The 72,089-nt window shown below is 47.0% G+C and overlaps 1 protein-coding gene and 1 pseudogene across 1 annotated transcript; both read left to right on the top strand.

The window, feature by feature from the left end:
- Window positions 1–28,149: 28,149 nt before the first annotated feature.
- LOC142575583 (uncharacterized) lies at window positions 28,150–51,908 on the top strand. Its single transcript, XM_075685066.1, has 6 exons — window positions 28,150–28,239; window positions 36,880–36,915; window positions 43,903–44,359; window positions 46,020–46,079; window positions 50,178–50,252; window positions 50,822–51,908. The coding sequence occupies exons 3-6, from the start codon at window positions 44,284–44,286 to the stop codon at window positions 51,298–51,300; spliced, it is 690 nt and encodes a 229-aa protein (XP_075541181.1). The 5' UTR covers window positions 28,150–28,239; window positions 36,880–36,915; window positions 43,903–44,283; the 3' UTR covers window positions 51,301–51,908.
- Window positions 51,909–68,147: 16,239 nt separating this feature from the next.
- Window positions 68,148–68,289, top strand: LOC142576841 (U2 spliceosomal RNA; annotated as a pseudogene).
- Window positions 68,290–72,089: the final 3,800 nt, after the last annotated feature.

Here is a 72,089-nt window from a genome sequence, read left to right as displayed (position 1 = left end):
TTAAGTCTTCCCAGCCTAGTAAAAAAGTGCAAGAAAAGGAATATTAACGTTCGCGCTTCGAAAGTGATGTAATTTCATTGACGACGTTCTTTACGGGCGACGCAGTGACACTCACGCGACGCCATTACGGGTCCTACATGGTGTGCTGGCGGTTTTGAGCACGTGCCAGACATTCTGGCGCTCCCCGCGTACTTTGCCATCGCTGTCAGTGCTTCGGCCTGCTGGTGAATAGGCCAATATATTTGCTCCGTTACTTTAATGTAATTTATTTTTAGACTGCACGCAATGGCGTAGCTAGGTCGTCTGGCACCTGTCCCCCCCCCCCCCCGGGTGTAGTCGAGAAACGCGAGGATATCAACAATTTCCGTGTGTCTTCAAACGTATATGACACCCCCTTCCCCCCTACTGGCCCCCTGCACCCGGGGCCCACGGCCCCCCGTGGCTTTCTAGACATTATATGGCCTTCTGTGCTCGGGCCAATACCATGTCAGCACGATAACGGCGACGGCGCAAACGCGCCTCGAGCGACCGTATATGATTTCTATCGCAATAAAGTATGCGCGTGGCCCCTGTCACCACGTTGTGGAAGATGCCGTGAGCTTGTATACGATCCAAGGACAGACAGACCGGACGGACGGATACTCATAGACACTCTTAGAGAGACACTCTTAGATAAATGTACGCACACCTTTTGCGGTGTATATTTGCCACACACTCTACACTCTTAAAACGGTTGCACCCTTTGTGGTGTATATTTGGGTGTAAATTTTTCTAAGAGTGTACACTCTTAGAAATATTTACACCCCTTGGGGCGTATCTTGTCCCACAACAATAATCGTCATCTGTCTTGACCGTATTTCCTTTCTTTGACGCTGCGAGCCCGGTACTTCCCAGTAACGAACGGCATGCGCGTTCTCAGCGTTACAGGGCATTCTCGATAGGAAAGTAGCGGCCGCGGCGTTTTCAAGAAAGGAAACGCAAGCAAGGCAGCTGACGATTATCGTTGTGTGGCAGATATAGACCTCAAAGTGTGTAAACTTTTTTTTAGAGTGCACAAAGATAATCGTCATCTGCCTTGCTTGCGTTTCCTTTCTTGAAAACGCCGCGGCCGCTACTTTCCTATCGAGAATGCCCTGTAACGCTGAGAACGCGCATGCCGTTCGTGATTTGGAGCCGGGCACGTAGCGCTAAAGAAAGGAAATGCGGGAAAGACAGACGACGATTATCTTTGTGTGGCAAGATACGACCCAAAGGGTTCAATTTTGTTTAAGAGTGTACACTCTAAGAACAGTTTACACCCTTTGGAGTGCCGCTTCTGCCACACAACAATAATCGTCATCTGCCTTGATGCGTTTCCTTTCTTTAATGCTGCGAGCCCGGTACTTTCCAATGACGAACGGCACGCGCGTTATCAGCATGATAGCATTGCCGATAGGAAATGCTATCATGCTGATAACGCGCATGCCATTCGTTACTGGAAAGTACCGGGCTCGCAGCGTGAAAGAAAGGAAACACATCAAGGCAGGTGACGATTATTGTTGTGTGGCAGAAGCGGCACTCCAAAGGGTGTAAACTGTTCTTAGAGTGTAGCTCACTTAATCCTGTTTGGCAGTCAAGTTCTTCATTCATCCATAGTGCTGAGGCGAAGTGTCGAGCGGAGAGACGTTTTGTGAGATACGGTGCCTAAAGGGACGCTAAGGGAAACGATTGGGTCGAGCTAGATGGAAAGATTAGACTTCCGTATAGTGGGAAATTCGTCATTTGCATACCGTGAACAGTGTTTTTGTAAGCGAGAAAAATGACGAAAATTAAAACTCGCAGTGGCGCCACCTGTTGTGGGCTATGTCACCCCTGATGTGACGTCAGCACCGGCTGAGTCGCAAAGAGCGGCATAAGTCACGTGGCGATTCCCCCAGCTCGTCCGTTCGGGCACGGGTATTTCAAATTGAGGAGCATTAGCGGAACCTTCGGCGGCAGTTTCGTACGCTAATAAGTGGTATACTGGCACACCTAAAAATGATAATAGACGTCTAGACGAATGATCTATCGACTAATAGCTTGACTTAATGTTTTTCTTAGCGTACGTTTGAATACAAATAAGATCGCGTCCTGCTAAAATGAGATGACAATTTTGTGTGTGTGTGTTTGGAAGGCTTGAAACCTCATTTCCGATCACCGGTTTAAAAAAAGGAGTGCTTCATCTTGACTGCTCAGGGACAACCTGGTGGTATTCGGAGGCAGTTTTCTGATGATGACCAGCGCGATGCCTTGGTCGGCGAGTGATTACTGGAACCCGCAGCACCGCATTGTCTGTTGGAGTGGAGTGGCACGTGACTTACCCTGGCCCGTGGTCATCGTCCAGAGCGCCGTCCAGCTCATCGCGGGCATCGTCGAGGTGTGCTCCTCGTGATAGAAATAAACCGTCTAACGTAGCCTGTGATTGTTGTGAGACAGTTTCACTCCCTAAATGTTTTCGGGAAAACTACGAGAAATCTTAATTTTTTTTTTGTTTCCTAGAGGTTTCACACGCAACATTCTCATGCAAAAAAATAACAAATATGTGCTCTATTCTTCGTTATTGTTGTTTATCAACTTCACAACGAATGGAATGTCGGCAACGTTAAAGCCGGTTACAGATAGACAGTCGAGAAATACGCGCGCACTTGTAAACACACAAACTAAGTCTACAAAAAAAAAATAATTATAAAGACGAGAAAACATACTGAACCAGAAAAAGTGACCCATAGGCAACCTCGTTAATAAGAGTTCATATACAGTGTACAACGAAAACATTATTATGCGCATAGCTCACGAATTATGGTACTCAACGAAAACACTGAATAGCGTATCGTGGTTAAATAACGGCAGCTTATCTCGCAATATGTAAGCGTCTTCAGCAGTGTGCTCTCAACACATAACACCATAAACAAATGTAAATTGCAAAATAATGTGCACGGGTGCCCAAACTCGCCAGCATATAGGCTATTCGTATGATATGATGCGCTTGACGCATTCACGGAGACTAACGCAACGAAAAGAGTGGCCTGCATGCGTGGTACATGGCGTCCTTGGCAATATTGACCTCAATTGGCAGCACGATCGAGTATGGCTCGTGTTCTGGGGAAGGGGGGGGGGGGGATTTAAAGCGTTAACGAAATTCGTCAGAATTTACGCCCTCGATCCTGTTCTCCTTTAGCTGTACTTCTGACATGCAGCGTTTTAGCTGTTATACACCGTGGCAGCCCGATAATTCATTGCAAGCTCCGCCTCTAAAACCGCCCCGTACCTGTTCTCTGTGTCTGGGCACTACGAAGCAGTTCCCGATGGGAGCCGACGTGGAAAGAAATTCGCCTTGGCCGTCACGAAAACTAGCAGACGTAATGTGCTGGCGAACCTGTATACAAGCTACCTCTTACCTGGACAGCTAGTCTTTTCCAGACTGCATTCTTAGCAGGCACGTACCCAGGATTTTTTTTTTCAAGGGGGGGGGGGGGTGTCAAGCTAATGTAACTTTTCTATCCAAATGAGGGGGGGGGGGGGTACCTTTGCTCGTACAAATGTGAATAACGCCCACCATTCGCCATAAATACACGTAAACCCGCAAAAGAGAAATGTAATAAGGTGTATGCTACAGGTACGCCTGTGCGATACACCTCTCCTTTACTTGGCAAACAAAGAACCACGTCAAATGGACTCGCGCAGGAAAGAAGCCCAGAAAGAACACTGCCAAGAACCAGTAAAGAAGCGAAGGTGAACAGCAGTTGGCAACAAAGGCACACGGACCGCGCGGGGTTAGGCTACTGCGCCAGCCAATCACAGAAGCAAACGAAATCGTCGTCATGCGGCCTTTTTCACAATGGCGTCGTACTTGATACCTCCGGAGCATCTGCTGTTCTTGAAGAGTCTTTTCATTGGCGGAAGCAATGGGGTGTGCAACAGACACCGACAATATGTGTGGAGTCCTTAAAAGTCAGCGGTGCAGTTCATTTCACTGCTGCACATGTTTTGCTCATGAAACTTCCCTGCCAACTGAAGTGAAACTTCACAACAAATAGTTGTAGCGAAGCAAGCATGTTATTTAAGTTCAATAAAGAATTAGGCACTCGCCATTCCACTATGATGGGCGAGGAAAAAGGTATAAATTTACGCGTTAATAATTTTATTTTTGTAGTTACCGCCTTATTTGGGTAACAGAAAAAGTTTGTAGTACGAATTATTTGCAGCCTCGCGGAGCAACAGTGGCTGGCGGTTATGAGGGCGTGGGCGGGGCTTCATTGCAGACTTAAGTTGTATCCGAATATAGTAGTAGCGTTTTTTAAGTTAGCTCTGGAAGGATTATACAGAAATATATATTTACGGAACTATCGCAGTTCTTTTGGATCCCTCGTTTCTGCTCTAACAAGCGCCACGACCGACTCGTATTGTTATTTGGGAAGTTGCGTAACGATGCGTGGCCGCCAGTCGCCTACAACCACGTATGGCGCAAGAAGCTGTGATTCTAGACGTACTGCGACCGCCACGGAAGGTGAGAAACACACCTGCATGAGCACCGCAGAGAAGTGGCTACGTCAGGCGGCTCGACTGATAACTGTAGAAGCGTCATTCAGAACACATGGAATTGTCCTCCACTTCCGGTGACGTTTTCTCTTTCTTTTTAAATAAAAGATGCTGATCCATAAATATTTTCGTAAAAAACGGTTAACTTTGTTAATTTTCGCTTCTCCTTCCTGTTTGGATGTTACCTTGGCTCTATCCCTTAGTAGATCGCTCAATTTCTCAGATCCTTGCAACTCTAGTTTCCACTTGGCAATTTTGCACGAGAAGAGATGTACAATTAGGGAAAAACGAGACGAGTTAACAGGTTACAGTCATATTGTCTATGAGTTTTAAGGGTTATTGCAGGGTTTGACGATGGAGGCTGTCTCATATCATTTTTTTTCCCACCTTATCTAACCCCTATCACGTGTGTGTGGTTCTGAGGATCTGTCAGCGTCGCGGCGAGCCGTCACTCGAGGAAATAATGAAACAAAAAGAAAGGTTAAACGCAACTGCCATTTTCTCTGGTCATAACTCGTTCCGCATACATACAGGCCAGCTGACCACGAACTGAATCCCTTTCTTGTTCCCTGGATCAGTTTAAACGAAGAAGTTTGAACAAACGAAGCAACAACGATGCGCGTGGCCGTTGAATAGACGTTGACAACTGAATGCATCTCGAGTTAATCGCGCGGGCACCGAATTGATGAGGAAAGCGGCCTTCACATCCCGGGAGACGCCGATAACTACCTCCATCCAAAAGGAGGGGAAAAGGCAGCAAAATGTTGGCCGGCGAATAGCTGTCTAGTCTCAACATTGATATGACGGCGCTTTAGGAATGTGTGTGTGAAGTGGTGGCGTGGGCGGGGTGGCCGCCCCCCCCCCCCCGGGCCCACCGTTTACGCGTGCGGGCTTTCCGTTTCCAGGACCTTGCCTTTTAACTGCTGTTGCCCGCTCGCACCTCTATGCCATATCGTCGAGTCTAGGCATCAGCAGCAGGTGGAAGATTTCGTCGTTTCCGCTGAGAACCCTATGCCGGAGTTTGCGCAAGAGTCTCCTATAGCTTGTGGTCCAGGATATCACTCCCGGGCCTCCCCTTGTAGCCGGCGAACCGTTGGTGCGGAAATCAAACGGGCAGACCAAGTTTTTAGGAGGTGTTGGCAGAACGCCGATGGCGGGACGCCAGCCCCGCCGGCGGTGTAAAGAAATTTTCGGCACGACAAACCCTGCGCTGGCGAAAAGGCTACGACGTCTGGCGTCGCCCTGCCGATCAGTCTTATAGAATGCCGTCGCGGCTGAACGGGGAGCGCCCTGTGGAGACTGCGGTGTCTCCAACACACTGCATACACTGCGCTTAATTTCTTATACACGCTGATACTCGGCTAAGACGCCAGTCGACGCCCTCTCATTGTCCTTCTAACTCCCATACCACCTCATCGCCCCCCTGTAGACGGCCATATTATCTTCTTTTTCCTGCATTTATTGTGTCATTTATAAACTTATTTATTTAAATAAACAACCAATTCCTACATACTATAGAGTATGTTCTGTGACCGCCATAGTCCTAAGAAGTTTCATGTTCTGCGTGCTTAAGTGCACCTTGAAGTTTGTAAAATGTCGAACATTGCATATCGAAAAAACAAATACGCGTATGATTTAAGAGAGACTAACAGATGCTATACTTTCGACTGGTGACTTCTAGTGCACTTGGAAAGTACACATCATGTAGGAAAGAGGGAGAGAGAGAGCATGTAGGGAGGCCAGCCGGAGATGAGGCAACTGACATGACGTCAAAACAAGGGCAGAGGCTTAACTGGGCCACGTTTGATCGGGATCCCTACTTCGAAAAAACGCAAAACAAAGGGGCTGCTGAGGCTGGCACCACATGGCTCGTCCAAAATAAAGCGCTAGATGGAAGCCTCTGTGTCCTAGCGCCATCATTTCGCTCGTCCATTTTTCACTCAGCCAGAGGATACACGACAAGCGGCTGGCCATAATCACACGATGGTAGTAGAAGTTAAGCCCTGTACAGTCGACCAGCTGTAGCTGCGCTAACTTGACGCGATGCTACCTTTTGTGACTGCATCTTAATCGTTCTATCCGGTACAGGCAGAACACTATAGCAGGAGTACCGTGTTGCTCAGTGGACTGGCTAGAGCGGGTCTTGTGGGCGCAGCGCAACAACCTGTTGGAGACCGGCTTCGCGACGGTCGGCACGGAGTTCTGGGCCTCCAACTCCCGGCTGACCAACCAGGTGCTGTTCGGCGCCGTGGGCAGCGTATTGGCCGAGATGGACGACAACCAGTCTCTCGGCCCCGTCCTCATGCCCATCGTCCTGGACATCGTACGCGGTGGCCGACTTCCTTCGGTTACTCTGCGTCGTCGTTTTATCGAAGGATCACGTAAAGGACGACATGTGCCATACGCCAGACGATTAGTAACGCCGCGAGGCTCTTTCGCAACTAGGCCAACGCGGCACCGATTTCGGTGTGCCGACTGTCGGTGACAGCGTTTCTTTTTTTTTTTTTTTTCGTGTCGGCACCTCTGCCACACTGTACCGGCGCCGAGCTCTCCACCGACCGTGGGCAGATTGTCGCCGTCGGTACACCGTGACAGAGGCGCCGACACGTAGGAAAAAACGCTGTCGCCGACAGTCGGCAGACCGAAATCGGTGTCGCGTTGACCTAGTTGTGAAAGAGCCTACAGAGAGACAACAAGGAAAGACGAATACGTCATCCAGTCGAACGCTCGGTTGGTTATACTGAAGGGATAATTGGGATGAGGGATTGAAACGAAGAAGGAAAAGGCGAAAGGAAAGAAAGTTCAGATGCGCAGTAGCAGGCGCTCAGCGCCTGCTACTGCGCATCTGAACTTTCTTGATTGATTGATTGATTGATTGATTGATTGATTGATTGATTGATTGATTGATTGATTGATTGATTGATTGATTTTTCTTGGAGAAAGGTATAGTAATGTTTAGCTTGCGCAATTCAAAATACCGTCTATATGGTTAAGCTTAAATTGTAGGGGCAATGACCACTCTAAGGTTCTGTACACCATGCATTTCCAGTTCGAAATTTTGATCGTATAAATTTGCGCTCGAAATACATTCTCTGACTTGTCTGGATGTACGAACAATGTGAACTCCCATGTTATGCTTAATAAATATTGTTATAGCGCTAAATAGCGTCATATTGTTTAAGAAGGCATTTGTGTGGAACCGGCCTATAACAGCCTCACATATATTCGAATAATGTCAGTCCACTACGTAGTCCTATGTCATGGCGTGGGCCTAACAAACATCATTGCGCTGCAGTGTATAGAGTGATGGTCAGGCTCTAAGAGCAGCGAAATGCTCTTTGCAACTTTTAACGCCTAAGGAACTATTGTACGCAGTCTGGTCTCTTGTAGCAGCTACACGAACTCTTTTTTTTTTAACTTAACTGTCCGTCGTGAAGGTTGCGTTCGTTTTTAAACGCAGGCCAGAGAAACCAGGGTCTCTCCAGTGCTGTACGCGGTCCCCGTCGCCATGCATGAGCGCGTCGTCCAACATGATCCTACCCATTCGGCTTTCGCTCATTGTGGCGCACCAAGTCATCGACGTGCCCATGGCCCAACTGGTGCGGTTTTACCACGTCATCTCGTAGTTTAGAATGACAAAATGTTGAACCAGTTGGTAGGAATTCAGGGTAGAAAAAAAAATTTTTTTCTGCCGGTTAGCGTTGCCTCTCCCGAGTATTTGCAGATAAGTAAGTTTCACCAGAGTACTTCAATGCTTCAAAGCATATAAGGACTCTGGTTTCACGGCTGGCGATGACATTCCTGAGCACGCGAAGATACGTTCTGTGTCTACCTTCGTTTCCGCCAGGGTGCGACCCTTCAGCTGATAGTCGGCGTATCTGTTTTCCGCTTTGTTCTTCTTGTGTCCGGGTCTGCACGCCTAACCTTTTGCTTGATATGAATCTCGTAGATGTCGCTCATGTCGGCCGGACATTCCAAACACGCGAAAACTCACTGGTGAATGAAAACAAGCGTGATCGACATGCGTATAGACTGTTTCTATACGGCATGTGGGCTACACTCGTGTGTCAAACTAGCAAACGTGGTTTAGAAGTTGTGATGCGAAACCCATTTAGAATTGTCGCCTGACTGCAAACGATTTGCAGTAAATCATTTAGCAGATTAAGCTAATGTTCATGATTCTGGCAAGAGAAGCAAAAAGTGGTTGTTCATTCGATTGAAGTTTAAAGTGGAAAGAAGAGAACTGCTGCAGGCCAAACTGCCAATAGCTTGTTCTGCTGACACCTGAATGGCGGCCAGCAAAGGGTAAGGTAGGAAAGAACAGTGAAAGAGGATAGTAGAGAAATTAGAGTAGGAGAAAAATGTTTGCACTGATAGAAGAGAGCCGAGTATGCCATTGAAATTCATAGGTCGCCTGTCATCTCACTACGAGATGTGTTTGTCTCCCGGCTCCGCATAGCGTCACTGTTTACTGGAAAGAGAGAGAGAGAGTCCGTACTCTGAAAAATAAAACAGCGCCAGCAAAAGGACCCAAGAAATGCAAAACACACGTGATGATCAGAAGCGTTATGCAGAGTTGCAGTTGGCAGAGATCACGAGAAATCATTGCTGTTACTCAACCGACTAGCCCAACTTCGCCATCATTGCGCAATATTTTTCTTTTAGACTGAGTCGTTTCACACGACTTGTTTCTCATGCTCGTGGCTAACCGTCGCTTTGCGCTATGCTTCCTTCTAGTCAGCGCCTGTGTTGTCTTGTTGGTCCTGTTGCTGCGCTGTCTTCCTCGGAATGTCGTTCAACCGACTAGCTCAGCTTCGCACCCTTAAAGTTCGTGACCGTTAGTCCGGCTCATTAATCTGTGAAAGGGTACATGTTTTAACTAATCAGTCACAGAAGACTATGATCGTGAGAAATTTTAATAAGATGAAAGTGTAGCGGATATGGTAGTCACTGCCAAGTGGTGACCAGTAACTTACACTTACGCTTGAAATGAAAATAATCATTTCATTCTACCATTGCGAACACAAGGGGCAGAAACTTGGAGATAAGAAGCTTGTGGAGCTATGGATCGCGCAACGAGCCCTGAAGCAAAAAATGAGAGGCGTAACGTTAGTGGACAAGAAGGCAACGGTTAAAGTTAGATAAGCATGCTGGTGCACCTGATGTTCCAGTCGAGTTTAAAAGGCAGGAACTAAGCGGGACAGGTTATGTAATGGGTAGAACGGGTAACCGGGGCTATATTACAGCAACAGAATAGGAGCCAGTGAAAGAGAAATGCCGTCGAGGACGGCCGAGGATTAAAGCGTTAGAAGACATAAGAAAATTTGCGTGCATAGGATAAGATAGTGGAAGCAGGGTGGGGCAGTTGGAGATAACTGTGTCGCCAGATCACTGGATTCCTGGAGATCACACTGTACATGTATATCAGTAACCTTCCAAAGCTGAATGACTTTGCCGCCACGAGAATATGCGTGGTATATACGCCAGAAGCAGTTATAGAGAAAGTAGGTACCATTTTTCATAGAAGATATAAATTTCAATCAAACAGGTCTAATTCACGTCCAGAAGCAATTGCGCTCTCTAAGTTGATGGTTGTATATCATAGGTCGTTTGGTGTGGTCGTAGAGGCTACGTATACGTATACGAGCCTACGTCGTAGGCAACGACGTAGACGTCGTTGGCTACGTCGTAGAGTCTAAATTGTTTGTAAACCATAACTATACAGCCAGCCTGACTGCGCCATGTAGACTTGCAGTCGTGCTAATAGGACACGGAGAGCCGGCGTCATGGAATAGCAAAACTGCACGGCACTAAGGGCATCAGTGCTCACTGACTCGCCCGTACCCTAGCCCTTGCTGAATCTCTGCTTGCTTTGTCTCGTTGTGTGAGGTGTCGTTTCTTTCTTGCTTTTCTTTTTTTTTTCGCCTCAAGGGCATCTACTCTGCTCTTTCTCCACCCTGCCTTTTCACACTTTCACTCTGACCGATTTCAGCATAGTCATCATCAAGCAAACAACATTTTTCGACCTTCGTTTAAAGGCTACTGTTTGTAGCCTTTTCGAGTCATTGTTGAAACTTCTACAAAAAACCCTTATCCAAGGGCAGTGCCGTAACCTGAGAAGAAACCGCCTTTAGACAAGTGAAAAGTGCCTCCGAAACACGGGAAGCGAGTTTCTATATCTCTGAGTAGTGCATATATATTGACGCGAGGTACTTGAGCTGTCTACTATCACCTTGAAATGGCGTATCTCTGTCTGTTGTCCTTTTTGCAGGCGCTCATTGGCGTCGTGGTCAAGACTGTCATTGTGGTCACGTCCATACTTTCTGTTAATACGTTCGGTGGCTACCTGATTTCCTTGGAGCCGTTGGACAGCAACGCAACCATCTACAGCAACGACACCTATCTCGCCTTTGGTGCATGATTACCAACTCCTCTCGCCAGAGGCCAGATTAGTTCATCCCGCCATTTCGTTTTTATTGTGCAGCAGGCTTCAGAGAACAACTTCACTGCTGAAATCTTGAAACTGATGGGTCAAGAGGGATCGGCTACATATGGCATCAAATGAGTGATATATATGCTTGTATTTTTTTATGTTTTTTGGGGTTAAAAGGACCGTGCTAGGAAAACCGAACACGGGTGGACAATTACACTACGACATTACTACAGTTGACGCGGTGATGTAGGGATATGTTAAATTTGTCTTTATTTACTCTCAAGCGTTCAAGTTATAATGGAGGGGACGTTGCGAGCTGGAATGTCACGTCAAGTAGACGTGATGTCCTGCAGTGAGTGGATGACGTCGTGGGACTGAGTGCTTTATTTTGCAACATAGCATGTTCCCGCATACTCCTGTTCGCTGCACACGGCAAGTTCGAATGCGCGGTTTTATGCTCTTCGGTAACTGGTGATGATCATGTGCTATGTCTTTAAGTACTGAAGGAAATTCTTTCACTAAATAAAATGACTATGGCTCTCTTGCGTCGCTGATTTCAAGCACTGGATTACAGAGACCAAAGCAGATAAAAGCATTTGTGTCGTTGAGGACGTATAGAAAGGCACGTAGTTCAGGATACAACTTACTGCAAGCTAATCAGGTTTCTGCCATCTGCTTTTGTTGATTTCGGCGTTTCTGAAGGCTGATTTTTGTACACTTTACTACGTTCTATACTATAACCTTTTATCTATAAAGTACGGAACTCAATCAGCCACTTCCAAACGCATGTTTCGTTAGAAGAGAGAGCACTCATTCGTGATTGCCTTCGGAGTGAGCTGCTGTACATGCATTCTCCACCATGTTTGCGCAGAACCCCACCTATAAGCATTAAACACTTTGGTAGACGAAGCAGCAATAAAGTAAAACTTTGCACGGACACTGCCGAAAATGCTTTTAAACATATGCAGAACCACAACGTCTCGTACGACGGAGCCGAACAGAATATAGGATACTTTTAGAATAACGAACTGCCGTTCTCACAACCAACACGAAACGATCAATGTTGAAATTCCACAGTATTTTGACTCACATCCCATTCAGTCTCCAAAATAACTCGCATAAACCATACAGATTGGCTTTATATGCCACGTATGGAAGACACCGTATCCGTATGCCACGTGAGCAGAAGACACGGCTAAGTGTTCCCGTGGTTGCTCTTGTATTGCCAGTTCTGGCACGCCATGCCACGCCCCGCGCACTCTAAACTTCCAACGATCACCGCAGAGGGCGAAGAATCAACTGTGGCGCATTCCAGCATGATACGCGTAAAGGGAGCTACTGTAATTTGGTCGTATGTTTTAATTTTTTTTATATAGGAGCGCTCAACGCGGCTAAATAACCTCGCGCTCTCGGGAAGACCACAAATGAAGCTGCGCAGGGTGATATGGGCTGGAGAAGTTTTGAAGTGAGGGAAGACAAAGTCACAGTAAAATTGATTAAGAAGAACGACTGAGGAATATAACGGGAAAAATGGGCTGGGAGAGTGTTGAGCTATATTTACATGAAAAAAAGAACTAGAAAGCTTACCAGCCAGTATGCGGCCTGTAGGATGAGCAACACAGCAACAAAGAACGTCAAGCGGAAAATCAGAGAGGCTGAAATAATCGCATGGGCGGCGGCAATGGAAAAGAAACATGCCATGAGTAACTACTTACGAGTAAAAAACTAAACCAGCAAAGAAACAATTTATGATAACTCAAAGGGACGCTCACTACTTTTCGAAGCGAGATCAGGATGCCTTAGAACGCGCACCTATAAAGCGAGATGTAAGAAGGAAGAAGAAGCATGTGAAGCTTCACTAGTTAAATCTAGTTTGGAATTACTTCTAAGCATACGAAAAAACGCCTGCTTCTTGGCCAATCACCCAGAGTGGGTATGCGCCACTGTCTGGGACACAAGAGAAGACAAGTCGCGCAGCCTAGTCATACCAATCTGTTCTCCTAAAGCGTAAATTTCCCGCCACCCTGTCTCCGCAGACGAGGGTCTTCGCCTAAATCGTCACACATCCAGCGCACTGGCGTTTTGGAAAGGCGACAACGATACAAACTCTACGTCGGTCATGTAGAGCAACGGTTCCAGACAGTCACGTGAACACTTTCTGCCGCTGGATGCGATGACACAGGCTGCTGCTGCCGCCGCCATGTTCCCGAGTTCAAATCGGGACGGAGGGGTTCGCGATGTACGAGTTTGGCACGATATATATATATATATATATATATACACACACGGTGCCAGATACAGTTATAAAATCCATGGTGTGTTCGTTCGGCGTCGCAGATCGCACGACTGAACACAGTGTGTCGTCGCGCGCGCACACACACACACACACACACACACGCACACACACACACACACACACATATATATATATATAAATATATATATATATATATGTGTGTGTGTGTGTGTGTGTGTGTGTGTGTGTGTGTGTGTGTGTGTGTGTGTGTGTGTGTGTGTGTGTGTGTGTGTGTGTGTGTGTGTGTGTGTGTGCGCGCGACGACACACTGTGTTCAGTCGTGCGATCTGCGACGCCGAACGAACACAACATGGATTTTATAACTGTATCTGGCACCGTTTTTTTTTGTGTCTCTTGTTTTATATTAACAGCTATTGCATTAGCTGGTATACACAGTATATATGTATATATGCCATGCGCAGCATTATTGCTCGTGAATTTAAGCTTGTGTAATTCTTTCTTAAGAGAGTTATTGTAGGGCTCACACGACCGAATAGTTTAAGGGCATATCGCTATAATCAGTATACATCGACCGCATCGCAAGATGTAGATCTTGATGGAACAGAATAGGAGGTCATTGGGGAGGACTCGTTGTAGGGCTAGTTGGTGTTTGCTTAACGACATAATCTAGCGCGAAGGCACAATCATAACGAGGACACATAGGCACACGTCAAAGGCGCAGTAGCGCCTGTGAGGTGTGTCTGTGGGTATTTCTTATGATTGTGCCATCGTGCTAGAATATGTCGTTAGTCATTAGGGAACCGTAGTCGCGGCTGGCGAAGGCCTCCTTTTTATTTCTGGATACATAGGTCACTCTGTATATTGGTACTTGTCATTTACATACGAGCGCGCAATAATTGACACGCTCTTCCCCATTAGCACACTAAAGAGAAAGTAGCTCCGCACCAGGCGCCATGGCGGCCAATTGAACTGATTACATTGAAATTAATTTACGACAAAAAACCCACCACAGTAAATCCATAGCGCCGCCAAATATGGCCGCACCGCTTGTCTCATTGTAGGAGCAGGCATCGCTGATGAAGCCTCGGCTGATGGCTCTTGAGCTGCTCTTGACTCTTGTAGGGCTGTTGAATTCGTTTCCTCTGTGGGCCACGGGGGTAAAAGGGCGGGGTGGGATCCAAGAGGACACATTGCCTTCCCTGTGCCGCCGCTTGGTGATGAGTGAAAGATGCCCGTCACCAGAACTTTTTGCAGAGATGAAAGTGCCGCACGGGCGTCTGTCAAGTCGTTCGACCCATTCAGTTGCCGAATGGTAGAAAAAAGTGCCTCGACAGGGTCACAGGATAATTTTGAAGTCAACACATAGAGGAAACCGGAACGGAGGCGGAATTGTGTGCACCAGACTGTGGACATCGTGGTGACCTGCAAAGCTTCGTGTGTTTAGAGAGATATGAATGCCCTCTTATGGGGTGCTGCGGCCTTCCACAATGCGAAGAAGGGCAAAAATTATTTTTCCAGCTAGAGCAGCCTGAAATGACATGGTATTGTAAAAAAAGCAATAGCATTTAGTTAGAAAGTCTGTGGAGGTATATAATGATACCTATCATCACCTGGAGAGTATCATCACCTGTGTATAGCGAACCATCTGAATACCGTCTCCACGTACTGGATTGTTGGCAGACTGTCTTCGAATCCTGGAATCGCAAATCTTCTGCCATATTGCTGAAGGTACCGCAGCGCAGCTGTAACCTAGAAAGAATAAAGGGAGTGGAAAAGTTATGACGTAATAGTTCTGCGGAAACCCGCAAGGTGGAGAGAATGAAGGAAAACTCAGACATCCACCCATTCGTAGCAACTGCTACAAAGGAAACCCATACGGGTTCTACGAAAGAAAAATTAAAATAGATTCCGAAAGAAAAACAGATTCCGAGGTATGCAGACACGCCGCATACCTTGGGATCTATTTGAAGCGGTCAATCAAGTGTTATCAGTTTTTCCGTTTCGTTCCTCCTTGCTTGCACAAAGGAAACTGGCACGAGTGCATGCGCTCTCGCGGACACGTGCTGCACAACGCGCCGCATACAGCCGGTCATACCGAAGAGTAGTGCACGTACGCGTACGGAAGTGTACGTGCGATTGTAGCCTAATGGTTCGTGCATTGCGGGCTGCTGTGCTGCGAGACGCAATTCATTTTCTTTAAGCACAATCTATTGGGCAAGAAAGCAGCACCACCCACTAGCCACATACGGGAAAGTCCGGGAGAACCCCCATATAAAGCTTGGCTTTAAGATCATGTTCTTGCTCAAAATCAAAGAGTATGTATATGGAGGGTTCCATCTTCGTTCAAGAATTTGGAGGCAGTGAGAGGAAGAGTAAACATCAAAGTTCGGAAACCCATGGATATCGCGCGGCCGACTATTGGCCAGGATATCTTGCCTAGTCCCCTCAACCATGCGCTTTCCCCACTTTTGCACTTAGTTCTTCTGGAAGCTTCGCTGTCGAGGAGCATCGTGCTAATTATGGATGGTACTCTTCGCTCTCCCGATATTCTGATCGAAGTCGCAAAACGCCTACATAAACGCTACAATAAGTTGACAGCCCCTCAATGCAATGGAATATAGATGTACAGGGCGGCAAACTAACAGGCACAAATATTATTATTCTTTTTTTTTTCATCTCCTCTGCGATCGTTAATCCCCTTCCCCTTCCTTATACAGGGTAGCATGCCAGCGGAATCGTACACACACCGGCGAAAATACCTGTCGTTATAATAAGTGCCCTCCCGCCCATCTCTCTCTCTCTCTCTCTCTCTCTGTTGCAAGCACTGGGCTCAGGACATCCAACACTTGCACTGCGCTTCGAGCTGTTGGCGTATTCGAGTTGCCCACAAGCGTGCGAATCGCATTTATCAAAGACTTGAGCATTGTTGCAATTCGGCGGTCATGCTCTGTCAGCTCATCTGGGTGAGAGGTGGAGCATTGTGGTGCCCCTCCTTGTTGGAGTTTTTCCACAGGGCTTATCCTTGGCAGTGGTGGCCATTCTTCATCCACGGCATTCTTTTCAGCTGCTCCGTTATGTATACGCGGCTTGGACACATTCTGCTTTGGGGTTGGAGCAGATTCAACAGCAGGAGGCTTTGCGGCACGCGTATTCTTTGTGCGGAGAGCAGAATTCCTTGATGAGTGTCTGCGACGAGAACGACGTCGCCTGACGTCAGCGGCTGCTTCACGATGAGTCGGCCGGTCCCTCACCATTTTCTTCAGGATGGAGAGTTCTCGCTTAACTCTAGGACATCCCTTTGATGAGGCATCGTGGGGCCCTTGACAGTTCGGACACTTATGAGTTTTTGCCTGGCAGTTGCCTGCAGAGTGTTGTGCTGTACAGCGGGAACATATAGCAGACTTTCCACAGACGGCGCTCACGTGACCGAATTTCTGGAAGTTTCTGCACACTGAAGCGGCTTGGGAACAAAGGGCCGGACAGCATGTCGGAAACGACCTACCTTCACATGCGATGGAAGGCAGTCACCTTTAAAGACAATTTTCACGCATCTGGAATTTCCGAAACGGGCCACCTGCAGTATGTGGGTCCCATGATTGGCAGGCTTTATCAAAAGTGGTAAATCCTCGCCTGAGGTGGCCGCATCAATGTCATATATGATACCTGTAGTAGCCTCTTTTCCCATCGGGATGATGGTACGGACGTTCATGCCACCGAGGACAGCGACAGCTCGCAGAGAATCTAACGCCGACGCTTGGGCGACGTCTACCGCGACAACATTCTTCCGAGGGTTGACTCGGACGTCCTCAATGCCATCTGGCAACAGTCTCTCGAGTTCAACCGATGCAAATTACCTGTTGAGAAACCTCATGTTGTCTGGGGGTAGCACAGGTAAGAAAAGGATGGTGTACTTCGGCGAACTCTGCGGAGTCCTAATAGTAATGTGTCCACAGAGGCCCTAAGCCTCCGCCGCTTTGCTTTCTGACTCAGGACAGTCACGTAGTCGTCGTCGATGCTGTCGTCGCCCTCGGTCGCGTCTATCAGGGTAGCCTCGCTGTCGCTCCAGAGGCTGTTCAGCTTCCTTGATGCTGCCGACGCGGGCGCCGCTACATCACGTGGGAGTGCGGGTGGCTCCACTTCCATTGCCGTCGAGCAGGGAACAGTGTTCCCCGGAAGAAACCGAGAATTACCAGAAAATACTGGTGACGGAGAACAAACACTCAGCAATAGGATAAATAAAATAAAATAAAATAATATAAATAAATAAATAAATAAATGAATAACATCGCAACCGTCTATGACGTTAAAACCAACGTACGTTTTTATGAACAACCTGAAGGAGCTTCAATCATGTGTTACGCCCTCCTGATCAACTAAACTGACATCAATTATGAAATAATTTTAACGACGGAATTCACGGCAAGATTGGTGTTTAGAATACATGAGTAGAATGAGTTATGTTATCTGGGGCAAGGTATCGTCAATCAAATATATTGTTTGTGCTCAGAAAAGACGGCCAAGGAAAAAAGAAAGCCGCTGATGTGGCCTCACAATTGCTCTCCACAGTAAATCCGCTCAGAAATACTGACACGGAACTAAACGTCATCCGGTGGTTATCAATTTGACGAGGCGTTTTGTCACGGTATGGCCACTTGAAATGAGCCAGCGCGAGCAGCCAGCGCTCAACTAGGACAGTTTTATGATGGAAGCAATACGAGGAAGTCAAGTTACTCCAAGTTAAGAATGGCGCATCGCATGCAATTGACAGTTATCTTCGAAAACGCGCTCAGGTGTACTGTTATACCGACATATTTGTCGTAGATGTGATCTGTGTAAAGTTTGTTTGGTGATCAACACAAATTACTAAAGCGCGCAAATGTACTCGATGCTTATTTGAGATCGCGATCAACCTGTTCATAGGGTATGTACATAAGTTTCATATTTCTTCTCTTTAAATATGCTTAATTGCTACATTATAGCTACCGTACCTGCGGATATACCGAGCGTGAATATTTAGCCTGCTCAACGAGTACTATAAATGTTCCGTCGAAATAATCTGCCCTAGAATTTCAGCAGCTTTATGTAAATCAATATCGAAAGAAATACAAGCCGGCACCTGCCGCACCTTCTCTCTTCGGAAACTAGCGCTGTCAATTTTGACAGCAAATGACAGGCTTGTCTCAGGTGGGGTCGAAATCTGCATTGCGCTAAAGGTACACCGCAATAATGACAACTAATTACCAAGCTAGCGTGAACGCATTTCTTCTTGCATTTAAAAATATATGCAGATGTCCACATAGACGCCCTATACGTAAGGTAAATCAAGGACTTGCGGGCATTCGTGGATTCGAAATAATCCTGCAAGATTTTTTTTTGCCTGAAGAAAATAAAATGAAAGAAAAGACATGTTTCCGCGCCAGGTTCCGGACAAGCTTGAATGAAGGTTGTCTTTATATTATGTCCAGTAGCATTCTCAAATATTTCGCGCTGTAGTACTGTCCGCCGTTGCACAGCACTCTACTAGTGGATATCAACTGGTTGCGGGGGTTTTTGAGGATATGACAGTGGTCGAAAGCGAGGAACATATATATATATACATATATATATATATATATCATTTTGTTTGTAATGTTGCTTCTAAGAAACGAAACTGAAAGCCTTGCCGATTATGCGTGTACTTTAGTTAGCAGTATTGACAAGAGCATTAATTCCTTGATTATATACTTGCGCTCGTACTACATATCACACATGTGGGCTCTATATAAATGAACTACGGCTAGTCTAAGTTTTCTATAATACAAACTGAGCATCAGTGCGCGTTGACTTATATTTACAAATCTCCCAGACATACGTTGTACTGAGACGTGAACTCCAAGCAAGTACACCGGACAACTTACCGCACGACTGGACTTATTTGACCACTTCCGAATATGGCAAACATCTTGCAGTTAGATGCGTGGTTGTCGGCGACAAGTCGGAGAACTTGAAAACCTGCTTCTTCAATGGACCTCATGGCTTGGAGTGCTAGTCGGTGCAACTGATCCCCTTTTGTAGACTGCGTGAAGTAATATATCCGACCGGGAGGCTGAAAAATATAAAGGCGCAGGATATTTCGTTAAATCACTGCTGCAAGCCAAATGTTCAGGTAGTTCTTTCCGAAACTTATATTGTTGGAAGAAGTTGAAATGTTATGTCGTATATCATGGCGACCTTTCCATCGCAATAGAAGCCTTTGGAACTGTGCTAGTAAAAGTAACGACCATCATACGTGTAGTGCGTCGACAGCCCGACAAACACAAAAGCGAGAAGGTGCGCGGCCAGTTCATTTTCAATTCCGAGTTCCTTCTCCAGACCTCCCATTTCAATTAGTCCGCGAATCCTGTCTACCGGTTTTTCGTATGTTGCCGCCTGCTGTAGCGACATTTCATCCACGACTAAGGATCCCATATTTTCCTAAAAAAGGAAATCGCATTTCACTGCATCAGATCATTCGTCCAATAGGAACGTGATTGCGCGCAGCGCAAATACAGAAAGAAAGAAAGAAAGAAAGAAAGAAAGAAGTCCGGCTGGGCAAAGCAATATATCAGATGGACAGCCGTTACGCCCGCACTATCTTTAGTCCGATGAGTGGAAATAAGCGCGTTGTCGCAAACTGAAGTTATGCAACGTACAGTCATGCGGAATTGAAACGTGACCATCAGAAAGTACCTCATTAGCCGTTATCCATGTATGACACCGAGGCGGTTCACACAGTTTCAGTGTACGGGTGCCAGAATTAGCGCCCTCATCGCCCAGCCACGTCTCGATTACGCGTACGTTTCACTTTGAGATAATCTGGCTTAGCTATAGCTCGGACTTTCTTTCCCTTCCTGTTCGCGTTTCGTTCTGGGGTGATAACGACGGCTTATGGTCAGCCAAGCACTCACGTTAGGCACTTTTCTTCGTTAATCATTTTCTTGCATGACGTGATAAATTATATTCCCATCTCAAAGCGACGTACTCGTTCGGACAGGCGTGCTCTTTCCTGGCGCAATCTTTGTTTCATTAGTCAAGAAACAACTTCGCCGTTGCAGCGCCCTGCGCAGAGCTTGAGTGTCGTACGGCTTGGAAGGGGGAGGCATCCCGACCGCCGCAACCTTTCACAGCCGCATGGTGACTTTGCATGCCACAGTACTGCCTGTCGGATCGTGGGTTCCGTCCAGTGGTGTTTTTTTTTTTCATTCAGGTATTGCAGCTGTTCCTGTAAAAATATAGCTTTCTGATCGTTCTCGTCCAGCTTTTCCCGAAAATAAATGAAGCACTAGTCAAAAGCATGTAAAGCGTACAAGGACAAATAAAGTCATTTACTGTAAAACCTCATTTCGTGCCCCCATCTGTTCCCGAGTTGGAGACCTGGGACATGTTCACGGCTACTAAACCTTCGCACTTATAAAGCAAGCGAAACTTCAGGTTTGTGACATACGGCACAGAGGACCGCGAGAATTCCTTGTCGTTTCTTTTTAACCTATTCTGCCTCTCCGAAGCAGTCCACTCTGTTCAGACTTGTACGTGTGACTTAAATTCGGTAACACACGCTCCTCATGCGTAAGTTCTCATTGGACTAATACTTCGGGGTGCCTGCAGCTAGCAGATCTAGTCGGCAATATAATTTTTAGTTTCCAACATAGCGTCCTTATTTCTTGCCCAAATTTTCGCCTGCCCTTAAATTTCGCGGCATTTATCAATAGCGAAATTTGCGTAAATAAATAGCGCGTGATTTTAAGGATCTTACAGTATACACGACCCCAGAGGTAGACGTATACCTGTAGCGTGATCGCGCCAGTAGCTTCGGCGAGTGCGCTGACATTGGAAAATTCTTTTTTTCAGCTGCGCAAGCTGTGACGTCAAATTATCATTCTTTTCTTTCCAATTCCTGACATTTCCTGCGCAACGTCTTAGTAGCACTTGCTAGTGAACGCATCTTCTTGCGCGTTATCTTCGTTTGACATGTTATCGAGCGTCTCATGCATTGTTTTTTGGGGATTGTGTTCCATGTGTGCTGGTGAAGCATTGTTTTCCACATCGGATCGTGTGGCGAGGAAGGTGAATTCAGCTGATCTGGCAGAGTATATGGATGCAGGAAATCTTGACGTCTCTGATACAGACGCCGCTGATGCTATACCTCGTCTGGTGATGGTGGTGCGCTATAGGCTTTCTCCTGCGAATAATAACAAAAAAAAAGTAATTGATTTATATGCATCTGTTCGACCCAAATGAAGAAATGAGTAATGCAAGCGATAATAAATGTGATCTTTGTAAAAGTAATAATTATCACTGACCTTTTGTCTTCGTGGATTGCCGTCTGCACGGTTTGCACCTGCGCCCGCTTTAGCGCCCAGCGCTTTTTTTCGCAAGGGAAATGAGAAGGGAAATGAGAAGGAGGAGGGGGAAAAACGGATGGCTCTGCTCCAGGTTTTAAGATTTTCCTCTTCAAGCCTGGTTTGCAGTCGTCAGACCTGTGTACGGCTGCACACCTTTGAACGGTCACTCGGTTCCCAGTCTTGACTGCCTGAACCTGGAAAAACTCGGTGAATATAGTTTGCGGCTTTGTAACATATGGTCATAAGCACTTTTTTTTTATTATTTTGCGCGCAGTAACAAAAAGCCAATACCTCAGTCGCACATGTTCACAGAGTTCGCAAATGTGAGTTCCTTCTCCGATTTATAAAGCTCGCTTTTCCGCGTTAATTTAGAAGAGGAAACTGCCACCACGTTAAAGGGCGAAATAATAATTATTTTAGTACTTGCCCGCTTAATAAGCGAATTGCATATACATCTTCAATTACACGTATCTTCTCCACAGCCTTCATGTAGCCGCCGTGCCATTCGTGAAATCCACTTTAGCAATGTAGAAAGAGTCTTCCGTGTAGCGACATAAGTTTGCGTCCCGCAAAGCAGTAGCGTTTTAAAGCATTGGGTCACCTGTTGCAAGCCTTCAATTCCTTTCCATATGAAGCAGTACGGAAAAAAGAAACAGGAAAGAACTCACCTATCTTTCCGACTGCCTCGATCCATCTTTTGCGTATACGTCCGTGGCCGGAAACTCATGAAAACTGATGCCAGATCCTTTGCTTTGTTCTGACATTCATAATGGCATACATCGGTATACCTCAATGTGATCGGTACGTTATCTCATCTGTAATTAACTCAAGAAAGGTGCATGCAGTTAGGTCTGAAACTACATGCCTTCTGCGGAGTCTGCAGATTCTCGCAGTCTGCGCGTTGTCTGTATGACATATCGTCTGCGTCATTCTTTTAATTTCCTCGTTCATATTAAATATATGAAGTTCGTTATTATTTTATTTGATTATTACTCCATTGCACCACATTTTATTATATGAATCTTCTTGTAATCAGATTGCTTTCCCTTCTACGAAGGCAACGAAAGGAAAATGTTACCGTCTGCTGGCTGTACTCCTTGTTTTCCTTTCTTGCTCCGCTCTTTCTGCACTATGTCGTCATTGAACTTTCCTTTTGTAAATTTTGTTTTATTTGTAATTTCTTGAATTGGTGCATTTACGAACAACGTAAACGCTTTGAGGCTGCCGAAATAGCGGTGCGAGCGCTGGAACAGATCGCAGAAGCAGACGACAGCGACCAGGTTACAACTAGCGCTACTCTGCTCGTACGTTCCGCCCCTAGCGGCAAAAGGGGTGAACTAGACTAGGCGTGCTGGAGCAGGGAGATCTGTGCAGGTCTGGAGTCTAGGTCGTGGCCCGCAATCAACCGTTCGTCTGTTCGGTGCTCCTGTTCCAGGACCCTTCTACTCCTGTCTGTAGGCTCGCCGCTTCATCAAGGAGAGCATTTCAAGGTAAGCGCTGCAACTCAGGGGCGTTTGTGTAGGTGTTGGATGGTTTGAGCTTGATTCTTGGCAATAATTAAGCATCGTCCCGTAGATAGGTATCCGAAACTCCATGTCATAAGTAACACTCGCTACTATTATCTGCAGCGATCGCATGATGGAGCCACGACCTCCATGTCTGTGCATTTGTATGAATTCAATAGGCCAATGAGGAGTGATCACGCCACCTGAGAGCCACCAATGAGGTGTGACCACGCCACTTGTGTGATAGCCAATGGCATGACGCAACATGTCCTTAAAATGCTATAAAAGTCGAATAACCGCCACGTTGGCCAGGCTCTCTCACCCGAACCAGGCTTCTCCGCCAACTTCACTGCGTCGTCCTCTCGAACGCGAGGCCCCTCCGTCGACCGGCTTTGGGTGCGACGGTACAGAATGGCGACGAGGATTTAGAAGAACCTGCTGTCTCAAATGCCGTAAGTGACAATGTTACTTATCTACTTCGCTCCTGTACTCTTTCCTCGCATGCCTTCGGAGCTTCTGCGAATGCTTCAGCTGGCGTCGGCCTAGGCCTTCTTTCTTCTACGGCCACCTTCGGCGACGCCATATTGCCTTCTTCCTTCGGCTTCCCTAGGCCTATTTCTGCTTGCGACAATACATAATGGCTACGACGATTTATAAGAACCTGCCTTGTCTCAATTGCGTGACAACGTTACTTATCTACGTCACATCTCTCCTATTTCCTCGCGTGCCTTGGGAGTTTGTCCGGATGCTTCAGCTAGCGTCGGCCTAGGCCTTTTTTCGTCTACGGCCATCTTCGGCGACGCCATATTGCCTTCTTCCTTCGGATTCCCTTGCCGTAGACTTCAGCTTACGGCGCTACAGAATGGCGTCTTTTTAAACCTTCCTCTGGTTCTCGACTTACGTGGCTCTCCTGATTCCTTGGTACAGATGGAAGAAAAATTTACAAGTACACATTAAGTCTGCGTGTGGGAGCGGATGGGAGGACGAGCGTCGGCTCTCAACAGCATTTTGGGCAGGGAAGGCCAACGGAAATACGACGCGGCAGAACAGGCTGAGGCACAGCCGACAAGTACCGCTGCAACGGGATGACGAAATGCGGCCCAGACGCCCAGTACGTCGACTACGGAGGCAACGGCCACGACGAGCAAGTACGAGGAGCTGCTGAAACTCTTGCATCGGTTATCCTCGGCAAACTCCTGGCGCAGAGACATCCGTTCACAAGCCGAAGCAACTGCCGGGTGAGCCTTTCATGGAACACGTCACGGCCCTCAAGGAGAAATGGCTCGCTTCCAAATTCGATCCTACGTACGACGACCAGATCCGAGATCAAATAATGGAATCGCCAACCACATATCGCCCAAGTTTTTGGCTCACATCGAACATCTGACCTTGGATAAAGCCGAAGAAACGGCCGAGAATTGGAGGCGACGCAGAACGCCGACCAAGCGTTCGGCGACGCCGAGAGCGTTCAGCCGTTCGGAGCGGCGCAAGATGGCGGTTCGGCAGCGCGGCGTTCAGGTAAATATGGCCATGGCCTCCCGCCCGACAGGATGGACCGGCGTACTCAAGGTAGCCGAGCGTTCTCGAACGCCTGCGCGACGCGTCAGCTGGACGGCGTTCGAACCAGGTGCAATCGGCCGGATGAAAATTCCTCGTTTTCTACGCATCAGATCCGTCCATGTTACCATTGTGGCGGCTTGTGGCAGGCACTTGGCGTCTTCAGAAATTGTCCGGCCCGGAACAAAACTTGCAGCCGTATCAAGGGACACCTGGCTACCGTTTGACGGATGAAAAAACTGGCTGTGGCTTAGCTAAGGTTAAGCCCAGGATGCGAAGCATACTAGCCTTTATTTTAACGCGATAGCGTTAAGGAGCTCGTGTCGCAGAAAAGCCGGTGTCGTCGGCGTCGGCTCAGGCGTGCGGCGCTTGCTCAGGCGCACATTTCGTTGTCGCGCCGAACGCTGCGTTGCTCGACGCTCACCGCGTCCGATGCGGGGCGCGTAGTCGCTGCGCCGTAGCAAAGCCACCTAGAAACAGTCTCTGTAGCACGCCGCAACCTTCGCTTCTCATTCCAACGAGCAGCTCTGTCTCCAGGAGGCATCTCACCTCGTGAGTGTCTAGCAGAGGCAAGCGCAGCTGCTTAGATACCGCCGCGACGCCGCGAGCGACGGCGCGAGTTGGAGCCCCGTTTCTCCTCTGTCGTGACGTCACGGTGTCACGTGGTATTGAAGGCGACACCACCGCGCCTGAGGAGCTGGGTTGAGCTCTAGTAATATGCTTCGCATAAAAAGAAGGCGCATCGCCAGTTCAAAATGTTACTCCAGTGCAAACGGAAAGTGTCGAAACGGCATCGGTTCTTTCCGTGATTTAATACTTCATTTCCAAGCATGAGGGACTTTAGCGTTTTCCTGGTCGTTAGTCAGGTGTGATTACGCCACCTGGGTGATAGCCAATGGCGTGATGCAGAATAACCTTAAAATGTTATTGAAGTAAAAAAAGAAAAAACGCCGCGTTGGCCGGAAGAAGTGTCTCCGCCAGCCACAATGTGTCGTCCTCCCAGACGCTCGGGTGGGGCGCTCTATTCTTGATCGTAATTCTGCGGAACTGTTCTTGGTACAGGCTGAGTGTTGTACGAAAAACGTTTTAATCCTCAGAAACAAACTGTCATATACGGTTATTTCATGCGTTGTTTTACATCAATTTCTTTTTCATTGCAAGCTCGCGCGAGCATACGCCTTTGGCGCGCAGAGAGGCACGGACGCAAAGCGCGTAGTGATACGTTCTCGTCACCGAACTTCTTGCGTAGCTTCCACAGCGTTGTCCCTTATGTCTGAAACGGAGTGTTGAGAGTGTATATCTTACACCAGGCTCTGCTCTGGCCGATGCTACTGCGGTAGCGGTTGAAAAAGCGCCGACAAAAGATATGGAACGACTAATATCGAGCCTGTCGGAGGGTCTTGCTCAAGTGTCTACATCCTTAATGATTAAGCTTTGCGGTACTGTGGCGAGTTCCAACGCTAGCTCGCAGATTCCTATCTCATCCCCTTACCGGGATGGGCAGACACGACGCTGAGCAGCTGACAGATCCTCTCCCCGTTATTGTAGAAAGCTGAGAAAATTCCTGGCCATCATCTCCAACTCGGTAGATTCTATCGCTGGCGTTACATACTGTATTTAATCGTATGTAACACAACCACCATTGTAACGGGACGGTCGACGTTCAAGCAAATTAGGAAAAGAAAATGAAACTGCGAATGTAACGCGACATGAAAACAAAACAAAAAAAAAACATCTGACACCGTGCTTCTTAAGGTATAGTTGGTAAGCCAGTGTTAACAAGTTTATACGGACGATAAGTCTACTATCCTTACTTCATATAGCTATTATATTAATTCGCTATCGCACTTGCAGCTCCGCCTTTTGTGCAAAACTTCGACTTTTTCGTATATGATGGCGTGGTGTGTCACAGAGAAAACGTCCTGATTGAAATTAACACCAACCAAGAAAAGTGAGCGCAGCCTCTGTGTCCTAAACCTATGCAGTTCGCCGGGAGAGTGGTAAGGTTTCGGGCTCCTGTTCCGCAACACATTAGACATAACGAAGCATAACAGCATCATCGTTCCTGGGGATGCCAATTCTCCACATCCGTCATGGTGTTACCGCAGTACTGAAATACCCTGCCCTTACTCTGCCCAGTACTCTGCCCCTTACAGATACCTGTAAGGGGCAGAGCCTGCGGTCAGAGTTGGAGGCGCAAACTAAAGGCCCTCCATACTACTAGTGTTATGATGGAGCTTATTGGCAATCAGACACTGCCTTAGCCGTGCTTCCGCTCCTTCAATGCCTTGCACTGCGAAAGGTACGGCGGAGCGGGGCTTGCCTACAACACACCGCCTTCTCAATGTCACCGTGGCGCGCAGTTGAAATTTGGTTGCCGAGGTTAACGTAGACGCCACCATTTCCGATTTTGGCTGGCGCCTGCGACGCGCGAAACGTAATCCAAAGTCCAGAGCGAGCCGCACTGGGCTGTGCCAGCGGATTCGTCAGGGCATCCCGTGGCGGCCGCGGTGTGTCAGCGCCACGTAGCTGGCCGCGATGACATGCAAATTGCAACGGAACCGCGCGTTGCGAAGCGTCTGCTTTGTGCACGACAAGGCTTGAATGCGTGCTTGGGCTAAGACGCTCCAGTACGTGGCGCGGATCGGCACTGTCCTCCCCAAGCTTGACTGACGTACGCTAGCCGCATCCAACCAGAGCAATTTTTGAAGAGGCAAACGCGTCTAGCCATGAATGGTTATAATAGTGAACGCGCGCCGGCAAGTGTGCTTGTGGTCCGACCTTAAGTTTCGCTTGGTTCGAGTCTAGTTGAGCGTTCAAAAGCAGTCGAAATTAGCGAGACCCGAAAGCTACGACACGGTTAAGCAGGGTGGCCAAACTTTTTATTCCATGTGCATGCTGCCACGGCCGGGCGTGACCAGACGATAGTCTGATTCTTCCGGGAGCGCGTAATTGTTATAGAAACGTAAAGCCACATCTTCCCTTACTTCAGCCTGCTTATTGAACTTTGTCAAAAAATATGCGCATTAACAGTAGGAAGAAGCGCAGTGATCCAGACACTCATGTTGATTGGCGTCACCCATTGGCCAATAGCAGCCGCGTATGGGAATTTACGGGAAGCGTCCAGATTGAGTGAGAATCACGATCCCGTTGAAAAATGTGGCGTCTTTCGTGGGCCGACCACGGAGATAGTGCACAGCCGTGCCAATAAATTTTTTATTGTTATTGCTTCGCACAATTAAGATTTAGGTATGAGAAGTTGGAAGGTAAAATATGCATATCGCACGCAATGTGAGAGTCGATGTAACCGAAGTTTTGTGTGCTGTTTGCGTTGATTGGCAGTGAAATATTGACCGCATACGATAGTCGTGATGTGATGTGCAATGTTACCGTGGCTGCTCCGCTCGGACGCTTTCTGGGAGCCTTCGTCTCCTCGGCACTAAATGCACGCTTGGGCGCCATTCTGGGTTCTAGCGTTGTAGGTCGCAGAACTTTGTCATCACCGAGCAAAGGGAGGTGGCTCCAACTAAGGAGACAACCGACAACTTCAATGAGGCGCACAAAGGCAGCGTAAGTGATTGCTTTCTGTTAATTCAAATACACTTCCTTGGTTTTTGTCGCAAGCTCTTAGTGTATATATCAACTCTAACAATTTTACGTCAAGTTTACGAATTCAGAGGCACCTAAGCGGGCCCTGAACCACTTACATGTTTATCGAAGTGGAGAAAAGCATTCGAAGTTAAAATAGGCTATTTGATAAACACTTTGTCACGAAACGTACTTCGATACGTTCGCCAGAAGCAGATGCCTTTCACTGCCAAGGTTACGACAGAGCGAGGCGTGCTCACAAGACACCGCCGTCTATATGTCACCGTGGTGCGCAGTTCACGTTTGAATTTGGATGGTAATGTAGACGCCACTGCCCCCGATTTTTGCACCTCCGACGCGCCAAACGTAAGCCAAACGCGGTTGTCATGAGCGAGCAGCACTGCACTGAGCCAGTGGACTTGTCGGGGCACCCTGCCGTATCTGCGCTACGTAGCAGACCGCAGCTACACGCAGATGTAGTGCATATTGCGCAGCGTTTGCTTTGTGCCCGACAGGGCCCGTGTGCGTCCTCACGCTCATACGATCCAGTCTGACCATGCTGCGTGGTGCGGACCGGCTTTGTCCTCCGCCTGCATGACTGGTGAATAGTAGCCACATACAACAAGTGCATTGTAACACGAAAATGTTTTATGCCGGGGTACTTCCTGTAACGGATGCCACATTTATTACCCGTGCTCTACAAAGGTCATCGCATATTTTTCATTCTAATGTAGTCCGGTCATACTTTGCCCGCACTAAAATCTTTCAGAAATCATTTTTTCCACTTACGAGCGAAGAATGGAATCATTTACTACAATGTAATGTTGAATGCATATCTCATGTTTCATTTGAAAATATGTTGAAAAGGCATCTTTTTTAATCCCTCTCCTGCTTGGGCAGCCTTGCTGCCTGCAATATTGTGTAAATAAATAAATAAACAATGGATGTAACATTGGCTCAAGGAGTAAAACAGCTGGCTTGTTGCAGCGCTGTGGAAGCTGCACAATTTCTTAGTGTACAGGAACGCCGAGTGCCCATCGAGGTGTGCTCATCCGCGCCACCTCGTTTGCGTAGCGTCTGTTTACAGTATGATAAATGGCAATGTATGTAAAAATAATGAGCGAGGAATATGAGGTTGAAAACAGAAACAACAGAAACAGTAAGGGACCTAATAATAAAACCTTGAGGAACACCAAAGTTGATAAAGTTAGCCGATGAAAGGTGACCGTTTCCATGTATAACTTGAGACCAATTAGTTATGTAGCTATGAAGTTTTAAGGGACGACCACTGATGCCGTAGGTCACCGTAGTTCATACAAAAGAATAGAATGGTTCAGAGTACCAAATGCTGTAGTTCGGTCAATGAATGCTGCTCCCACAATTCACCCGGTATCTATAGACCTGATTTTTTATGGCCTCGTAGCGCAAGTGTCAGCGTAACCGAGCGAACGAGCACAACGGCGAAGGATCAAAGAGCGACACGGACTGCATCGGAAAATGAAATGTGGCGATAGCGAAGAGATCGCGAGGACGAAAGCGGGGGAGGGGAGGGTGCGGCGAAAGCGCGAGAAGAAAACCATAGTGCCCCGCATGACGCGTGCTTTGTGGCGACGATGGCGCCAGAGTAGAGCGCGTCGTCTGGATGGGAGAGTGCTGCATGAACGGACGTCGATCTGCGGTGGCTGCTGTGAATCCCACCCACGCATCACGATTAACGAGACCGTCTTGCCACGCTTCGCACCGTTTGCAAAGTGCCGCACGAGACCGATTGTCCGCGCCAGCCAATATGTCGTGAAATGCAACCACGTAACCGCAGACGAATTTTTTAACCTTCGGCTCGCATGAACGAATGTACTTTTCAAAAAAATCTGTTGAGGCTCGCTGAACAGGCCGGACGGATGGACTCCTCGGTTGCGTTCCGTGATTCCCCTCGCACGGGCGTGGTGTGTTGCAGAAGACGTGGGGAGCTGTTATTGTTGCGCAGCCTGTAGCAGTAACCAGTAAAACTGCCCATGACAACGTTGTTAGCATATTCTAGTCGAGGTCCAAAATGCAAATACAAGATTGCGTTGTGAGGTTGCGGGGATATTCAGCTTTTTCTTAGATTTCATGGTCCGTAATATTTTGTCCGCGACTGTATACATGTAGCTAGTGCTTGAGTGATCGGCGGCAGTCATCTTCTATTCATTTCCGCAAGGGGCAGCCTGCGGCTATGCAGAAAAAAAAATCAGTTTGGTTCGGAATATTAAAGCATCTTTAACACGGACACATCACTTTGACGCGGTGAGTTTTCACGGTGTTGGGACTCCGCGTGACATCCAGGTGAAGTAGGTGCAGCCCGAAAAAAGGAAACGTGGGGACTATTGCTCCTTGAATATGAGTCTGCCTAAGTGGCCTAGGCACTACAAAGGAGTTTCTCAGCACGTGTTTCATGCGTTTGCCCCTTGGTGTGCCGGCAGAAGTCGCGGAGTGTGGTACTGCTGAAGTTAGCGTCGCAAGTTGGTGGCTGGACGTAATTATATTTGTTCAGCTTTGTTTTTAATAATGGTAACGTGTCATTATTTCACATTATTGACAGTTCCTCCAGGACACCAAAGCGGCAACGGGGACGCCGAAGCTAGAAACCGGACTGGTCCTTGGGTTGGGGTTCGCCGAGGCCTGCGCGGCCCCAACACATGGGCCGCCCTGCTTCTTTCTAGCTTTGGTTCCCCCCACTACCCCTTGGGTGCCCTGTAGATCCTGAGCCACCTGCTTTATTATAATCTGAGGTGCTCTCCTGAGGCCTCCATTAGCTGGTTACATGTGCCCTCCTGGAGCAGTGCTTGTAAAGAATGTAATCTATCGTTGCGACAAAAAAAAGCTACTCGTGACTTATACAACATCAGTCAGGACAGTGCCCGTTCAGACACGGTGATCACCAAACGGGGCACCCAAGCCCACTGCCACACCGCACGGGCAGCCAGTGGCGGAGCATAAACAAACTCGACTGCACTTCGTAATGCCGGCATGTCTAGGGGACAATTCTACAACACGTGCCAAAAAGCCTCCTCCTTAGTGCCTAGGCAAAGTCACATTATCAAGGAGCGAAGGCCCCCAGATATAATTTCTCTCTCGCACCGGTTCTTGCTCGTGGCTGCACAGTAATGTCAAGCGCCACAAGAAATGCCCCACCCCACTGTACCTACTAACAACTGTAATGCCACCGAGTTGTAGGTGCCCTGGGAGTAGCGACAGACACACGCTACTCTGCACCTCTTCATGGTTCTTTTCATTGGTCGTGCAATGCTTTGGAAGCGTCAGGTTCCGCGACGGCGAAATTTAGTTCAGAAATGAAATAGCCATAATTTTTATTTTATTATATTCTTTAATATGCTCACGTACGGTATATATTGCTAAGATGTGCATTTACTCATGGCATCTTGTTGTAAGACAGCAGAAAGACTGAAAGAAATATTGCTTCTGCAGATAAATGCCACATTGGTAAGCGACAGTGAGCTGCTTATAAAGATCGACAATGAAGAGGCGGCAAGAGCCGCGACGGCGAAAGTTGAGGGAGTAGGACATGCTTCATTGTCTGTCCAAACAAGTAAGTGATTCCCCGTACCTCAATATCTATGATTCCAAGGAATTCCGATACGATATAAGAATATACGATACGACTGCATAGAACAGCTTGACATTCTGCACCAAGAGATACTCATGACCAACTGCGCCTACACAGAAGTGAGCGGAGCTCATAATGTGGGTCATCCAGTGCATGCATGGTCTTGGGTGCATCGCACTGCAGTGTTGCTCTAGATCATGAATGCTCCAGAGCCTTTGCATACGTAATTTACTACTGCTGAGGCTCTAATTATTCCACATGCTTGAAACTTCGTCTACACCTGGTCCATAACTTGCCCCTAATTTTAATCAACTGTAAGCAAGGCTTCATTTTTAGTCCACCGAAGATACGGGGGAAACATTCTACAAAACTTCTTAATATCCAAACAAATCAGGACCGAACAATTACTGGCAACGCTCCTAATTGCACCATAAATGTTAACTGTGCCACGGCTTGCACTTTACATTGCATTTTCATTGCCATATAACTCGCTAGCGACATTAGGAACTAAGCTGATGATGGCCGTGCGACACTTTCGAAGACTTGCTCTTTTTTTATTCTTAGTCGTAATTGCACGCTGTAACTAACTGCAATTTTTTAACCTTGTACAAAGGGGCATTTTACCCTTCTTAAGGCCGTTTTGCTTGCTCATTCACCCTTGTGACCGAGCATGGGCTATAATTATTATTGTACATAATTATTATAAATTCGCAAGCAGATTTTCCCTTACTTCACACAGTAACAGTAGGAAGACGTGCAAAACACCCTTCATGACTAATGTCAGCTATTGGGTCTGTGTTTTCTCTGCAAGCCCAAGAGGTGGTTCATGGACCCTTTAACCGAGTCTCCTTAGACCGAAAAAGAGTGTCCCGACTATTGATCCATTTCCTTCTAGGACAAGTTGTAGGCAACCCTAATGATAAAAACATGATAAAAACTACGTACAGCCTGAAGGACAAGGACTGTGAGACAACATATACTGCGCTGTGTATGTCGTCTCTTACAGTCCTTGTCTTTTGGGCTGTACGTCGTTTTTTATAGTGGATTACCAACTACCCCAAGCAACAACCCTAGAATAGCAACGCTCTTATAAGAATAAAATCTTGTTTTTGCAGATGTGCATAAGGACAGTGTACAAATGGTGTTCGAAAGAAAAGAACTTCCAGAGAGATCGAAAGATGGGAAGATCCAGTATGGAACAGCGATTACAGTTGAATTCGTGAACCTGGACGTGGGGCTTGTGCGCAAGCTGGCAAACCTCATCATCTCGGCATTGTAAATAAATCATCATCACGCTCCAACAGCAAAGCCTCCCCGAGTGATGGCAAAGTCAACTCCCCCAACCTAATGTGTTGAATGAGCTCCGCACTGTTTGCATTTTGTGAACGCTGTCCTCGCTTTTTTTGTTCGCCCTACATTCGAGGTTATATATCTTTTTGTTGGCTTCAGACTTTAGGGGGTCAGCTTAGCATTGGGGTCGGCCTAGATTCGAGCAAATACGGTATAAGAAAATTCTTCCAAGCGGACAATTCTATGACGTCACATGAAACGTGCACACATGGAGAAACAGGTGGGACACAGCGCTATATGTCGCAGAACATAAGGAAGTGAGAAGGAAGATGCGCAAACCAATCAATTCAGCAAGTTCAACTGGAGGGCTAACGCAACAAGAGAAAGAGAAACAACTTAATTTACAACCGCCGGGTTCGGATAGAGTTACAAACAGGGCATCGAGGAACTTGACAAAGTCGGTGGAGCGCCTGATGGACGTCGTCGACCAGATGTGGAAACACTGAAGAGCACCGAGATGTGGAAAAGGGATACCACCATACTCATCCGCAAGCTGGGCAAGCCTCCAGTCTCGACAACCTCTGACCGACAACCTCTGGCCAAACCTCAACGAATCGGCCCACAGAGCTGCGCGAGGAGTCGTCGACCGTGTAGCTACCGTGTGGCACGGCGCTGAGCTTATGGACAAGTGGGACCCTCCCTCTTCATATAACGAACTTGCGAAACATTTTTACATGGCACGGAGATAACCTCTGCCACACAGGAAACTATGCAGACCACAGGCTTCAATGCTCTGGTTACTTGAGGTCAGGGCATACCCTAACGTTGCATTGTTATACAGAATCTATCCAGAGATACGATCAATATTTGCGAGCTATACGCTCAGACGTAGCTAACTTGGAACACATGCTCTGGCAGTGCGACGAGTTATGCGACTGCGGCGGCGTTGGTCATGCAAATGGAAAGCTGCCCTAAGGAGCCCTGACCTTGAAGCACAGCTACGGGCTGTCCATCGGACCCACGATTCGCCAGAGGCGCTCGGCCTTTCTGTACCGACGTGGGAGCAACCCGCTACGCGCTGATGCGCGTTCCCAAAGGCCAGAATAAATGCCATCAACATTTCTTTCTCTGATAAGGAGACTAACGGGCAACTTACACCATTTATTTTCCTAATCTCGGCAGCTTATTCAGTTTCTCTGTTGAGCTGGTCATTGTTTGTGGCCAGCAAATGAGTGCGGTCAAACAGAGGCTTGCATCCGCAGCGTGCGCAATGCGCGACAAGGTGGCCTGATAAGGCTAGTTTCTCAATGTTATGCCAGTGCTCACGTAATCCCTCGCTGATGCAACTGCACCGCCGTCCTTCTGAGCTACTGTGTAAATAATGCCACACCAACTAGCCCACCATGCAATCTGTCCTTTTGAAAGCCACCAATAGTGGTTGTCCAGACAGTTTAGGATTTGGAGCAGTTCTTGGCGTTGGATAAATCTTCTAGAGCAGTTTAGGAGAAGGCACACCTGCATTTTGGAGCAGTTTTGGAAGGGGAAAATATGCCTTTTTTGGAACACTTGGAGTATTATAGCAATAATCTGTAGCCGATTGGCGAAGTTTGTTATTACTGTGCAATCGGGTCAGTGCTGCTCAACAGTGAAGCACAACACAATCAGTTGAGAGTTGCGCCTTGTCCTGTCGTCTTACTTGTGTCCGTTGTTTTGCGCTAAACAAATTATGGATTATCACCAACTAGCCCACCAATGCATTGTGCAGTGGCAGATAGCTGAATTCCACTTTATGAGCCGGTCTACTCGAAATGGCGGACACTACTTGCTCAAAGAATTTAAATGCAAAATTGACCAATTAAAAATAACTATATAATTAACTTTCGGGCTGATTACCGTATGACGCACACTGCAATTTACAAATTCTAGCCATGGAGTTCACAAGGCGGATCCACTTGGAACGAATTTTCCTGACGATACCAGTTTCGAGGTACATAGTATAAATTCCCGAACTTTGCAGAGAAATGCATTGGGGTTCCAGTTACTTGTGTGCTTCAGTGCATGGAACAACGTTTTGTTAACAAATTAACTGGAACGAATGGATTTCTCCGCAAAGTTCGGGACTTTATATCTCGAAACTGGTGTCATCTTGAAAATTCGTTGCCAGTGGATCTGCCTTGCGGACTACATGGCTAATTTGTAAAATGCAATATGGGCCATAATAGAATTAGGTAAAAACTTAATTAGTGAATTTTTATGATTTAGTCGATTTTGCATCTCAATTTTTGTGTAAGTATTGTCCGCCGCTTCGAGTAGACCTGCGCATGAAGTAGAATTGTGATATAAGCCACAGGCAACCCTCGCCTATGGTTCTCTCTGTACCAAGCGTATCACGTTTTCTTCAATATTCCGTCAGTAGCCGCATTAGGTGCCCAAAGTAGGCATTCGACTGTGGCCAACATGCTACGCGCAGCATGCTGTATGTGCGAGTGAAACGTAGGAGAAAAAAAGGTGAAGGCGGGGCCCATAATGTATGTGTCACGCGATCTTCAAGGTCCACTATGGGGAACGCAGGGAAGGAATTTCACTTGTGGAGGCTATACGGGGCGAGTGGAGAGAGAGCCTCACTATGCAGTGGAGCTCGCCTCCTGAAATCATTGGTTCGCGACACTGAAATATTTTTATCTTGGCTATTAATGAGCCGATATGAAAAATTTTTGCGGCAAAATGATCCCTAGAGGAGACGTAACAACTTCCAGCGTATAACCAAAATTTGCTATGCGGCCTGGTGACGCGACTTTTAATGCCCTCGTACACTGGGTTGAACTTGGTTTTGTGGCATAATTTATACTCCAAAATTTAACAGCGTGGCGTCGCGAGGTTTTTGGCAGCTGAAGATGTTTCCGAAAAAGAAATTGGTCACCTCATTGCTGCCGTGTACGTTGAACATTGCATTTCATTGGCCACTGTGAAGCGTTGGAGAAAGCCATAGAGTTTCTAAATAAATACCCTAGAGGGAAATGTGATGCTAGTGCATACGGGGGCATTCGAGGGCGTTGCCTCAACCTACATGGGAATGATGGGAAGTACAGGTTTCGCACTGACTTCGATCTTTAGACTAGTGGCATTTGCTTGGGGAGCAGTAAACAAAGCTATACCCAAATATTATCGCGTAAAATTTACTTTTATTTCTGAAGTATGTTATATAATGTACAACATGTTGCATAAACTTTGTATGACTTTAAAATTGAAGCACGGTTTACTATGACTTATCATTAGGGCACACCAGCGTATGCATTCTTGTGCGATTCTGCTCCCGATTTAAGGCCAGATAATAATGATTTATTTATTGTTACAACAGCAATAACAACCGTGCATGTACTTATATAAAACTACTCAAGATATTTATGGAAATAAAAATTTTGTATTCTGAGAAACTGTTGCGCCCTTGAGAGGAATTCCAGAAGAGTCGTCTGCTACGATGCCTGCTCGCTGCAAACACGAGACTTTTCTCGCAGACGACAGGCACTTGCGAACTCTCTCGCTCTTTCGAAAAGCAGCGTCGGCTGTCATAATTGTTGAACGTCTTCAAGTACTTTAAGCATATCTGCTGCAGTGATAGCTAGGACGCTTGTGGCCTCCTACGAGTATGTTTCATTATATATTATGTTGACGTACCGCTTCCGAAGCGTTATCACGTGGCTTTGCACTTATCTCTTTTGCGGCACTAGGCTACAGCCAGGAAGCAGCAACCTTTCCTACCACAAGTAAGTTTGTGTTCTCAAAGTCCTAAAACACACATTTCAATAAGCACATAAACAAGCAATGCATAATGAAGCCCTCAATAAAATGTAATTGTCAAGCCACTGGAAGTACAGGTATCAGTAGTACCTTCTGTTTCCTATTCTCAAGTTTCGTAAAACACGTAACCCTACAGCACCAACCTAACACACTTAACAAACCAAGGTCCAAACGGTCAAAACATGTTCCTTCAACGTTTACAATGCCGTCGCTTTCTCGTCAGGGCTTCGACACCACACCCTGACACAAATATCCGCTGGCCCAGTGCGCTGTCGCCACTTCGAGCAACAGAACAAAGGCAGAGAGCTTTGCGTTGCACTGTATCACTGCAGGTCATGGCAACCGCTCTTGGAGCGAACCAAAACTGCCAAAACACTTGTAGACTGGTTCGCCAGTCAACAGAATTCCAATCTGTAGCCTGTACTTCCCATCATTACCATGGTGGTTGAACGATCGCAGCGCCAGATTTACTAACACACTAATATACTAATTTACTAATAGTTATACTAATGTGAAACTCTATGGAGAAAACGGTTCAAAGGACGTGAACGTTGCAAAGATGATCCAAGACCGTGGCAAAGCCACCGTGCAATCACCCCAACACAATTGCAAATGCTGATTAGACAAGAACGGAGGATATGCATCGATGAATTCGCAGTGTGTGTGAACATGCATATCAGTCACGGTTCGGGTCACACCATAATTCATGAACACCTCGGTTATCTGATCTTATGTGCGCAATGCATGCCCAAGATTTTGAAACACCCCAGAAGACAGAGAGGTTCGGCGCTGCCTTGACTCATCTAGTCCGGTATCACAATGAGGGTGACAACTTTTTGTCTGCAATTGGGACCGGGGAGGAATCATTGTGTTACTACTACGAGCCCGAAACACGATGCCAAAGCTTACAGTGGAAATATCTGAATTCACCACCCGCAAAGAAAGCAAAAGCCGTCATTCCCGCCGGAAAGGTGTTGTTGAATTTTTTTTTTTTTCTTGACAAAAGCGACTTGCTAAACCTGAGAGCTGACTATCAATCGTTTCTGATATTGTAAAACGTCGGATCGGCTGCGTGTCCCAATGAAGAACAAACGACGTGGAAAATTGAGGAATGGGGTCATCTTGTTCCACGGCAATGCCCGTCCCCACGACGCTGACGTGGTTAACACAAAACTGGCAAGTAGAAAACGCTGCAACATCCGCTATACAGCCCAGACCTGTCGTCTTGTGAATCCCACATTTTGGAGCACTTGAAAAGAATAGCTCAAGGGAACCAGATACGTGTCGGACGATGACGTGAAGGAGTCACATAGAGAGTCTTTGGAGCAGCAACCCGAGTTTTGTGCGGCGGGAATGAAATGCTCATGGATACTACTTTTCAATAAAGTACGCCGTTAGTCGTATATTAGCATTGGCTCACTTTCATTTTACTCTCCCTCGCATATTTTGCAGAACTCAGCTGCTTTTTATATGTGCTCTCTGTTGTGACGCTAATTTCGGCGCAATAACAATACACGACCGATGACAAGCAGCTCCTGCACAATACATAGTATGCACGTACGTCATTCGACGATACTCCGCGACTTCCTGTTTACGGCAGCGCCATGTTGGGGAACCTATAGGCTTATGCTACAGTGTACTAGAATAGTATACCAATAGTAAACCAATAGTATACCAATAGTGTTATAACATATGCGCGCGCTGGTTGATGAGGTACCCCAAGATGGCGGAACGTAGCGGAAGCAGACGACAGCAGCTGATGTGACGTCACGTGCATACTATGTGTACATTCTAACAAAGGACAGCGTCATTGAGATTTTCTCTTGCTGGTTGCATATGTACAAATACGTAAACAAGGTTCTTGAATGACACAGAGAGAAAGATGCAAATGAGAGAAAGGCAGAGACGTTAACCATTAAAGTTTCATTAAAGTATTTGTCCTCAACTTGTTCATTTCATGGCCTTTAAATTTTTCATATCAGCGGCATGCACTGCTTTGCTGCTTTCAGACTGATATAATGCTAAAGTTCGTGTGATATTTTCTTTACGTATTAAATAGACAGAAAACATGGAAGCACTGATATAAGTTATTTCGAGCACAATGTTTGAGACATACGAGTATATTCTTTTATGAAGAAATACATATTTTACTTGACGATGCATAGCGTTCAAGAATTTGTTTGCAGCATCTTGCAATGCCAATGCAGTTATTATTAATTTATTTGATCCCTCGACAAATTCTGTAAGGAGGGGGCCGAGCTGCTGCCTGAGCACCCCCCCCCCCCCCGAAGGAAATTTCTGGCTACGCCACTGGCCATTAGGGACCATAGCATTTGAATCCCAAGACGCCGCAAAGGAGGTTCCTCCTATATGACTACAACCTCCTATGTGACTATGACTATATGACTATGACCTCCTATATGACTACAACAATCAAACCCCGGCCCTCAGTCCCCAGAAGCTACGAAGCAACTGACCACGGCGGCGGTCAGACCTGTGACGCAGCAGAGGGTGCTAAGAATCCCTAGATCCGCACAGGCCGCCTTTGGAATCTGAACCTGGCAACGTTTAACGCTAGAACGTATTCTAGTGAGGCGACTCTAGCAGTGCTATTGGAGGAACTAGAGGGCAGTAAATGGGATATAATAGGGCTCAGTGAAGTTAGGAGGACAAAAGAAGCATATACAGTGCTAAAAAGCGGGCATGCCCTGTGCTACCGGGGCTTAGCGGAGAGATGAGAACTAGGAGTCGGATTCCTGAGTAATAAGAATATAGCTGGCAGCGTACAGGAATTCTATAGCATTAACGAGAGGGTGGCAGGTCTTGTTGTGAACCTTAATAAGAGGTACAAATTGAAGTTCGTACAGGTCTACGCCCCTACATCGGAATGATTTTTTTCCGCAAAGCGCGGTCGACGATTCGGTCAAGTACCAGAGATGGCAAGCTCTTCGACGACACGAAGGCCTGGTGGAGGGAGCCAAAATGCCCTCAAGATTTATGCGCGTGCCCCCCCGTCCCATCTTTATGTGTGTGTGGAATCTTTAGCCCTGGTCCCCCCTCCGCAGTTATGTGCGACACCACCCGGAATGAGGTAGAGGCGTGCCATGAATGAGGCCGTAATGTAGTGTGCATGGGTTAGGGGATCGCCCTCCGGCCTTGACAACACCTCCCTCTTCCCCTTCGTACCGCCGCTAGCCCTCGCCTTGCATTCACATTCAATCCTTCCCTTTCATCCATGTCGCTCTATCGGAGCCCACCTCCTGAAACTTTCTGTTCCATGGGAAAGGGGGAAAGGAGGTTCGTTAGAAAATTGCTGGGGCTTCGACCCCCGCCCAACCCTCCCCTCCCCCCCTCCCGAACTACGCCAATGGACGTAAGGGTTACAGCTGATATTGACGTTACTGATACAGCTGATATTTGACGTTGCAACGAAGTGTATCCAGGTTTAATCCGCAGGGGACACGCAGCTGTGCCCACAAATGAATGTCGCGTGTGGGCGAAACTTGAGCGCGAGTGAGTAGAGAGTTTTAGAATAGGGGCCCCAATAGTTTGAGGCCCCAAAGAGCTTTGCGGGTGTTAGCGTTGGGGCACGAAGAAGTGAAGAGTTTCAGAATAGGGTTTTACGTTTGCGGATAGCGTCTTGCGCTGACAGCGCCACTACGGCGTCAAGTAAAAGCTATTAGAAATAATTTAATAAAATATACCATTTTATGATAGGAATAGTAATTTTAACTTGCGTATATTCGCGTTTAATTACAATTTGGAGGTTATTCTGTAAGCAGCAAACAACTAGTTATAGTTTTGAGCAAACCAACTTTACGTGCCTTAACTAGCCAAGCTTAGCCGTGTTAGGCCTACGAGCCATAAAATCCACAATCGAATTCTGAATCAGCGGCGTCTAATGAATCAGTCTTCATAACACACGCTAGTTGAGAGAAAGCGATAACCGCAGTCACTTCTCTTAGCTCGCGAACTTCACGCGTTACCACGAATCGAACCCAGTTTAGTGCTAGGTTAGAGCCGTCGCTTCGATGGGTGCCGCCACGTTTGCTGACGCAAAGTTTTTGGGGCCGCTATTTGGGCTCCAGAATGTTTTCGCATTTCGCCCCCATCGAAATGCGGCCGCCGTGGCCGGGATTCGATGCCGCGACCTCGTGCTCAGCAGCCCGACGCCATAGCCACTGAGCAGGAGAGTAGCTTTGACTCGAGACCGTTTCTTTACGGGTATCACATGACCACTTTCGATCGCGATCGAATTTCTCGATCGCGATTAATTTCTTCGCGCAAGCTGCGACAGGGACCCAATCGTGGTCGAGTATTTCAATCCGGATCGGGCTTGATCGCGATCGAAAGTGGTCGTGTGACACCCGTATTATTCAAAAGTTTCAAGTAATCGTGTACCCATAAATAATGATAAAATGAATACGGATGTGTGAATAGTGATTTTTTGAGACGGAACCGAATGCGAATTGAATAATGCCTGAAATTAATCGAATCAAATATCGAATAGTTTTAGAACAATGAACAGCCGTTATCACGATTAGTATAAAACGATGCTCACATCCTAGTTGGTTTAACGTTATCAAGTTTACCTCATTATATAGTATGTTATGAAGCATTGTTTATTAAAAGCGCAAATGGATCATTACGAGCAAACAAGTAGTGTTTTCACATGCACGGGACTCTTTAAGTAAACGCGCATAATCGTTGTATCCTAAAAACTACCTAAGCGACGAAGCCTGCTCTGCTGTCCAAGTTCTCATGTTTTATGTCTATACTATGCCCACCCAGGTGAAAATTTACCGTACGTTTGCTCTAATTTTAGGTTTAATTGGATACAGTTGACGTTTTGAAATAAATCCGAAAAATATTCACGTTTACGAACAGTGACTATTCGAATCGAAGACCGAATCCAATAGTACACTATTCGATCTGTTATTCGGAGTAAGGTTTCAGATATTCGCGCAGTCCTCAAAATGAATAAAACCACACGTCAGTCAGTGTTCCAACCGTAGCTCGAACACTAGTATAGATCCGCTGACCGCAGACCGGGAAAAATGATGGAGAATGAAGGCAATCTTGGTAACATTTTGGTTGCGACACCTTCGCAGAATTGCAATACAGAACAAAGGCTTCAGTCGCGTGGAGGACCTTCACATTTGTGACCTACAGCGCCGTGAAATCCGGTAAGCTCACAATTGAAAGCCCCCCCCACCCCACCCCCCAAGGAAGTCCGTGCACGCACAGCCTGGCTGTGATGGCACAGCCCCAGCCACACTCAAAAACATGAAAACATGGCCTGCACACCCTTTATAAGCTCATAGAATTACTGTACCATGACCTGGGAACAAGAATTATTGCTCAGTGTCCACGAAAAAAAATGTGTACTAGAACACGGCCGCTGGAACAACCACAATCACAAATCTTCGCCACACCTACGCTCTGCCACAGCCTACTACTGCAGACCCCGTTAAGAAACTGGCGCCATCTCGTGATGGAGAGCACAGACGCTCAGAAACACTATGGTATTCATATATAACTGTAGGTGGCGCATAGTGACTGGTGGTGAAAGATTGGTGATGGCTGCGGTGACAAACAATGTGAAAAAAATAAAAGGCAACATTCACCCGTATTTTTTTCTAAACAAGGAATTCAACAGTTTTGTAACTAGACTTTTTATCGAAACATTTTTCTCATTTTTAACGTTAAACGCTTCTTCGCGTAGATTTCGTGAGTGCGTTTCGTGTGGCTTCGATTGGAACGATTGAAGCCATGTGCAGTTTGTCACTGTGCTAGCGTTTTACCATGCTTTGCAGTTTTTACGATGTGAAGTGTTCGCGTACACGCGTTGTTAGCTCAGTTCTGTCTCTTGTAAGGGCTGTGTTGACGTTTGTGATTTGAAGTAGTTAGATGCGTCGCTGAAGGCCGGTGGTCAAAATATCAACTGCGAAAGTTGGTGGTGTCGACTGTGCAAATGTACGACTTCAAGGTATGAGCGCGTGAAAAATGACTGGCTGCAGTGTACCCGGGTGCAAGAACCGCTCAGAAAGCGGGAAGCCGTTCTATGCCATTCCTTTCGGCCAGTCGGTGCTGGAACGTCGTCGTCGTCTTCGGTGGCTTTTGCGTATGGGCCGCGATAGACCGATCTCAAGAGGTGCCCGGATTTGCGAGGTACATTTTCTTCTCGACCGTGTTGCTTGACGCGGGCCTTATCAGTGGAAGTGACATCTTCCGTTAGTTTCTTGATAAACTCTGCCCTAAAATTACGCCGACTTCACGGCAGGATTCAATGATTGTTGGTGAAAGCTTCACAAACGGTGGCGCTTGCAGAAATGCGTATCCCCTCTGCAACATTACAGCATTCACGGCGGCCGCATTCCGATGGGGGCGAAATGCGAAAACACCCGTGTGCTTAGATTTAGGTGCACGTTAAAGAACCCCAGGCGGTCGAAATTTCCGGAGTCCACCACTACGGCGTTCCTCATAATCAGAAAGTGGTTTTGGCACGTAAAACCCCATAATTTAATTTTTTTTAATTACAGCCTTGGTGCTTATAACAACAGCACTCTGTGTAGCTACACTATTGACAAAGAAAATAAAGTAACTTTATTCTCTCAAAAAAAAGGAAGCATGAGAAATTATTCAAAGAATAACTCATTTTGACGGCTCTATATTTTTTTTTAAGCATTAAGCTTGTACCCTGCTTTCAACGAGGCTAGAAAATACCGTTTCGATACTAGTGATCAGTGGTCGAAGAAGGGTTCTCAAGAGCCAACAAATTCAACGTGAATGAAAAGATGATGTTGCCCTGACGAAGACACAATGTCGAAACTCCGAAAACATCCCTTGTTTGACTACTTTTGGTCACTTCAAATCTTCACCTTCCTATGTGTGTCTGTCGTATCTTGTGTCGGTACTAATGTCACACATTCTTCAACTCTTCTGTTTTTCAGAACCACTTCACAGATGATCAGTTTGAAGGCTTCCAGTCCAAGGGCAGAAGGAAATTGAAGTACAATGCTGTACCCAGTATATTTCCATATGAAGGGCAAGCACCAAGCGAGAGCGAACCAACAAGCAATTGTGCACTACCTAGTCTTAAAACGGAACAAGTTGTGCAGCCTCATGAAGCACCTCAATGTGACAAAACGCAACAAAGTGATAGCACGGTGCTTTCCACTGATGACTCAGAACCAGGGAATGATGGGCTATCAGACGGCAGTTCAAACCAGACCACTTGTACATCATCCAGTGGCAGTGCGACCCTCGCTAACATTGCGCCAAGTACAAATTTGCCAGTGCAAAGTGCAACAGTGCTGGCTCCCTTACAGACTATGACTGTCGCACCTGTGCAACAGCAGGCTCAGACTACTCTTCTCCTTGAGGATACTGGTGCTCCAACTCCTACATGTGTGTGCCAATAACCATTTCTTAATTCTGCATTTCATTGTGACCTGAATTTCAAGCAGTGCACATGTCACTTCATTTGCACGCTGCTTGCTTTATTCTGGAGAGAGTTAGTACCTATACCGCCCAACATAGAAATTTAAGACTGTGGGAACAAAAAGTCAGCCACATCAAAGGGCAGTCAAGAGTTGTGAATTATGGCCAAGTGCTGAATATGCAGTTCAGACCACGCTCCTTCCATAGCAAACTTTCATAGTCCTCGCCACCTAAGCCAGCTAGGCGCCCTCGTCTGGATTGCAGAATGAAACAATGTGAATCTGAATCTGTAATCAAGTCTGTCAAACAAAAACAAAAAATGCTATTTAATCCTGCCTGTGTGTATATATATGCAGAATGTTAACTTAAGCAGCAAATATCATTAAAGCAGACAGCATGTTTTTGATTGGTGAAATTCTACCTAAATAAGAAAGCTTCAGAAGGTGTTACATTTTACTGTGACAACAGTTGAGAGCTCGAATCTAATATATCTGTTTGTCTTTTCTATCATGCTGTCTCTTCATCTTCAGCTTCACCCTTACCATGCGGTGAAGCAAGGCAATACTTTGCTTACCACTGCTACTAGGGGTCATATGCATACATCGGCAGCAACATGCATTTTATATCTGAACACCCTAACCACTGAGCTCTCTGTAGTTGCTTCAGGCTTTGGTGCACAACACAGACTCCAACAATGGTGGTGTTTGTGCATGTTTCTCAGAGGCCAAGATAGCCTATGCTGAAGCTGTAGTTAAAGACAATGTTGTATGTATCACGAATAAGTTCTTGAAAAGCTGTCAGTGTTCACTGTTAGATCCTACTGATCGTGCTGTGCAGGAGTTCAGAGCCAGAATAATTTGCTTAGGTCCACTAATATTTGGCTTGCTTTTTTTATGAGGCTGCTACATATGCTGTACAAGAGTGCTGATTTGGGCTAATTGGTTAACATCAACATATTGAACAAACAGTGCAAACAGGACTTACAGAAGACGAAAACACGGGCATTGCGTTGTCGTCTTTTGTAAGTGCCGTTTGTCTGAGCTGTTTGTTAAATGTGCCACGTATGTATTGGGTTAACAAAGACAACTGATGTCACATTTTGTTATAGATCGTTGGTGTAAGGATACCAAAATTGACATAGGTAACAAATTTTGAGAAAAAAAGGTACCCAATTTTGGTGAAATATAGTTTTACTCATTCATGTAGCACAGCAATAACTTGAAGTCTGGAACACATATTTTACGCATAAAATTAAGTGGCTTTGGAGCAGGGCAGATATGCAAGGCATGTTTATTCTTCACATAAATGCATGAAAGCATGATGTCTATTCTTGATGGATAAATTAACTGTTGCATGCTATGACTATAGCTCTGGCTTTTGAGAAGTATGGATTGCAGCATTATAATCACCACAACAAAAAACAAGAGACTAATATATTTTCTGGTTAATGCATCGAAACAGAAGCCAACAAACATGTTTACAAAAAGCATAATGCAGTTGAAATGTGACCTGTATGCATCTTATTGTGTAATGTGTTTTGCTATGTGTTTTGGTTTTCACACATCTTGTAAGTGTGCTGTTTACTGTTCAAATTTGTGGGCTCAGATTCACTTTCCCAATTTTTCAGATTCCGTGACATATTTAATCCCTAACCTTGGAGCATACAAGTTGACATCACATGTTGCTGGTGAGTAAACTGGCCGGTAAATAACCAAAACATTCTGGCTGTTTCTTCAGAATAGTAGTACCTGAGATGAGCATGAGGAATAGTCGGCTACACCACACAATACATCAGTATCTGTATAATAGTACTTTGTATGCTACTCAACTAAATTTAGCTTTACTGTAGCCTCTTAAAAGAGCATCCTTTGGCACCAATCTTGCCTGCTTCTTTTCAGTGCCTAAAAAGCTCCTCATGAAGAGGCAGTCACCTCCTTTACTGATGGCAAACACAGACTAATGTCACATCACGGTGTGCACCCAGGTTTGTGACAACATTGCTGTCACATATCAGCAGTAAGAGGAAAGAAGTTCAATAAAACATTACAGCAGAACCAATGCCGCAACGAATGTTGATGTTAATGTGATGAGCATTGAAGTTATTAACAGTGTACAGTATTGCCACTACAAAGACGTGTTATGTATGAGGCATGTATGCAGCTGGGTTCCTCTCTCAAGCTTCCCGCTGAACATGCAGTGCCATGCAGTAGCTGCACTGCATGAGGCACGTGTGTGAATATAATTTGTTTTAATGATTTTTTTTTGTCATTGAAGAGTGGTGGGATACCCACTTCCACATACCTAGTGACCCAAGGTGGAATCAAAACGGTTAACTGAAGAACAGCACACAGCCAGTGGCACATATTAAGTAACCCAAGTTAGTGTGAAAGAGGTTCATTGAAGAGCAACACATTACTCAGTGACCCAAGTTGGTTCAACAGTTTGTTTGATACCAACCTCACAGCAATCTCAGCACAGCAGCCCAATGCTGTACCCATTAGACCATGGACTATCATGTTGCAGAAGTTGGCTACTGTTATAGGTGGTTACGTTGGAAAACGGTTACATACAAAGCCCCCTTAAAGTCTGTAAAATTCCAAAGGATGTTAATCGCATGAACACCATCAGCTGTTTGCTGTCTGCGATGTGTGAGTGGCGTAGATCTCCTGAAATTTTTAGTGTACTAATTACACCAGTTAACCTTCATGCTGTAACTTGCATTGTTTTATTCTGGTGTAATGTCATTGTTTTAGTATTGTAATTGTAATTTCATTTAAATACTATACGTACGTCTTTGTGTACTGTGCATTTTGTGCATGTTAAGAACCTCAGGCAGTCAAAATTGATCAAGAATCCCTCACTATAGCATGCCTCAATATTATCTCGTGATTTTTGCATGTAAGACCCCAGAACCAAATTTTTTGCCGGGTTTTCTATTAACGTTTTCGTTACCAAGCCTATTCAAATCAGTAAGAGATTTCAATCGCCGATTTCAGCACAATGTTCTTTCTGAGATACTTATTGCTGTTCTGTCGATAATGAAAAGGGCTTTAAAAGGCCCCTCACCACGCCACATAGCAAATTTCCGTTATGCGCTGGAAGTTGTTACGTGCCCACTGGGGAGCTTTCTGCCGCAAGAATTTGTCAAATCGGTTCGTTAATAGCCGAGATAAAAATACTTCAGTGCCGCGAACCATGATTTCAGGAGGCGAGCGGCACTGCCAAGATACTCTCTCCACTTGCCCGAGCTCGATGGTCGCGTGACGCATACGTCACGGGCACGGCCTTCATTTTTTTTTTTTTTTTACCTCGCTTTTTTTCCTGCGCGGCGCACTTGCGCTAACGGCGCCGAGCGCGAGCTGTTGCCTTTTTCTCGTCTCGCGTAGCGCACGATTTTTGCGCGCTGTGCACGAGGACACCTGACTAGCAGTATAAGCCAGTGCTACGCGAATACTGAGGTAGACACAAGCGAATAACAGAGCATGATCGCGTGCAGGAACACGACAGAAAATGGCATAGTTTCGTTGTCCACGCGCGTCTGCGCGACGTGGGAACAAGCAGACGAAACGGAAGTACATCTCTTACTGCGGTGCGAAGTAAAACAAAAACACGCAGACAATCTGTTTGTGTGCTCGATATTTCTCCAAAATTTAATTCGTCTATTGAAGCACCAGATTATACAAATAACATATGTTCCCTTGAATATAATTCTCAAAGTCACGTGTCACTATGAATGACGTCACAGCACTGCCATGTACGTAGACGCACTTGCGAGATATGCGTCGACTCTGCGGCTGGGAGCACGGTGCCCGCTCCGAGAAGGGCAAACGGCGCCCGGTTTGAAATTTCAGCTCTTCCAGCGACGCATAGCAATTTAATACTTAGCAGACACGATCGTTAGCGCGTATTGTATGCGCGGCGCTTGTCAAGCTGAGAATGGCCAGGCCTGATGAGGGAAGGGGCCCTTTAAGAGTAGGTTTCGGTTTTAACGCGATAGCGTTAAGGAGCTCGTGTCGCAGAAAAGCCGGTGTCGTCGGCGTCGGCGTCGGCGTCCGCGGCGTTGGCCGTGAGCGATAAATCACGGCAGGCACTTCATAAATAAAAAGCAACTTCCAAGATGGGCTGGGTGGGAATCGAACCAGGGTCTCCGGAGTGTGAGACGGAGACGTTACCGCTGAGCCACGAGTTCGATGCTTCAAAGCGGTACAAAAGCGCCTCTAGTGAACGCGGTGTTACCTTAGAAGGCTCAGGCGTGCGTCGCTTGCTGAGGCGCGCACTTCGCTGTCGCGCCGAACGCTGCGTTGCTTGACGCTCACCGCGTCCGATGCGGGGCGCGTTGTCGCTGCGCCGTAGCCCAATACCCCTTGGCGGGTCGACGGGAACGCTGTCGCGTTCCACTCTTGAAGGCGAAGCTTAAGCGTCCTCCAATTTTTATTTCTGTGGTCCAAAAAGTGATATTTGTGCAAAATTTGTTAAACTGCATGAGGTATGCTAATTCTGGCGAAAATTCGTGCCTCTTAGAAAAAATCTGCGGCTCGTGATTACGGCAGATTAACGTGTCAACTCCGGTATCCAAGCGCCAGCAGTAAGTCAAAGGACCAAAAACCCCCGATGAAAAGCGGCCCACCGGTCGAAACTATTGAAACACTTGTTCTGTTTACCTTGTAGCATCGCTCAATTTCTTTACGTTTGAAAGGTGGCCTGAAGAAGTTATCTTTAGCTGTGTGTGTGTGTGTGTGTATATATATATATATATATATATATATACAAGAAAGTGAACTTACTGTAGCAAATTGGTCTTCGTGCGCTTTATTTGCTTTAGAGCCTGTTTGACGAATAACGAGAGGGGGAAAGTGTGTGGCGCACGCGTCGGAGCTGCCGGCGCGGCTGCAGCAGCGGTTGCGGCAGATGCGTGGGAGGTGCGGTGACCGGGGCGGCGCTTGTGGAGGGCGCAGTGTGGGGCCGTGTGAATAAAATGTATGATTTCATAATGTATGCAGCCCATGTATGCAGCCTAAAGAGCATCGCTGGTAATCCATCCCCATTTGACTGTTGCGGCCCCACGACTTTTTTTCCTCTTAAGCACACTTCAAAACATCTGCTACGCATCCAACGTGCAGAAATTGTATTTTCGCATTGTTTGAGACAGTTTCATTTCAGAATTGAGCTCGTTCAGCAGCAGCTGGGGCTCCGCAGAAAAGATTACGAAGACCTTCCCACTGGAAAACCAGCACCAGAACTTATGCACCAATACAATATGTAGAACAGGTGATACTCAAGATGTGAAGCACAAAGTCTAATAAGGAACGATTAACTGCTGCCAGAAATGCACAACCTTTGTTTGCCTTAAGAAACTGAGTCTGTCAGCCACAGAAAAATGAACATTCTTGTATGGTTTACTCAGAGAACAGTTTTATGTGGGATAACCTTTTAGGCAAGAGTTTTTGAAACATATAATCCATATTTCTTGGGAAGTTTTTTTTTTATCTCAATTTTTTACACATTTAAGGTGTCTACAAAAATGTCAGCTTTGCACATTTCTGTAATTATTCAGTGAAGGTTTTCTTTCTTGCACTGTATCTATTTGGAAGCACCAAATAGTGTTCTGCAATTTTATAATTCTCCATTATATGCCAAGTCATTGTCTATGGCGTCAAGCAATATTTTTCTTAGACACCTGAAAAATGGTCATTTTCCCATGGTAACAAAAGAGTAAAACTGCAGAACATGTGAATATTTTCCTCTCATGTGAGTATACTGATTTGGTTTTCCCCACATTTTTCAGTACCTGCTTCATCTTTGTTACCCACCGTCGAGCCACAGAAGCAAGCAGTGCCAGTTTGCTCTCAGCCATCCGCAGGTAAGTGTACTTGTAGTACATGTTGCACTTAGACTGCAGAGCACACAAGCAAATCGTCATTAATTTCTGTGAACTATGCATCAGATGGTGTTAATTTAGCAACATGATATTTCTCATCATCTCACCGTTGCTTACTCAAGCAATATTGTCTAGACCTTTATTTAGGGTAGTAGAAATGATGGAGAATTCCATTAATATACCAGCAGATATCGTGTTTACCTGCTACTGAATCAAGCATGACAGTCTAATGTGAGGCCGTTTCTTTATATGCGCATCATTATCATTTGCTTTCATCTTTCTCCACCCTAGTGAAGTCAGATTGAAAGCAGTCATATGAAAACCATTATTGTAAACAGATTTTGCTGTAAAAATACTCAGAAATTAAGTCTGTTATGTCATTATCAAATATTTGGTCATTGTTTGGCATGTTTCAATAAGGCAAGTATTAAACTCTAAAGGCTAGGGGCTGTGACCACAACACTACAAGCTTGTAGCACCCCAGAGTTAGCAGATTCGTAAATTTAAAAGAATTCTCAATACGTGACTCAGAGGATCTGTTCCTTTCACAGGGTCCCCTTTCCTGCCTAAGAAGCCCCCCAAGACTGAGAGGGAGAAGGAACTAGAGCGGAGGCTGGCCTTGGAGGGCAAGAGACGCCGAAAAGCCGAGATGGAGAGAGACGAGCTGCGTCGTTCCCTGAAGCGTCTTTTGGTCGATGACCAAGTGAGAGCGCTTGAGAAGGGGACCATGAGGGGAAGCTCCTGGTCCAGGGAGACAATACAGAAGGCCCTGCAGCTCAGAGTGATGTGTGGGGGCCGTGTGTATGACTACGTAAAGTCATACGTGGTACCACTGCCTGCACAGAGGACATTACAACAGCTTGTGAGACGTATGAGAGCAGCTGATGGAGAGCAAGAATGCCTTTTTGACGAGTTAATGGAGGCAGCCGATGGAGAGCAAGATTGTCTTTCTGACGAGTTCACGGAGGCAGCTGATGACGAGCAGGAATGTTTTTTTGATGAAATCACAATATCGGAAGAGGATGCTTGATGGCTTTGTGTCATCTTGCGCCATCTTTCTAAGAGCCATATGTCTTATTTTATGTGAAGGAAAGGTTATTAGGAAATTTGTGGTTAAGAAAAGAAGGCAGTGTATTATGTTAATTAGTGCCATGAAAAACAGCTAAAGTCCTCATCTTAATATCATTCTACTAGATTCTACTAGGTGCCTGCAACGTTTTGTTTTAACTCCACAGCTGTTGTGAGCCACATTGCACTTTATGTAAATCTGCAGAGCATTCATGGAATGTTATTTGAATGTATACGTTGTGAGGCAGATGGCAACAGTAGTGGCTGAAGTTGTCTTGCTGAGTATTGCTCAGTCATGACAGGTCTACGGCACAAATTCAGTCTGTAATTCGCTGTTCATGATATCCCACAGTGCGTAACATGAGGGACATGATGGAAACATAGAAAGGGCCGGCTTTCAAGTTCCAAATTGCTTTTAATATTCATATGGCACATATAGATAGTTGAAAAAAAAACACAGATAACATAGTTTGCCCCGTGTGCAGAAAGACATCTTTCTTATCAAGAAAGAAGGGATGCTCACTCGTAAATATGCACCTTTTGACTAATAAAAACCTTTTTTGTATGTCACCTTTTGTCATGTTCATTGTTATATGGCACTTATTAAGTGATCATGTCAAGTCTGCTAATTTACTCAAAAGTCTAATGGTATAATTTTCAAAAGGGTGCTAATGGCTATTAAACTTGCTATATAAAATCCAGAACATTCTCTTGCAAGAACGGTCTCTTGCATCATGATCTATTGAAATCTTTTAGCATGAAGTACCCATGCGAGGCTTTCCTATTAACTATCATTTCATTTTTTATTTGTACGTTCAAAGGCACCTGAAAAATGGGGAGGGAAGTGGAGTAACTTTAAGGCTAGTGAATCGTAATAATTAAGTTCAGTGAAGTCGCATGTGACTGCAAACTGGAAAAGAATGTTAAATTAGGTGCACCTTCCTAATAAAACGGCTCTGTTAAAACACGGATTTGCGATACAGCAATGATTTTGCCCCAATCTCTTTTTGCATTAGCTGTTCTCAATACAAATTTCCTTATTAGATATAATGCTGTGATGACGAATATTTGTGAGTAGCTGTTCGTGTCATGGAAACGTGCAGGGATACAGAGCCGCACCGGAAGCTTACCATTATCATTGAAAAGGAACGTGTACAATCAGTGCATTTTACCAGTGCTGACATAGGGGGCAGAGACTTGGAGACTGACAAAGAAGCTTGAGAACAAGTTAAGGACCGCGCAAAGAGCGATGGAACGAAGATTGCGAGGCATAACGTGGAGACTGAAAGAGACCGGTTTGGATTAGAGAACAAACGGGTATAGACGATATTCTAATTGACATCAAGAGGAAAAAATGGAGCTGGGCAGGTCATGTAATGCGCCGGTTATGTAACCGTTGGACCATTAGGGTTACAGAATGGGTACCAAGAGAAGGAAGACGCAATCGAGGACGACAGAAGATTAGGTGGAGCGATGAAATTAGGAAATTCGCAGGCGCTAGTTGGAATCCGTTGGCGCAGGACAGGGGTAATTGGAGATCGCAGGGAGATGCCTTCGTTCTGCAGTGGACATAAAACAGGCTGATGATGAGGATGAAGATGATTTTTTATCTATTTATTCCGTATACCCACAAGTACAAAAGGTATAATTATTGTATAGGGAAGTGGCTTACAGATTATTTAACATTTGCAAAGATATCGTAAGTTATACAATGGCAGTATGAGCAAGAGCAAGGGGGCCCATAGAAATTTAATCGAAAAGGGAAATTGAAAAGGAAAAGAAATTACACTCATAAAACAATAAACAAATCGAAGGTAGAATGCACCTGCAGAGCAAAAAAGAAAGGCATGGTCGTGGTAGAATTGCAACTTAAAAAAACAGCAAACAGATTGTCTACACATGCAATAATCCGTGATAGAAACTATGTTAGCGGGTAGGCGGTTCCGATCCCGCGATCTATGCTGAATTTAAGACTCCAAATAGGTGTTGTGATAAGACCCATACCCAACTGTTAATGTGTTCAAGTAGTAATGAATGGTATGTAGATGCAGCGATGAGTTCTGCATGTAAGAAATGCAGATAGTGGACTTTATGAAACATGCATAAACAAAAGAACTTTGCTGCGTAGTGATAAATGATAGTAATAAAGGGATAAACGATGAGAAGTGATAAATGGGACAGTAATAAACTGTCTTTCATCTATGTTATGCTAGCTGTGTGACAATAGTTAGCTGCGATAACATTAGTGGCATTAATCTGAACTAGTTCAAGTGCATTATTTAATTTATTGTGGTTAAGGCCCCAATTAAGGTGGCGTATTCCAGTTTGGAATGGACAAGGGATTAGCCGCAATTTCAGCGAGATAATCTAAACATTCAGTTGGCATTATTCATTATTATGTTGTCTGCTTTCCCGTGTTAGATCAGAGGTTAGACTGACGCCAAGATATTGATAACACAATATGTCTTTCCTAACATGATGTGTTTCCTAACTTTGACTTGGGTAGAGGCACTTGCAAGAAATGCTAGTGGCCGGAATTACCATCCTTGTAACTTGGACCAGAAGCGGTCATCTCCTCTGCCACTGTTCCCGCTTCCACAAGCGTCACCCTCCTGTGTGCCTTGAGCAGACTGGTTGATCGGCCTTTTACAGAAGCGAGGATCCTGGGAGCTTGGCCTCGCAGCTCATCAGCCGAATCGGCCAATGCAGAAACACTCGTGTAACGAACTTTGGGTAAGTGGTCAAAAGTAAGCCGAAGCCCACCACCAAGAGGTCCCTCAAATCCACTATGCCGTTTTGGAACGTTAAACACCGCCAACCACAACTTTTTATTCAGTGAAATGGGCACAGTCGCATGCCAGATATGTGGACAAGGTAAATGTTCTGCAAGATTAAGTGTCATTCTGAATTGTTTCCTGTAGCAGCCAGAAGAGAGAGGGGGGATGCGCGCTGTAAGACTCTTGGGCGTCAGTCGCGAATGAATGCTCAGGGTTCGGGCAACCGCGGCCCGGTTTCGAGCGCATACGATTGCAATGCTTTCGGCAACAGTCATCTCGATGTCGTCTTAGTTTCCCAACTATATATGTCTCTTGATTGATTCTCACTTTCGATTCAGTGCTGTAATATTGCTGCTTCCTTCTCTCTTATGTTAAATGTATTTCTATTTCTTTTTTCCCTACCAGTTGAGGGGGGAGGTGTTTCGTGTGAAACCGACCCTCTGTGCCGTAATACTGGATGTTACAGCTGTGCAGTGCCCCCGCAAAGGGCGCTTTTCCGCAGCACCGTCGTGCGTATGCGCTAAGCACACCTTCGGCAAAAATTCGTGCCAGTAGGCGTTGCATCGAAGTAATAAAAAGTTGCTTTCGATCGAGGTGTCCACACCAACTAGCGGTATGCAGTTGAGTCTTTGAAGTTTCTTGATGTCTATACCCCCAACGCGAGAAATAACCACTTTGTGCTAGTTTCTGTGAGCTGGCCCGCTTCTTTGGCCAGGGCCGACGGGTTCTCAAAGTGGGACCATTTCAATCGTAGCACCCCGCTCGAAGCTAATACGGCTCCGATACGAAACTGTCGCTCAATCGAATTAATTTCGTTATGCATTTCTTGTTTTATCGGGCGACGAGGGACCACCGGCGCTTGGTGTGGCAATCGCTGAATGACGCTGACGGTAACAGCAGCGTCCCTTTTTATTATAACCGCTTACGGCTACCAGATTGAAAAACACATGATGATGATGATCAAACAGTTGTGTAGCGCTGAACATACGGGCCCTCGTTGCCGCTCCGTTACAAGGAGCTACTGTGTGTTTAAGTGTTTCAATGTTTGTTTATTTCGCCTAGATAGAAACGCGGCAACCACGGCCGGAAATCGAACCCGCGACCTCGTGCCCGGCAGCAGAACGCCATAGCCGCCGTGGCAGGTTCAGTTGAGTTTGGTAACGACTGTAACACAAACGTATAAGACAGAAAGTGGAAAACGGTCCCGAGGAAGCGCCTTCGTACGTGCTTGCTGCGAGCTTACTGAAAACCATTGCGAACCGTTCAAGTACTCTAGCAAAGCCGTATCTTTGATTTATTCTTGGCGAAACAGAACAATTCTTCCCGGAGAAAATCATAAGTCCAATTCGCCCCTCTTTTCGTTTTTTTTTTTTCTTTCATTTCATGCCGTCACGTCCGTGGCGGTCAGTTTGACGTCTATAGACGTCAAACTAATGGAAGTCACTTTGAAGTATATATATTTCAAAGTGACTTCCATTATTTTTTACCTGTTACGGTGCGAGAAAAATGTTCCGGAAAGTTCATACTTGGAATGTTTCGCTCGAATGCAATGTATTGTTTACTAATTGTTTATCAATAAAGGGGATCAGTCCCCCTTTATCGACAAACAATTAGCGAGACTCGAGTAGACGCTATGAAACTCCGTGATGGGCCGGCGAGTAGGTGCGAAAATTTAAGGCCCGCGTCGCAAACCCGTCACGTGTTCTTGGCGTCTTTTCGAGTTTACCATCCTCCTTGCACGTTAACATTGCTATCGCGTAGGCGTGATTTACCAGCACAGCTCCGTGCTCATTTATGCCGTCAGCCTCTACCTTACAGAAATCCATAAGGAAGGCTTAAGTATGACGTAAAGGAAATCTCCATGAAGGAGTGAAACAAGAAAGGCGTGCGTATACGGGAGTCTCGAAAGTATACGGGAGTCGAGGTCGAGGGTTCGTATTCGTACCAGTGCAGGCCTTACCCGCGTGCACTCCGTTCCCTCCGGATACACTAATTTTGCGATGTGTGCAGTGCTGCTAACGCGTAACACAAACGTGTAATAGGTCACTCTTAATGGTGGACTCGCAGAAGGACGCTTATAACGCTCTATATAGTCTCGTAAATCTTCCTTTCGTTTCCGGCGCCCGGAAGCGCAATATAAGACGGGGCCGGCGGGGGATGTCGTCGAATTGTTACGAGGTCCTGTTTACGTCGTGCATCCGGAGACGTAAACTTCGCAACAACACACGCGTTGTTGCGCGTTTAACTCGCCTCCGTCTCTGTCCCACCGTCGAGATTTATCGCCTACGTACATATACATATAGGGCCACCTTGTCCCGAATCTTGTTCCGGAAGGCGTACGTCACCGCTTACGTGTATACACGCACACCTATACAGGTACGCGCGAGCTGCGCTTTCATTTTCTCGAACGTATATGGCAACCGACATACGTAGCAGTACATTGCCCGCTGTTTACTCTGCCCGCAGAGGAAGAACTATGCGTCCATTGTGTAAGGCCCGAGGTGTTACGTATTGTGCCTTGTCGCGCGATAAGTTATTTATAAGCTCCCGAGTGCATGCACAGGGGTGCCGTATGCAGCAGAAAAGACGAAGGCGGTGGGGGAGGAGGTGCGGAGAGGGGCAAATGGCGCTAATCTTGTTTGGCGTTGGGCGACAATGCCCTGTTTTCCCTTTCAATGCGCGACTCGCTTTCGTTGGGGGAGAGCTGCTTTCGACTTCTCTGTGCCCCCGCCCTTTGGGCCTAGCAGGAGTCGCTTCCCCTGTGACACCTTTATGTCGCCGTCCTTTATGCGACATGATGCTAATTTTGCGCTGCTGTATATCGCGCCAACTGGCCGAGCTATTTATCGGTTCAGTCGCACCGAAATATCTTTTGCTACGTAGCAAAAGAGGGCGTTGGAGGCATAAGAAGACACTGACTCTCAAGATGGTAGATGAACAGAAATATTCTATCCTTTCATTCATATTCATATTATATTCATATATATATATATATATATATATATATATATATATATATATATATATATATGCAGAAGAGAATACTATGGTATAACCGAGGGACCCGATTTTTATTAAGCATCATAAGAACCCAACAAGCATTGACACCAATGACAACATAGTGGAAATTACTTGCACTTACTAAATGAATAAAAGAAATGATAAATTAATGGAAATCAAAGTGGTTCGAAAACAGCTTGCCGCAGGTGGGGAACGTTCCCACGTCTTCGCATTACGCGCGCGATGCTCTACCAATTGAGCTACCGCGGCGGCGTTTACCCTTTCACTTTCTTGGGTATTTCTGTTTCCTACTAGAACCCTAGGAGTGTTAGCCAGCGCCACCATTCACATACTTTGGCAGCGGATGTGGAACATCCTTTCTGCCGCAGGCGTCACGAGTACGTGATCTTTTTTTGGTTGAAGGCAAATGGTCAATAAATCCACGCATGCTCCACTTTCATCCACTTTGATTGCCATTAATTTATCGTTCCTTTAATTTATTTAGTAAGTACAAGTAATTTCCCCTATGTTGTCCTTGGTGTCAATGTTTGTTGGCTTCTTATGATATGACACACACACACACACACACACACACACACACACACACACACACACACACACACACACACACACACACACACACACACACACACACACACACACACACACACACACACACACACCTGAGTTAACATCGTCGCAGTTCCTATGTATTTGTCTCTGCGTTCTGGCCTCGTGTGGGAATGAGAAGGACTAATGGTTATTCCGGCTCAATTCGTTCGAACACCGGGTCCGACCAAGGACTAACGTTGAAAAGACAGTCGAGGCCTTCGAAATCATTCGTTATACAGGTCATGAATTCGCTGTAAAAATAGCGCACCGCACAGCTCACAACCGATTTGGGACATAATTATTACTTCGTTATACAGGCCATGTCGTCGTATAGCGGCGCTCGACTGTATATGCAGCTCCGCAGTCGGATTTTCTTTCCCCAAACCCAATTCCCCAAGTGGTACTCGATCTATCACTTACAATTTTGTCGTAACAGTATGGCGGTTGCTGCAAGACGAAGAAGGGAAGAACGACGAATCTGGGGCGTCGGCAGCACATACCGTGGTGGCTGCCCTTCTGGACGGTCATCCTCCCGCCTACCACCTGTAAATGAACGCCTCTCATTCGTGCCATTTGCTTGGTGAAGGTGCGAGTTATCCGACAACTCAAGACGATGCTCGAGCCTCCTTGTCCTGGCTTAAACCGCAGGCGAAGAAATAGAAAAGGCAGGAGGGTTAACAAGGCGCAAGTTTTTGATTTGCAGCCCCGCAGGGGGGTTGGGGAAAGTCAGCATTGAGAGAAGGAAGGAAGGAAGGAAGGAGAGAGAGAGAGAGTGAGAGAAATAATTACTAATTAGGCGTTCGCTGGCTCCGGTGAATTGCAAAAAGCACAGTAATGCGTTAGTTAATTCACGATCCTCTGATGGTACTACGGGTCACGTATGTGTTAACGATTATCTCTTCCAGCTGAAGTCGGTCGTCGAACTTGAGCAGAGAAGCGAGACAAATGTTTGCACGGCCTGAATAGAATGCAGCATTCGCTGGAGCTTCTGTCATTCGAAGCTCATAATGGAAGCAACGTGTAAAGCGAGTACCCGCATAACCTAAGGGCGCGAAGGAGAAGCAGACGCTATCGCAATGAGTGAAGGGTGGAGAGGCGAATAAATGGAGCAGCGTTAAAGAATATAAGGTCGACAATGTGTGAGATTAGGATTAAGTACACCGTCACGATCGCACCAAGAACGTCGCGAAGCTGCCGTCACTTGCACTGCGGCATAAGTAGGACGTGCTTTATGATTGATGCGCGGAATTCAAAATAGCTGTGTCCACCGACTCCAATACAGTCTCGAAGTGTACTTAGCATTTACTCCCCTTGTTTACTAGTGACACACTATACTAGCTGTACTAAAGCTGTCCCAAATCGGCCATTTGACGTTTTAGCGAACAACGTTACGAGCCCAAATGCGCGCAAACGTTAGAAAGTGCTCTCCAATGTCTGGGCGCCCGTTTGCGTTGGTAATCGACTTTCGAGCTACGCACAGACTTATATCTTGCTGCAAAACACGGCTACATATACCAAGAAAAGGAACACGCAGTTCAACGAAAGGATGTTCCAACCGCGAATGCATATATCCTACTTTTGGCTGAACGACCTGTACGCAGGCACTTTCTCAGAAGGATTAGCCCCGCGATGCCGCCCCGGACAAAACGCCAAGGAAAGGAAACGCTTCTTTTCGCACACACTTCCTCCCTCTCGCTCAATAACGTTCGCTTGCAAAGCTCGCATTGGAATAACTAAGCCCTCCGAGACCGCGCGCCACTCGGTGATGGCGTGGCTCTCGGATCATGGTAATAGTACGGTCGGCCGGGGCGAACGGCGATCCCGTTATATCCAGGCACGGTGGATTGCTGGTGTTGCGGGGTCAGTGATCGACGTATGTAGTGCACACACACTTCGGAACGGCGTCCGCCAGCCGCACCCTTTCGTGTGGCGCCGTGCGTGTGCATAATACTTTCGCGAGCTTCCGGCGACCGTGTTATGGCCGGATTACGTAACAGCGCCATCGGCGTGGAAAAAAAAAAAGGTGACGGAACCGTGAAAAGGGTCTTTTGTGGCACCCTTCCCCGCCTACTTTCCTCGCCGGTAAAAGGCACGCGCGTGCGAGTCGTATAACGCGCTTGCCGGGGGTTGCTTGTTGCGTGTTTGCGTGCGACGCGTGGGTCCGAAGAGAAATAAGTGGGCGCGGGTTTTTTTCTTTTTTTTTTCCCCTCTGTGCAACCAGTGTCGGCGCCCTGGGAGGGCAAAGGAAAACGAATGTCGCTTGCACACTTGCGAGTCGTTATTGTACATAGCTCGCACTGGCACGCGTTGTTCTTTTACGCAGCTGGTATTGGTGGAAAACAGTGCCAAGCGGATTTTTCAAAGCAGTACGCTGCACAAACCGCCATATATCTTTCGCTTTCGCCGTGCTGCAGAGTGAGCCGCACTCATCTTTGCCTGGTGAGATTGTAAACGGCGACCTCGCTACGTGTGACGGTTGTGGTTGCGAGAAGACCCTTGAGCACGTTCTGTGTGACTGTCCCTCGATACAGCGAGCAGAGACGATCGCTCGCGAATACACTATCTCGCGCTACTCGCATATCTCTGTAAGAGCAATCCGCATTGGAATGCCGGGAGCCAGCCGAGGGCGACAGACAACGCACCTGCGTAAATGACTATGCCTGGAGTTACTGCGTATAGGCTCCCTGCAGCGCTTCCGAAAGGGAATAAGTCTAACTTAGCCGTTAACGTACGTACATCGTGCTGTACATTTTGTTTTTTCTTCTTTCTCCTTTTATACCCTTTACTCCTTTCCCCAGCACAGGGTAGTCAGCCGCTACTTACACTGGCTAACCTCCCTGTTTTTTCTCCGTTTTTGTCTCTCTCTCTCTCTCTGCACGTGATCCACGTGCTGTGGTATACACATATAGTGTGCGGTGATCGTGATCTGCTGTGACAGCGTGTCTGTGCCGCCTCTCCACTTTCTTCCTATCTTCGTACCTACCCCATTCCCCATTGTATGGGGTAGCAAACGGTACCTTACATTCCAGTTAACATTCCCACCTCTCCCCCTTTCTTCCGCCCTCTCTGTCTTTCTCTAACCCCAGTTACCCAGTCAGTCAAATCAGCGGCAGAAACCTGCGACGTGGCTGCGTATACACATACCTTCGCCGCGCATGATGCCCTCTCCGAAACGCAAATGGCCAGCCCGGCTCGCGCTTTGCGTTTCATTCACGCTTCGCGCGTACTATGGCGCACGCACTTGGCGCGTGAAACGTGCGCGGCTTCAAACGGGGGACTGTCGCACGCTGACCCTGTTTCCTCCACGCCTCGTGGTCGCGCTGCTGCCTGACACGCGCGTGCTCGCTGCGGAGGCGTGAAAGGCGCGCTCTCGGATCGACGACCTAGATGCGTGCGAACCAAAGCGGCGGCGGCGGCGGCGGAGAGCTCCCGTAGCGCGGGATATGGAACCTACTTTCTATTGGACCGATGGCCTCTGCGAACGTGGCAGTGTCGTTGAATGCGCGCGCAAGACTAGCGTGCGGAGGCCGCGGACGACAATTTCTTTTTTTTCTCGACTCGTTGCATGCGTCATGTGCTGCGAAGACGGCGCGTTGTAGACTTATAGCGTGCCCCGCGGCATTATAAACGCAAGAAATTCGTCGCGGTTCCGGTAGAATTGTCAGAAGAGAACGAGTCGACCCAGGTTGTTGGGCCCCGGGGTGTATATGGGAAGGGGGTCTGTTCCGATTGGGTATTGAGGCATGACGTATATAAAGCCATCGGGGGGGCCGTATTTTGTAAGAATTTGTTTTTTATCGTCGGTTCATTGGCGCCGTTCGTCGATTGATCGGAGACCGTCGCCATAAGCGTTACTGTCACTAACAGCCACTTGGGACGACTTACGTACGTGCTTAGAAATTGGGAATAGTAAATAGAACGGATCGTTTACTAGTTACGACCCCGTCGCTGCAGCACGATTCAACTACAGGTATAATAATAATAATAATATTTGGGGTTTTACGTGCCAAAACCACTTTCTGATTATGAGGCACGCCGTAGTGGGGGACTCCGGAAATTTTGACCACCTGGGGTTCTTTAACGTGCACCTAAATCTAAGCACACGGGTGTTTTCGCATTTCGCCCCCATCGAAATGCGGCCGCCGTGGCCGGGATTCGATCCCGCGACCTCGTGCTCAGCAGCCCAACACCATAGCCACTGAGCAACCACGGCGGGTCAACTACAGGTATAGGGTGCCTCGATGCCAGCGCAGCTGCATTGAAGCGCCCTAATATATAAAGATTAGGCAGGGCTGCCGCTAAAGAGTAACAGAACAGCAGCACGTAAACTCTTTAGCCTTAGGTTAGTTTAGTCAATTCTGTCACGTACGTGCTTTATCTCTTTTCTTTTTTTTTTAATTATGGGGTTTCACGTGCCAAAACCACTTTCTGATTATGAGGCACGCCGTAGTGGAGGACTCCGGAAATTTGGACCACCTGAGGTTCTTTAACGTGCACCTAAATCTAAGTGCTTTATCTCTTATGCATATAGCTTTTCCGTTAGCTAAAATAGCGAAGTGTGGAAACGTTTGTCGGGGCCAGTTTCACTTCAAAGTAATTTGTTCGCAGTCTTTAATCACACGCATCGGCCGCCATCTCGCTCCACCTCGGATGCTATTATCGCCCGCATAAGCACACATGCGCGTTATCGCCCACATGCATGCACGTTATCCGTCTGCAGAACCGCGTTGAACTATATGCGAAAGTCTCTCGGGCTTCGACGAATTGCCGTGCACTGCAGTGCACGTATACAAGAAAGAAACAGCTCTGACAACACGCAGTCGTGAAGCACAAGTGACAGTTGCAATCTGAAGCGAGCTTTACTGCGCCGCCCGTTCTGACATCTCAAGGGAGAGAAGACAGCGCCTTTCCGAAGAAGAACCTGAGAAAAGCGCGAACGGTGAAGAAAACTCACAGAGAGAGAGAGAGAGAGAGAGAGAGAGGGTTGAAAGGCGAAGCAATTTCAATCGCTCTCCGCGGCCCGAACGTGCACGCAACGGTCGCCACCCGCTTTTGCTTTCGCCCCGGCACGCCAAGCATCGCACGCACTCTCCCACAGGTGCAGTGCAGCGCTGCACTGCACGGCACGCATGCGCAACGCATCGCCGCGCCGCGGTCGCCACGCATGTCTGGGCACGCGTTCACCCCCACGCAAGGTGTTCAGCCAGGCTTGCGTCCCGGCGGCCAACGGCGGCTGCAGGTGGCCGCGCTGGCGTTGACGCGCTCGGATGACCGTCCCTTCCCCCCCCCCTCTCCCCCCTCCGCGAGGCACCTGAGTCAGCGCACGGGAGCTGGCGTGACCGGAGGCATGACACTCGCCAGCCACACAAGCACTCCCTGCCCAGGTGCGGGCGCCACCGCCAACTGACTCTTTAAAACTCCTCGCGTATCATACTATATGCTGGCATGCGTGGCGGAACGGTCGCACGTGTTCCCCACCTCACACCTACGTTTGTCTTCGTGCACGTGCAGTGCGTCGAAGTGCGTCACTAACTGCCGCCCGATGACCTCGGGGGGAAATGCTCGCACGCACTGCAGTCACCAGGAGTACGGCTACCGCACACAACGACTTCCACCTGACTCGCACGTCGTTGCTGAAGAAGCGAAGGCTGCGTGCCTCTCAGGTTTTCTTGTAAAAGGTATTGCAATGCCGATGTGAAAGCAATCACCTTTTTGTTTTGTTTTATCAGCAAGTTATTTCACTTTACAGCGCTTGCTTGTTAAGCGTGTACACTTTCCAGTTCTTGTGACTACACTGTTGCGGGTATTGACATTGGGTTTATCATCGTCGCGTTTCCTTGTCAGAAGAAGAGAGAAAAAAAAAATTAAAACGTCAATAACATCCGCTCGTTGTCCCAGACAGGATTAGATCTTGGGTCCGCAGTGTACGAGTATTCGTGCATTGTTCCTGTTCCTTATTGAAATGGCCAAACCCAGTCTGGGTGATCGGTTGTAAGCATGGCGTCGTCGTCGCCGAGTTACCTATCGCTGCACCTTTTGGGTTCAGCGCTCATTCATGGCTTGCTTTGCATGCTGTCCTTCTTTTTAGAAACATTTCATTGTATTTTCTTATCAGAAACAGTACGCGGCCTATATAACTGCGTACTACATTCGGTGCAGTACAGATGGCGGTGTTTGATGCTTTGAATTTGGAATAACAGGAGGAGGGAGTTCAATTATTATTATTTTTCGATGCACGTACATAAACGGGAATCGTTATGTATCAACACGGCCAAAGGCGTTAATGAGACGTTGTCCACGAGGCGACCCCCACCCATCCATCAGCGCCTACCAAAAAGTCAACTTAGCGTTGACACCGACTGCTGACGGGTCCACAAAAGGCAACCCCCCCCCCCCCATTACCTGACAGCCTGAACTAACCATAAAAAGGGCCAATGTCAAATGGTACCGAAGAACGGCGCCAACCTTCGATTACCAGGGTGCTATCCTTCCACATATTCCATACCATAGGATTGGGCAAATGACTCGGAGGTGGGGATACTGCAGAACGTTGCGATAGCATGGGCGTGGTGTCGCAACGGATTGGGCGATTGTGATTAGGCTGCGGTACAATCCTCAGATTCCCTAGTCGACTCGCCTAGGGAAGATAACGGTATCAAAAGCGGAGATTTTTCGCGCACTGGGTCGACGCAGTGGGCTGATGTGAACTCGAACGTTTTACTTGCTCCTGCATGGAGTGGGCTTCCTTAAATGGAGCCGTCTAACTAATGTCAAATAAACCCTTTTTCTTTCATTCCTATTACTGGACGTACTGGTCGATGGGTTTGGTGGATTCATTGCCCTAATGCCACCCCGAGCCGCAACAGCACATATATTTTGTGGAGCATCGCGGAGTCCCAATGTCGAAACTTTCAGGGTGACCTCCTATGTTTAGTTCCTACAAGAGGGTATTAGGACAGCAAGCAGTAACGCATGAAATGACAAACTAAAACATTGGAGGGAAAAAAATCACCGACGATTACGATACTCCCTAATGCGAAATTTGAGCGCAGCTCTATACGTGTTTGCCTTTCGTGCACGCGTCAATATTTTGTATTATAGTTATGCAGGTACACGGTTTGTATTTGGAAGAGAACGCTGTCGGTAGTTGGAACCGGGGCAGTTGGAGAAGTATGGGAGAGGCCTTTGCCCTGCAGTGGGCATAACCATGATGATGATGATGATGATGTCGGTAGCGTAGCTGGCGCGGACAACGTGTCCAGTGCGGCACATTGCAAATGGAGCCAAGTGTGGCGCGACTGCCTCGCTGATCGGGAGATCGCCAGAGTGTGGGCGCGATTCACAGCAGCCGCCATGCAGCTCATGCAGAAGGTGCGCGCTACTCTGACGCCATATCACAGCCATCTTCGCGCGCAGCCCGCATTGCATGGCGCCGCGCTTTTCTTCGCACGCTTCGGTTCCACCAACGACGAAAGCGGCCCTTCGTCGCGGCGAGGTGGCGACAGCACCCAAAGGATCGTCACATCGAGCCATACTCGCAGCCGCTGGCCACCGCCCCTTGCAGGTGCAGAGATCCCCGTCACGCACGCTGGTACGGCGGTCTGACCTCAGCAGCTGACGCCGCAGAAGAGCGTAGCCCTCCCCGCCCCGTCTCGGAAGCGCTCCTCCACTAACTGTCACATTGTACAAAGTCATGTTCAATATATAGACCGTACACAATGGTTATGTATAATGACATGGCAAAGAGCACGATAACAATTCGGAGCCGAATTCTCAACGGTAACACTGCTTGGGAGCCATAACAAGAAACCACCTCACTTGGTCAAAGTAATATTCTCTATTTCGATTAGCGTTTTCTTTAGCGCTTGCGACAATCGCGAAACTCAAGTATCATTCCTAACAAGTTCGATATTAACCATGTTTCTTTTTACTTAAAGGGACACTAAAGGTTAATATTAAGTCAACGTGTACTGTTGAAATACAATCCCAGAAACCTCGAAACGCTTGTTTCGTGCGAAGAAGAGACTTATTTTAAGAGAAAATGGGTTCTGAAGCGTCCGTGTACCTCTAAGGCAGTTAAAATCACCCGCCTTCCGATCGAGGAGTATTGACGTCATGGTCTCATAGTGACGTTGCGCCGTCGGTGAGTAAAGCGGCTCCCGTAGACGGCGCTGCGGCTTTTCTGCACAAAACGCAAACGCTTGGCCAGAAAGAGCCAAGACAGAGCCGACAGCAGCGCGAAAGCGGAACTATGGCGGCTAGCGGAAGGGAAAGCGCACGACGATAGGCATGGTTGTTTATTTTATGACGCCAACTTCGACGCTCGTTGCAATGGATGACCCTGACAACGACACATTATTAGCTCGCGATGCTGGGCTCGAGTTCAGCGATTTAAGCACTGATGAACGGGACCTGCTGTTGAGGGCTCGCGCTGCCGGCGTCGTTGCGTACTACTACGACGACGGCCTGCTTTGAAAGGCATTTCAGGCGTCTTCAGTAAGTCGGCGTTGAACTCGTAATCCTCTGGACGAAAGTGCAGCGAGCACACTACGTGATTTTTCGGCTCTTTGCGGTTCACTCTTTGGCACACAGTGATAAGTAACGTTGGATTCGCCGCTGCAACTGCCCTTGGCCAAGTTCCGCGGACAGTTTGCGCATCCCACGACATCACATGGACGTGGCATTCTCGCTGCTTGTTCCAAATGCAAGTTTCGCGAGCCAGCAGGACAACCGCAGCACGACGCGATAAAGAAACAACCGAAACTCCAAAGCACGCGCTGCGCAAAGTCGAGCGCGCAGAGTCGAGCGAAAACGAAACCTTTCGATCACCCATACTGGTCAAGGGTAACGTCAAAATGTTATTTTTTCTTAGAATCGAATAGAAGTAGACAAGAAGCATTTTCTTCCGTCTTATAATCTAATGAAATGATCTATCTAATACGAGTAGTTGAGAACTAGTGACATAAATTATGATGAGTGCTTTCGTCATCGGGCTAGTACCGTAATGTCGCTGGGGGGTCTCAAATCGTGTCATGCATTTCCCTCAATTTTTTCGTTACTAAAGCTCTGTCCGCGATTATATTGACGCCTTAGACGTTCTAAAGCATTGCTTTATAACTTTAACTTGATTTTCTGGTAACCTTTAGTGTCCCTTTAATCATGACTGCATTCTTGTTGAAGATAACATATGCAAAACAGTGGGATAATATTGTGAATAGTGTTTTGTTTCTGAATAGTAGCGACACTCACTTCTCCGATTTCTTTTCTGCACTGGTTCTCCTTCCAAACCGGTGGCGTACTCATTACAAGAGAATAATCGCTCTTGCCATCCACATGTCAGTCTGTTAACAGTCACATGAAAACGCTTGAAGCTATCGCTGCAGTGGCTCTAGTCTCAAGTCGGCGTCCAGGGCAACCAGGAGGCTGACGCCCCTGGCAAAGGCCACACACCACGTCACTGCACCCGTCAGCACCGCTGTAACGGCCTTCGACTATTTGTGCGAATCAACACGTTGCGGCGGCACCTTACGACGCTTCACCCGGATCGGTGCGTCGCCAGCGGTCGAGCCCCACGTCTCTTTCTTTATCGCGGCCTCACAAGGCAGGAGCGGTCTCTGCTGCTGCGGCTCCGAACCGGCTGCTCCTGGAAGGCATCCCGGAGGTACAGCAAAGCCCTGGCTCCATCCCCGGCCTGCAAAGCGTACGGAGAGATGGAAACGATCAAGCAACTTTTTTTTTATTTCTGCCCCGCTTTCTGCAAAATTCGACAAGTCATTCCATTCTGTGGTGGTGGATTACCAGCGAAGCTGTAGCACATCACACAGCGTTAGAAAAAGGTATACGTCTCTTTATTTTCATCATTTGGTTGTGGTAGTGACGGTATAGCTTTCTGATTACTGGGATGTACACTGATTGGTTCGGCTACAACCTTAGACAGAATCTTGGCCAGAGTTGAATCTTAAACAGGACCGTAGTTGAGTAGTTGAGTAACTCGGTCGGGTGGGCGCTTCAAACCGAACTCTTCTAGCACAAATTGAGTGAATGATTTCTTGTCTGGTTTGGAAACGTCCACATTGAAGTCTTCGACGACGATCACATGGTCAGTGTCATCACTGGACATCGAGAAGTCATGGACTTCTCGATATCGCACTAGGGTGTGCCTGGAGACATATATACACAGCGGATGTCACAATTCCGCCTTTCGTTTGTGCGGCACAAACATCCCCACAGTCGGTGGCATTGTCCTCTTGCGAGTCAAGCGCGTATTGGTGTGTGTACATTTTGTGTTTTGCGTATATGGCAATGCATCCTACTCTTGAGTCGATGTACGGTTCACAAATGAGTCCAGTATACCCAACGACTTGAAACAATGCATCTCGATTGATTGATTTAATTTATTATTATTATTATTATTATTATTATTATTATTATTATTATTATTATTATTATTATTATTATTATTATTATTATTATTATTATTAGGGGCGGAGTGCTTGAAGCCTGTTTCACCTCCGGCGCGGGTCGGCCCGGCCTGCACTACCTCCGGGATCGGCCCACATTTTTGCCCACGAACACGACAAATGCATTGGGGGTAGACGTATACAGCTTCGCTGTAGAAATGACTGTGGGCAACGTGGCATATAGCGTAGCACACTGGGCAATACCCTACTTTTGCTGTTGGAAAAATGATCACTGATAGCATTTTCCATGCCAGCTTCGTTAGTGTGCTCCTTATTGCTGGAAATTATTTCTTGATACCCGTGTCAGATTCGGTAATATTGAAAAAAATTGCTTAATATGATTCCAATTACGCCTGGTATTTGATTCTGGTGTACTTTTTTCTTTCATTTTAGTCCCGCTTTGCAAGTGTAAGGACATCGGATGGGATATCGCTATATATTTCTTATAGCGAATAGTATAAATCGAGTTTGCGAAGCTCTGTTCAAGGGCCACGATTTCACCTTTTTGTGAAGATTATTCTTCATCATTATGGACCGCAACAAAATATTCGTAATCCATGGACTTCTAGGAGAAGAGAACCGATGCTTGACTGACACACGAGGCGTGCCGTCATTAATATAGTTAATTATCGTTGATTTGAATATAGATTATGGCTTCTGAGGACAGCTTTCCTGGAAATCGTCGTTGCAACATGAGCCCTCGCACCTCCTCTACAAATAAAGTTCCATTGAAAGTGACAGGTAATGTATTTACGACAATGAATACGTTTTCCGATGCCTAGAAAATATAGCAGAAGGTAGTGGTCCGTAATTTTAGTGTTCTATTGCTCGAGTGGTGTAATCAGAAGCCGATGAGGAAAGAAGTGCGATACGTCAGAGTGCAAGAACCTGAAGTGTGGCGCCTAGGTGAGCATCAATTTAACAAGAAAACCCATAGCTAAGTAAGCAGTTGATATAATTAGAACAGAATTGGTAAATGGGATCCATTATATCTATGTTAGTATCACCACAAAGAGTCGTGCTCTTTTTTGTTGTGTTTTCATTGGTTAAGACAGCGAGTATATTTTTGCTAGCTGTGAACAGAAGTATGACTATGACGATGATGGCGAAAGATAAATGGGTGCCACGATTGTAGTTCCATTGCTGAGTGGCAGGACATTACGGTCGAGTTCCAAACGGGCAGACTCGCACAACAGGTAAATTGCTGAACGAAACGTCACAACGACGAATGTAGGAGAAGGACGACTTGAAAATGGCTGATCCACCACTTTGCTGAACCCCGCGATATCTACGCACAACTAAATGCAGTGGACTCACAGGGAACGAGATCGCCAACGAGGTCGCCCGAGGACTCACACACCGGGCCCCAGCGCAGGCAGACTACTCCTTGTCCAAAAAGCGAGACCTAACCACATACAGAGAAACTCCGTAGCCAGGAAGAACAAGCCCAAAGGCAAGTATAATCGGTAAAGCCCAGGCCGCCGCCGGAAGCCAACTAATTCCGGCCGACGACTAGGGGGGAGGTGGACGGTGAAAGGGAGAGCTGTGTCTCACCCCGATCACCCATACTCCCTGACGGGTGCAAATTAAGTGCTCTCTCTCTCTCTCTCTCTCTCTCTCTCTCTCTCTCTCTCTCTCTCTCGACGAATATAAGCGCTGGTGGTTGTTCCTGTACTATCGACGCACTGATTGCGGGAATTCACTTGGAGGCGGTGAAGCCTGGCGCGTTGGACAGCTGCCTTGCAGACAGCCGAGAGCGCGTTCGCTCGATCGACAGGCAAGGGGGCAGTGCCTTTCCAGAAGGGAGAAGAAGCGTTGATTCTTCTAAAGCAAAGTCTTTGGAAATGGGCAGCCATTAACTCGGCGCCCTCAATACTGGGATGAATAACATCAGAAGCGAGAACGCGAGTAGAGGGCAATCCCTCAAAACTGTGGTCGATGAAGTTCACGCAATTGGGAATGTCTGCAAAAATTCTGCAGCGGGCTGTTGAAAGTACGGGCCCCACGATTGCAGGGCATGGTTTCGCTTCCGACGATGTCGATTCGTATAGTTCTCGGCAGGATCAGGCTATAGCGTATTGACACGGCGGATATCTGGTCGTTCTTTGGCTATGATCTGCAGTAAGTCAGGGTATATATAGTTTTCGAAGGTTACGCGTCCAGTAGTTGAGATCATGTCATTTGTACCCACACTGAGGACCAGCGTTGTTGTAGAAAGTGGCGCAAAGTCTAGCACGGTAGGTGCGTAAATTAAGCACGCTCCAGTCGGCGCAAACGACGGCGGGAGTAGCAGTGTGGTTAGAGGGTCGAAGTGATAGAATAGGTATTTGATTTGGCAGTCGCCCAAGACAGTAGTAGAAATTAGGGTCGATGGGTATCTGCAGACGTTTTTCTTCGTGCTTTTACTGGGATCCGTGGTAAATAAATCAGTGAAGCATACAATCAGAAGATCCGGTACAGAAATAGTTCAAAGAATAAGAAGCACGTAGGAAAAATAACGGCACTTTATTGACGTTTCCGCCGCGGGATCGGCCTTACGTCGGTGTGATACGCACACACAGCAGTGGCTACATATAAGGTAACAATGATGTATCATTGCACGTATCACCACACTGTTACTAGCTTAAAAAGGGAATTGATGATACCACATATGTAAACAGAGCCCGTTATATATCCCTACTGAATAAATTCATAGGCCCCATAGTTCTCATATCCAATAGTACGACATGAAACATAGAATGCCATATAAAGATAGGACATATAAACATAGGACCCGCTTCTCGCATTTGTCAAATGTCGTCACTGGATATGGGGGTTACGGCGAATATGGCTTTTTTTTTTTCGGTAGGTTTTCTCTGAACGTATGGTGAGGCACCCTGTTAACGTTGCAAGAGACGCTCCGGTGGAGCAATTGCCGACCTCGATTGGCAATACACCATCACCACCACCAAAAGACGGACGACCTAAACACAGTTCGAGGAAGTAAAAAAAAAAGGACACGAAACAGCAACTGCTTTCCGCCTGGGTCATCATCCATCGACCGCGCGCGGTGTGATCACATCCCGTCCGTCTTCGCCGTCGACAGGCCACGCGGAAAGGAAGGAAAACCCATACGGACTTCGCGGCGCGCTACACACGCCGTCAGCGCAGGTCATCCCGGGAGCGAATGTCCGGCGGCAAGCGCAGCTGTAGTACCTGCAGCGCAACGCCGGACAATGCATATTGTAGGAGCAATGGTTGAAGCGGGATCGGCATCGGGCTTGCCAGTGACTGGCACAGCGGGTCTTCCCATGTCGACGCGCGCCTCAGCGACGCGCGTGCTCTCTCTCTCTCTCTCTTGCGCGTGCGCGCGCAATGCATCCAGGCGGCAGCCAGCTCGGTTCGTCTCATTGTTGCGGCTTCCTCGCGCTGTCGCGGCACAATGGGCGAGCGGCGCGTCGCGTTGCGGCGCGTTGCGGCGCCGTCTGGCGCGAGCGTGGGGTCAGGGGTCAGCGGGCCGGCGGCGATGGGCGACGTCGCCGCCGCCGGCTTCCTCTCGGGATTGTCTTTTCCTCCTCTTCCCAGAACACCCCGCAGCGCGCGTGCGCGAGCCTCTGGCGCCCAGCGCCTTATGCCGTAAGTCAGAGGCCACCGCCAAGAGATCTATCCTCCGTGCGCGGTATGCATATATGCCGACCGACGCGGCGAGGACTCGACGCATGGCGCAACATGCTTAGGGAGGGATTCTTTTTATTATTATTTCTTTTCTATCTTTTTTTTTTTTTTTTTGCTGGCAGCTTGTTCTCGCGCGCCGTGTTTTACGACGCGTAGTATGCGTTGATTCTTTTACCTCACATAGCTAAGCTAAAAAAGAAAAGCGACAGTAAGGACAGAAAGGGGGGGGGGGGGGCTGGATTGGCTTT

This window comes from Dermacentor variabilis, chromosome 3 (assembly GCF_050947875.1).
Source record: "Dermacentor variabilis isolate Ectoservices chromosome 3, ASM5094787v1, whole genome shotgun sequence".
NCBI classification, from domain to species: domain Eukaryota; kingdom Metazoa; phylum Arthropoda; class Arachnida; order Ixodida; family Ixodidae; genus Dermacentor; species Dermacentor variabilis.
This window is presented reverse-complemented; position numbering and strand designations above follow the sequence as displayed.

Bases quoted from the DNA above. Each gene is read 5' to 3' on its own strand.
- LOC142575583 (XM_075685066.1), top strand. From the start codon at position 44,284: ATGACTGTCGCACCTGTGCAACAGCAGGCTCAGACTACTCTTCTCCTT. The intron at 44,360-46,019 runs GTGTGTGCCAAT...CCAATTTTTCAG, and splicing joins TGGTGCTCCAACTCCTACAT to ATTCCGTGACATATTTAATC. The intron at 50,253-50,821 runs GTAAGTGTACTT...TTCCTTTCACAG, and splicing joins TTGCTCTCAGCCATCCGCAG to GGTCCCCTTTCCTGCCTAAG.